At 42.5% G+C, this 60,948-nt stretch overlaps 2 protein-coding genes across 2 annotated transcripts; both read left to right on the forward strand.

The window, feature by feature from the left end:
- Positions 1–11,122: 11,122 nt before the first annotated feature.
- Positions 11,123–23,190, forward strand: pld5 (phospholipase D family member 5; the record flags this gene model as incomplete). Its single annotated transcript, XM_080446981.1, has 10 exons — positions 11,123–11,158; positions 15,507–15,643; positions 16,036–16,219; positions 16,433–16,541; positions 16,967–17,094; positions 18,701–18,898; positions 21,225–21,376; positions 21,627–21,792; positions 22,665–22,755; positions 22,852–23,190. 10 exons carry the CDS (start codon positions 11,123–11,125, stop codon positions 23,100–23,102), a joined length of 1,452 nt encoding a protein of 483 aa, XP_080303107.1. The 3' UTR covers positions 23,103–23,190.
- A 7,270-nt stretch (positions 23,191–30,460) lies between these two features.
- Positions 30,461–60,430, forward strand: LOC308098302 (girdin-like). The gene is given in 29 exon segments (XM_080446607.1): positions 30,461–30,853; positions 30,988–31,079; positions 34,964–35,069; positions 37,762–37,831; positions 37,920–37,978; positions 38,176–38,259; positions 39,316–39,450; positions 40,330–40,502; positions 41,967–42,048; positions 42,884–43,042; positions 43,440–43,586; positions 44,500–44,562; positions 44,565–44,646; positions 45,118–45,777; positions 46,316–46,521; positions 46,810–47,004; positions 47,164–47,294; positions 47,461–47,602; positions 47,925–48,101; positions 48,513–48,674; positions 49,282–49,559; positions 50,550–50,693; positions 51,369–51,555; positions 51,841–51,986; positions 53,535–53,627; positions 53,765–53,997; positions 56,367–56,633; positions 57,422–57,490; positions 58,715–60,430. Coding segments are annotated over 29 exon segments (5,559 nt in total). The 5' UTR covers positions 30,461–30,790; the 3' UTR covers positions 59,869–60,430.
- Positions 60,431–60,948: the final 518 nt, after the last annotated feature.

Here is a 60,948-nt window from a genome sequence, read left to right on the forward strand (position 1 = left end):
ATTGACAGAATGACAGAAGAGTAATCTACAATGTAAATGAGATCAGTGTAAAATCTATTCCTTCCACACCAGCCACTTCCCATTTGCATTCGGTTTTACACTGTATAATGCAGCGTTTTGTGCACGCGTCCGTATATCCTACTATATGTGCGTGCATGTGTCTGTGGTCCTTACATCGTTTATGGCATTTGTAGTAGCAGATCCACAAGCTTGTGCTTTTTTTGTGTGACACATGATCAATAGGGCGTTACATTTTACGAAAAAACACAAGTTAGAATATGGAGATAAGAGGTTTCTCCCCCTCCGACAGCAACGATAAGATGAGACGATAAGATGAGGGCATCTCAGGATATTCTGTGCTGCAAGTCAGTATACACAGTCAAATCTTGAGAGTTAACCCATTAAAACCGGGAACGCATCTGTGTCATTTTAAGATTTATTTGGCCATTCAAAAATAGCAGATATACAAGCTCATAGCAATGAGCTTGTAGATCTTTTTTTTTGTGTGGAAAAATCGCTTCTGGGGGGTCCCTGGAACAACATATTTTGAGATGGGGGGCCGCGGCCAAATACATATAATTTTGGGTGGTCCTTGACATATATGGAGCACCACTGATATAGCAACATACAGTTAGCAAACATATTATACATATATACATATAGAAAACATTTTTAGATATGTATTTGGCCGCGGACTCCCATCTTGAAGTATTTGTTCCAGGGACCCCCAGAAGCAAAGATTTGAGTTACAAATGTTCGCTTTCAAAATATACATATATTCAAAGATTTGCACAAATATTCAAGATTTTTCAAAAATAGCAGATCTACAAGCTCATAGCACGGTGAGCTTGTAGATCTGCTATTTTTGAATATATAATAGCCAAAGAAATCTGACATCCTGGAGTGAATGGGTTAATTTACCTGAGAGCGTGCAAATGTAACCACATGGACTTGGGTGACGCTAGCGATCTACCAAGATATGGCTACCATGCAGACATATCTTGGTCATTCGTTCTCATGTTTTTGTTAACTTAGGCTTGTTTTTATTTTATTTTTTAAGATATCTTTTTTGTCTTTTTGCCTTTATTGATAGATTACAGTAGGCTGACAGGAAATGGAGGAGAACAAAAAGCTCAGCAAAGGTCGTCGGGATCGGGAGTCGAACCCGCGACAGACACGCTGTCAGGCTAGGATTACCAGCCTAGGTGCCCAGACGGTTACGCCAACCGTCCGGGCCAGGCTTGTTTTTCTTGACCACAATGTTAAGAATGTAATTTAGATAGCATGTTCTTTAAACAGATGCCAGGTACATTGTTTAGTTGGTATCCCATGGTTTCAATGTAAAGATTACATTGAAATACTATTAAAGATTCTAATACACTGTCTCTCTGCATTCTATGTTTATGACATTACTGGATTAGAGCGTCTGCTAAACCTAAATTGTAAATAGTAAACATGGACCCGGCATCTGGAGAGTTACAAATGGATACATGAGAATTTTACTGTGTAGTGAGAAACGATGACCCTGACCCGTGGAAGACATAGCAGTGTGCATGGTACAGGCCTACTGGTGTATGAAGTGCAACATAATGTAATGAGAAGAAATTAGATTAGTGTGTGTGTGTGTGTGTGTGTGTGTGTGTGTGTGTGTGTGTGTGTGTGTGTGTGTGTGTGTGTGTGTGTGTGTGTGTGTGTGTGTGTGTGTACACGCATTTTAACACTCCCCTAAGAGAATGTTAAAAAGGACCTAGGTCCATTTAGCTGAGTGAGTGAGAGAGAGAGACAGAGCGATAGAGAGAGAGAGTAATGTGTGTGTGTGTGTGTGTGTGTGTGTGTGGGTGTGTGTGTGTGTGTGTGTGTGTGTGTGTGTGTGTGTGTGTGTGTGTGTGTGTGTGTGTGTGTGTGTGTGTGTGTGTGTGTGTGTGTGTGTGTGTGTGTGTGTGTGTGTGTGTGTGTGTGTGTGTGTGTGTGTGTGTGTGTGTGTGTGTGTGTGTGTGTGTGTGTGTGTGTGTGTGTGTGTGTGTGTGTGTGTGTGTGTGTGTGTGTGTGTGTGTGGTCATGCCTTCATGCCAGACAGTCTCTATACTGTACGGGCCCCTTTCACCTTTCTCAATCAAATTATTCTTCCACTCTGTCTGCCACTCTCAGCCTCGCCCACCGCTGCAGCTCCTGTTGCATCTACTACGCCCCCGCCAGAACCCCACCCACCCTCCGTCCACCCCTCCCGTCAAGTCTGGGAGTACACACCCACCCCCAGTGTGTGTGGGACAGCCACTGGTGCCAGTCACAGAGGGTGGATACTGTAGCTTACAGGCTAAGGAGACAAATGGTGGCTCCCTCAGGGGTGATAGACGGGTCAGGACAGAGGGAAAGGCAGGGGTTTGTGCTTCACAGCATCTGTCTGCACACATGTGAGGGTGCGCGCCTGTGTGTGTGTGTGTGTGTGTGTGTGTGTGTGTGTGTGTGTGTGTGTGTGTGTGTGTGTGTGTGTGTGTGTGTGTGTGTGTGTGTGTGTGTGTGTGTGTGTGTGTGTGTGTGTGTGTCTGAGCGTCTGCCAGCACGCTAGTCATCGATGGGACCCCCAGGGGGTTCGGGGTTGAGGGGGCGAGAGGCGACTCACCCAACACCCCTCCCCTGTCATTTCCGGATGGAAAGCAGCGCATACAGCGCTGCCCAACAGCAGGGCTATTCAGCATCCATCTGGCTCCGACACAGAGACAAACTGGAACAGGTGAGTGTCCTGAAAACACCCCAAACACACAGCAACACCACACTCACATTATGTTGCCAAAATGACAAATGACTGTTGTTACAATAGGTTTAGCAGACAAAACATGACTTTGGGTCTTCACCCAGCAAAAGACAGTGTCCAAGACAGTTCAGAATGCATCTCAAGTTCCCTATTAATACATGTTTGTCTTATGGAAGAGGAGAGCTGAGATTATGGTTTTGTATCTGACTGAGAACACTTGATTTTCATTTGCCGGTATTCATTCATCTTAGTCAGGGACTGTGCCTTGCCTCTGATCAGAGGCACTTTGTGAATTGTAACATTTTGCCACATGAAAACTGTATAACTGGCTTGATGTACTGGCCCCACTGGCACTTTGGGTAATAACATCATGTCCTGTGTTTGTAAAACTGTCACTGATGTGAAAAACAGCATTCCAGACACCCTAGTGCAGTGGTTCTCAAACTTTTTCATGGAATTCATATGCATTCGGATCCCTATCTGAAAAGATTTTGTGCCAGGGACCCCATACAAGATTTGTGTAGTTAAAATGTTTCCAAATGTTTCCAAATGTTTCAAGTATCTTTTTAAGATCGGCTATGTAGCCGATCTACATAGCCGATCTACAAGCTCACTGTGAGTCATTCTGCAACACGCCGTGAGCTTGTAGATCAGGGTTAAAGTGGTTAAACTGATTTTGTGCTATATTAACACATTTTATTGGGGACTATCAGAAATACCTAATATGCAATAATGGCATATGACTCTGCTGTTGTCCTGCAAGCTTGGCAAAGGCAATATCCTCATCCATTGGACCAATTCATTTAGCATGCTTGTGGCGAGCCAGCCAAGCCACTGGAGGATTGCTGCTATAGCGAAGTGTGCTCCATTGCCTCAGATGAGAATTGATTGCCACTTTGTTCAACACACACAAACAAAGATTTTATTTTATTTTATCCACACTTTTTAATATTTCAACATTTTAGTTTTTTGATTCAGCTTGAATTTTATTTAAAAATGTGTTTTCTGCCTTATACGGACAGACCCTTTAAGCAACCAATAGTGATTTTCTGTAAATATCTTCTGTACTTTGTGCAATTGTGTGCTTTAGGCCCATGTTCTGTGTGTCCAGAAACATCCCCTAGAATCTGATGACTATTCTGAACAATTTTGAAAATCGCTCTGGATTTGACTGTGTAAAGAACAATATAAGAGCTGGCAGATGGCATGGACCAGTAAAGTGCTGTGGCTGTGAATGTTCATCCATGAAGAAATCACTCTCCCATCATCAGTTATCTATCAGTTGAGGAATGTCATTCTGCCCAATGTAATTCATGACAGTTTGGTTTCATTTTACACTATCAAGAGTTAAAGATCTATAGGGTACATTGGTTACCAATACCAACTCTCCATCATTTAGCTGGGGACCACCTGGAACCCCCTCAAGGACCACTGGTGGTCCCCGGACCACTGGTTGAGTAACCACTACAGTAAATGGTGAAAGACACCATGGTGGAACAGGCCACGTATAGATGGACTGCTCTGATCTGGACAGACTCGTTGACTAGGCCTTGTGAACAAGGCAGCCACTGGGTTATTTTCCACTGTCTGTAGTGCCAACCATCCCTTTGCCCTCTCACAGTTGGCACAGGGCCGAACCATCTCCCGTGGTGTTGTTCCTGATCAGCCCTCATCAGCACATATCACATAGCCCTGACCCTTGGTCATGACACCATGGCAACATCAAAACAGCATCCAACTGTACTGTGTACACATGCTGTTGTTGAGTGTGAAGGTGAAACACTGGGTGTCTGGGTCACCTACCACAGAACAATGCCCTTCACATGTACCCTACAGAGGGACCAGGGCTGGGCTAGTGCATGCTAGAAGTGACTACATTGTGATATGGGTACTTGTATTAAATAAGAAATAATAGAAGTCTGCACACTGTAACTTTGCAAGATGCTCCCAGTCAAGGCTTTATTTGTAGAAGGCCTTGTGTCGAAATGTTAATCTACAAATAAAGCCTTGACTGGGAGCTTCTTGCAAAGTTACAGTGTGCGGACTATTTCTTATATTAACCCACTGTTGGTCCTGCACCTGCCGTCCAGCAGAAGTGCCAGTTTAATTTTTTCTACTTGTATTAAATAATCATATAGCTACATCAATTATACAAGAAATAATCGGAGGAATTTTGACAGAAATTTGATGGCTTCCCGGGACCCAAACTAGTGAAGATAGCCGATCTATTGTATTTTTAATGAACATTTTAATGGAATTTATATGAATAATTGTAGGAAAAAAACAAAAAAAGAAATTGAAAATCTTTTGAAATATATCTATATTTTAAATAAAAAGTTAAAAAAGGGATATTTACTTGCGAGTCGCGACCCATAAAAAGTGGTTCCCAAACAGTGGACTGAAGGCTGTCGGTTAGGCAGTCGGACTGTAGCCACTGCAGCAGCTCCTTAGGGCAGGTTTTAATCAGACTCTTGTGTGGGAGCGGTGGACCATGTACTCTGAGATAATGATCTCTCCAACGGAGAATCAGGAGGGGGGGGGGCAAGGAGGACAGAAATGGACTCCTGCAGAGAACTTAGTAAGTAAAACCCAAAACGAGGGAAGTGTCTATCTAGTGATGAATTCAGAGAAAGAGTCAGCAATTTACCATATTCACACGGCAGTCATTTTTCTCTTACATCATATTTGGGTATGAAGTAAGAGAAAAATGGCCACGTACAAATATTTTAAATATTCCTCTTGGACCACCAAACCCCACCCAGGGGTGTGGCATGGAAAATGACATAGGGGGACCTTAATGTGGGCGTGGTCTGGCGGTGACACCAGGAAGTCCGCCGTTAGATTAGACAGCAGACAGCAGACTATAGTGTACAAAATAATGTAACCAAATGGTGTTTAATTTAAGTACAATAAGCACTTGTGTTATGTGAAATGTGTTGTTAGAAGACAATTATTAACAGCTCTCTGGATAAAGACCACATTGTCAATGTAAAAGTAATTTAAGGGAAATTGCTATTACAGTTATCTAATCTTCAATGCACAATATTGACTTTCTCATCAATTAATATTCACATTTAGATATTCTGTTCAATTGACTAATAGATTTTTTTATTGACATTTGACCAAAAAAAGCATACACATGACCATACAGATGTGATGACAGAATTATCTGTCAAATTGTTAGGGATCATTTTGTCTGTGAGGGTTTGTTAAGATTTGGGAAGTCTAAACAATTGCAGACAAGCAGCACAAGCTCATGGCTTTAACTTTAATATTATGAGCTTGTCGGCCGGCTATTTTCCCCTCACGGGTCCAATTAGCGTCCAGCTCCACACGGATCTTGGAAACTATTCGGGTCCGTCAATTTGAAAAAAATCTCTGTACCAATCTGGTCTTAGAACAAATTTCCCCTCCGTTTTTTGACTAATCTACATTTTAACCTAGATCTGATTGGCTCACAGTCTCATGAAGGCTGCCAGCCAGAAACAGCGCCTGCAACTAACTTTCTAAACGGGCGCGGGGGGGGGGCTCTCCCACAAATGTGTAATGAATAGGTGGTTGGTTGTGTATTCGTGGTCGTGGATGTCTGTCGACTTGTGTCGTGTGGCTCACGGACAGTGCTCACTCAGACAACTTAGACATTGTAGTGTCTAACACAGAGTGAAGTACACGGTCTGATGCTCAGACCGGCCACTGACCCCACCTATATATACCTATCATTTAGTATTCTTGGCCAATGCCCTTTGGGAACGATGCCCTTTGGGAACAATGCCCACTGGGAACCAGGCCCGTTGGGAACACATTTCACTTGATGATGCAATAGCTGTTGTATCCTTTACTTAAGTACTAAGTGCAGGACCCATTATCATAGTACAGTATATAATGTGAGTCAGTGGTGTAAAGTAACTAAGTACATTTACTCAAGTACAATTTTGAGGTATTTTGACTTTACTGGAGTATTTCCAATTTTTTGTACTTTTACTTCTACATCTCAGAGGCAAATATTATATTTTTACTACAATTATTTGAAAACTTTAGTTACTAGTTACTTTGTAGATTTTGATTATTATTACAAAACATACATTAACCACTTCAGCCCTTCAGCCCTATACATTTCGGCCATTTGAAAATAGCCAAACTACTATTTTCAAAAGATTTTTATACATTCTATACATTTGAAAACTGCATAATGAGTACTTTCTGAGTACTTTCTTAAGTACATTTTGATGCCAATACTTTTGTACTTTAACTGACTTTTACTTTGCACTATTTCTACCTTGCAGTATTGATACTTTTACTTAAGTAAAAAATCACACCCAGTGTGAAGTGAGCGGTGTGGTCATCACAGTGAAGGAAGCTCACTTCAAAAAACAAATGAGTTTTTTGAAGTGCATAGTCCTATTTATAGGTTATTAATGTCATCATGTGTCTCGCTAGCCAATCACAGTGCTGAATAGAGTCAGCCAATAGAGTCAGCCAATCACAGTACAGCTAGGGGTGTACTAATGGGCCAATCACAGTGCAGGAAACTAATACTAATGAGGTGTCCCAACCCCACTTATAGGAGCGGCTACACCGCTCAAAAATGTGAGTACTTTTTCTACCACTGAGGTCAGTACTATGACATCATATTGATGACATCATGGATCTCCATTTATGGGCATAAAAGACAGGACTTTCAGTTCTGGGCAACAGCTGTTCCACCCGACTTCCCGATCAGCACAACACTACCTCGGATCCACATGGCAAGTTTGAAGTAGATCGGTCAAAATGTTCAATCGAGATACCGTACATGTATGTACAGTATGTGGGGGACGGGGACACACACAAACAGAAACACAAAGATTTCGTGCCCGTTGGGCACCAGCCTAATTGGGAACAATGCAAGTCGGGAACGACGCATGTTGGGAATGAATCCCCACCCAGTTATGCAATACGCATTGGCAGATTACCCGTTGTACCCGTTTGTCCCTGAGATCCCTGATCTCATCAGTATATCGGTTGGATCAGTGGATCACTGGACAACCGCCGGGCGCTCCCTTGAGTCCTCTGCGATATGCTCACCGAGTTTGAAGTCCATTGGTGATTCTCGTAATATGTGAAGGACAGATACACTCACTCAGACAGAGATTTCATGGGAACGACACAGGTCAGGAACAACGCAAGTTGGGAATGGTAACCGGAACGGTCGCCCCCAAACCTACTCGACCCCATTTCTTTCTCTGAACGCTCTGCACCAGAAATTGGTAAATTAGGGAATAAGAGTTAGGCATAGTTTTACTGAGGTTAAGTTTAGGAATAACGTTAGTTAGAATACCTGCTGCCGACCGTTCCGAGGCGGCCGGATTTGACCGGGGCCGAGTAGGTTTGTGGGCGACTGCTCTTGTATTCTTGGGAATGCATGCACCCCACCCGGTTATACAGGTTGTACTTAGGGTATTAGACCCGTTGCACCCGTCTCTCTGTCTGTCTGTCTGTCTCCCTTTTATGCCAATATATGGAGATCTCTGTATCTGTCTAACTGTTTGTCTGTGTCCCTTTTATGCCCATATGGTATATGGAGATTCCGGGCACGGCATTCTCTCATGTCCTCTGCGATACGCGTGCCAAGTATGAAGTCGATTGTTTGGGCAGTTCTCGAGATATGCGAAGGTCAGATACACTCACTCACACACACAGATGTAATGAATTTATAAAATGAAGTAGACTTCAAAGGACCATATATCCATATATGGGTATAAAAGGGACACAGACAGACAGACAGACAGACAGACAGACAGACAGACAGACAGACAGACAGACAGACAGACAGACAGACAGACAGACAGACAGACAGACAGACAGACACACAGACAGACACACAGACAGAAAAATATTAAACAGTCTATCGGCAAGATTAATATGAATTTGCAGCTGATAAACTGAGTATGTCAACAGTTCTGTCATGCTAACTGCGCAATGAACTCAGTGTTGACACCAGCTAAAGACCGGTCCTCAACATGACAAGCAATAGAGATCTCTTTGTTACTTCCTCCCTCTGTTTCTGAGTTGCTCAGACAGCAGTGACTCAGGTCAAGCTTCCGTTTGGGAACCAGAAAGATCCTCAGCTCCTCCTGGCTTAGTGTCAAAGTGTGCTTGAGCAAGAAACTAAACCCCAACTGCTCCCCGGGTGCTGTTCAATAGTTGCCCACTGCTCCTATTAGTTACGATGGCAAATACCCCAGCTAACACTAAAGGGGGACACATGTATTATTATTTCTTATTCCATCTACCGCTTTGGCAACATTCACCTCTCTTGGGGCTTTGCTGTATTCAAGCATTGCTGTACTCCCTCTCTCTGAGAGACAGAATGTACGATAGCTTCAATGTGTTTTACTGTACCACCGCCATCCTTCATCTCACTGTGCCGGAAGACACAAACACACACACACACACGCATGCACGCATGCACGTCCCATACTCGGACATCGCCTCGGGGTGGTTTAGTTTGACTATGTGCAATTGAAGTATATTAGATACTCAACACATGGAGAGTAAATGAAAGCAGATGGCCTGAAAACATCCCAGGTGTGAAGTGTCTAATGCACCCCAACAGGCAGGCAGTGCCAACTGTCTATTGACTCTGGAGGTTATCTGAGGTAACGCTGCCATTGCTAATGAAATACAACAAAGCTGAGTTTTCCAATCCCTATTACACTCTTGCAGACTATTACAGAGCAAGGAAATTCACACGCAAATACAGACAAGCACATGCCTGTGCATGTGCCTCTGTATCTCTCTCTATCTCTCTCTCTCTAATAGAGCCATTAGAAAACAAGAGCTGCAGCCCTCAGCAGCAGCATATCGTTGCTGTTGCAATCTACAAGATAGATCTGTTATTTGCTATTTTCACTGCTTTAGTGTGACATTCATGTATGATGAAGTAGGGCATTAATTTACAAAACAAACATAAAAAGTTGAAATGTGGAGATACAGTACAAGGTTTCTACCTGACAGCAACAATATGCTGTAAAGTATATACTTGTACCTGTGAGGAGACAGAGATGTGAACGCACACAAGGGGAAGATGAAAGGTGTTTTGGTCTCTTTGTATGTTTGATTCTTCCCAGCTACGGTCCTTTTTGTGCCTTTGCCTGCAGTATGCAGGCAAGAGTACGCAGTAAAACCCTGGGTGTTCATTTAACTCAGAGGATACACAAATTGGTTACAAACGCATAAATTAATACTGAGGATTGAGAATGAGGATTTTACCATGTATTTATACTATACCAGTTCCAAACATAATGGGGATTAAGGACACATAATAGCCTACTGCTGACGTTCAGTTATGTCATCAAATGGAACTATTAATGGGAGCTGTAGAGCTATTTCCTGATTAATTTCTGACGCATGTGTGTGTGTGTGTGTGTGTGTGTGTGTGTGTGTGTGTGTGTGTGTGTGTGTGTCTGTGCGTGTGCGTGTGCTTGTGCTTGTGCTTGTGCTTGTGCGTGAGTGCTTGTGCTTGTGCGTGAGTGCTTGTGCTTGTGCGTGAGTGCTTGTGCTTGTGCTTGTGCATGAGTGCTTGTGCTTGTGCTTGTGCTTGTGCTTGTGCTTGTGCTTGTGCTTGTGCTTGTGCTTGTGCGTGAGTGCTTGTGCGTGAGTGCTTGTGTGTGCATGCCGCATGTGCACGCATACATTTGTACATGCATACATTTGTGCACGTCTAAAAGTGACACATACACACTCGTACCGGTTAGCAGACCTCACAGGGCTGCTGGGAGTTTTGCAGCTGCTAAGGAGTCTGCATCACCACACACCAAGTGCCAATGTTTCAGCGCCTCCCCCCCCCCTCCCCGGACTAACTCTCGACGCCAAGCCAATTCCTTCGCTCACTGGCAGATGAGTTTTGCTTCACAGGGCAGGTAAAAGAAGAGGAGGAGAAATGAAGAAGAGGAGTGGGAGGAGGAGGAGGAGGTGCAGGGGCTCCGAACGGGAGCATTGTATTGGATGTTTAGGCAGGAGGGGCTGATGCTTATCCATCTATCCCACTGCCACTATCAGAGGGGGAGAAGCGGAGAGCCAGCAGCGCAACCAACACACACACACACACACACACATCCACATAGTCCGAGGCGGGACAGACCATGTCAGAACACGGGACGTACCTGGAGCTGCAGCCTCAACAACTAATGGGGTGCAAGACATGTGGAACCGTAAGACAGCAGCGGAATGAAGACAGTGGAAGAGTGGAAGCAGCATAGAGGGGCAGGGTTGCTGGGGGAGACGGACAGACAAACAGACAGACAGTCAGACAGACAGACAAGCAGACAGACAGACAGACAGAGGGATGTGACTGAGCTTTAAAGGAGGGTTTCGAGGAGTGCTTCTCTCATGGCGGGGCCAGCTATTCAGGAGCCCCAGAAGAAGGTAAGTTTACCAAGTTCATCTGTTTTACTCGCTCACTTCATAGACTTCATCTCCTGTACCACACCCTCTGTTTTGTTTTTCACCTGGCTGTAGGTAGTACAGTAGGTGTCTCTGGTGCAACATTTAGCCCATTCATAGGAAAGGCAGTGTGCAAATGCAACCAAAGGGACCCGTACGTACATTTGTACACAATCAGTTACAAATGCTAACACTGAGGATTTTGCTGTGTTGAGCTGCATAACTTTGTTTGCTAAACAAAGTTTTAAAAGCTTTCTCAGAATGGGACATCACAGCCTCTTCAATTATCTAACGACAATGCAGACGTGGAACTGTTTGCATACAGGTTTACGTGTGATATAGGTTGTGATATATAGACAGACGACCCCCCTCACCCCCCTTTTTTTTTTTTTTTTTTTTTTTACATTGTGGTATTTTTTCTCTGTATTTTTATGTTGATTTTTGAACTGTTTGGTTGCTACTATATATGTCTATGGAATTAATTCAAGGACCCCAACGGAAACAAGTCCGCAAGGACTTTTTTGGTCAGACCTTTTAGACAAAAGTATTATAAATGTAACTGTGTTGTTTTACATTCTTTTGCCTAATAAAATTTTCAATCAATCAATCAAAAGTGTGAATAAATATTTGTAATAATCATGCATTTAAAGGACAACTTAGTTGTTTTACAACAAGGGTTCTTTTATTAGTTTGTATTAATGATAATAATTAAAAGATGAGTGTTAAAAATATATATATATTGCTTGCTATCGTTATAGCGATTATCTAACGACAATGCAGACGTGGAACTGTTTGCAAACAGGTTTACGTGTGATATAGGTTGTGATATATAGACAGACGACCCCCCTCCCCCCCCTTTTTTTTTTTTTTTTTTTTTTTACATTGTGGTATTTTTTCTCTGTATTTTTATGTTGATTTTTGAACTGTTTGGTTGCTACTATATATGTCTATGGAATTAATTCAAGGACCCCAACGGAAACAAGTCCGCAAGGACTTTTTTGGTCAGACCTTTTAGACAAAAGTATTATAAATGTAACTGTGTTGTTTTACATTCTTTTGCCTAATAAAATTTTCAATCAATCAATCAAAAGTGTGAATAAATATTTGTAATAATCATGCATTTAAAGGACAACTTAGTTGTTTTACAACAAGGGTTCTTTTATTAGTTTGTATTAATGATAATAATTAAAAGATGAGTGTTAAAAATATATATATATTGCTTGCTATCGTTATAGCGATTTTTAACTGGGGGGCGGGGGCCTTCAGGTAATTGGTAAAAATGGTGGCTATTTTTATATCTTCAAGGCCGAAGGCAGTTGGTCAGGGCAGAACCTCTGCCCCAAGTTTTTCACATCGGCCTGTTATAGCGCCACCAGGAGGCCGATTTTCGCAACAAAAAAAAAGGTATATTACTCCTACAAATGTTGTCATAAATATTGTCCTAATATCACACATATCAGTACACATACAGTATCTCTATAGTCATGTGATCAAGACAGATTTGTCGGATTTTTCATATTCCATCCTTATTGGCTGCAGATTGGCTTCCAAAGTTTGCAGGAGTGGCCCGTTTTTAACAAAGTGTCTCAGATCATGAACGCAGCGTCCGATTTCCATGAAACTTTATGCGCACATCCCCACTAGGCCAATGAAGAAAGGCCACCCTACATTTTTCAAATCAGCCTCATGGTGGCGCTATAACAGGCAGATTCACGTTTTGGCCTATAACTCTTGAACTTTAGGTCATACAATCAACATCTTTTTTTCCCTGGATTCTGTGGCATTTCTTCCTTGGCCTAGTGGGGATGTGCGTGCAAAATTTCACGGCAATCGGACGCTGCGTTTATTTGAGGCATTTTGTACAAAACAGGCCACTCCTGCAAACCTTGGAAGCAAATCTTAGCCAATAAGGATGGAATATGAAAAATCCGACAAATCTGTCTTGATCACATGACTATAGAGTATAGTCTATACATAGAATGTATGTATACTGTGTACCGATTTGTGTGATGTTTGGACACAATTTATAGTAATATCCATGTGTTTCGCAAAAATCGGCCTCCTGATGGCAGAACAGACCGATGTGAAAAAATTGGGCCAGAGGTTCTTCCCTGACCTCCGTGCCTTCGGCCCTGCAGAGACAAAAATAGCCGGCTTATTGTGTAAAAAAAATCTTTTTTTACCAATTACCCGAATGCCCCCGCCCCCCAGTTAAAACGATAGAAAGCAATAAATGTTTTTTTTAACATTCATCTTTTAATTATTATCATTACAAACTAATAAAATAACCCTTGTTGTAAAAAAAAACTAAGTTGTCCTTTAAGTTATTTTGCAGTTGAGGAGGGTCTGTTTTCTTTTATTTAAAGTAAAAATGTTAAAGATTTTATGTTTGGCAAGTCCATACAAAACTCATCTGTCTGACCTTATCTGGTTCCTTCTGTGTATGCTAAAAGGAAAGGAATAAACTCACCCATATAGTCAATGTGTATACAGTATACTGTATACACTTCACTACACTGAATGAAAAATTAAGGGGTGAGTGAACCCCGCAGCACAAGTGTAAAGTGCATCTGGCTGACTCCACTCTTTTAGCTAACTTTAACTAACCTCCCCTTACATTCTCTAACGTTTAGTGCCAATGAATGTCTTTCTTTGCTTCACAGCCAAAATATGTGACAGCTCAGGGTTTCATTTTTCACCGAGTTTCATTCAGTTTCATTTTTCACTGAGTGGAGATGAGAAGGCTACCAGAAACGTTAACGGCAAGTTTTTTGAATACCAAACGTGTCAACAGGGTATTACTTGATCTAGCAAAGAGAATAAAAAAAGACTATATGTGATGTTGACAGCTCAACACGGTCCAGCCGTACACACAGCTAAACAGCGTAGAGAATGCAATGGTAGGAATCTGTGAACGTAAGCAAAACTAAAATGCCAGGCTGCACTTTTAAAACCTAAGAAATGGACGCCCCTCAGGCTAGATCAGGGGAGTTATCAGTGCTGCATTATAAACTTACCCACAATGCCTTTTTTTTGGACATCTGACTTGATTAGAGCAACATATATTGATAACACTCGTGCACAACCTCACACACAGTAGGCTATTGAGTATTTCCATGTACAGACATGTACAGTGGTTTACACAATCCATCTGAGCCCAAAGCAGTGGGCTGTAAAAAAGAGCATACATTACAGCACTCCACTTTGTATTTTTGTGGGGTAAAGCTGAAAATCAATTTGTGTTGAGCTGGCAGTGGTGGAAAAAGTACTGAATGTTTTTACTTAAGTAAACGTATCAATACTGCAATATAGAAATACTCTGTTACAAGTAAAAGTCCGGAATTCAAAATTGACTTGAGTAAAAGTACAAAAGTATTGGCATCTTGTGAAAATAGCCGATCTACAAGCTCACAATGTTGCATCGCATCATGACGCATTGTGAGCTTGTAGATCGGCTATTTACAAATGGCCAAAATGTGTATAGGGGCTGAAGTGGTTAATGTATGTTTTGTAATAATAATCACAATCTACAAAATAACTAGTAACTAAAGTTTTCAAATAATTGTGGTCGAGTAAAAGTATAATATTTGCTACAAGTAAAAGATTTTTTTTTTTAAATACAGTTAAGTACTTAAGTACTTAAGTACAGGGTAAATGTACTTAGTTACTTTACACCACTGTGAGCTGGGGAGCGTTCCACTTGACTTGCCCTCTGCTCTTTGGCATATAGTAGGACTTGTCAGTCATTTATTGCGTGGACGGTGCTTGGGTCCACAAGGGAGGATTCCTTAGCAGTTTGGCTGTCAAATGAGTTTTTACCATTGAATGGAGATCTGCTGCTGTATCGATTGAGACCCTGGACGTGATCAATGGTATTGGCGGCAGGCATCACAATGTAATGGCCAATGATTTCCTTCTCGTACATTACCTTAAAGTAATTGCATTGTCAATGTCTACCTGCATAGTAGTTCTTTCTTTACAGGACCTCTGTATTTAGTATGAACCTGCTGTATTGCAGAGAAGAAAACAGTCAGGCTGTGTTCGGTAGTAAGTAGTGTGTGTGTGTGTGTGTGTGTCTGTCTGTCTGTCTGTCTGTCTGTCTGTCTGTCTGTCTGTCTGTCTGTCTGTCTGTCTGTCTGTCTGTCTGTCTGTCTGTCTGTCTGTCTGTCTGTCTGTCTGTCTGTCTGTCTGTCTGTCTGTGTGTGTGTGTGTGTGTGTGTGTGTGTGCGTGCATGTGCTTGATTGTATGATGGTTGCCGAAAATAGCCGATCTACTGTGAGCTTGTAAATCAGCTATTTTCTATAAATTAATCATTACTCACCTTTCCAGTCCCCACAGAAATGCATAGCTATCTTTGCCCTGCTGTGTTGTATTGCTGTGCTGCTGGCGCTGGTCTTCTCTGCGGTGGATGTGTGGGGAGATGAAGAGGATGGCATCAACGAGGAGAACTGCAGCACAGACTGTCGGTATGATGAGCTGGAACCGCAACTCAAAAAGGCTCTTATTTAGATTGGTCATGCCACCATTTATTATCAGGGAGGGAAATTATCACCTGGCAGCAACCAATGAAATAATGACAGATTTCAGTTGCAGCTGGAAGTCTATCTACATACCAACTACATCGTCATCCATCCGTACTATTCTATTCCTAGAAAGTTACTTAAATAGTGGATGTGGCTGGTGAATGCCACCACCAGCTATGACTTACAAATAGAAAAAGGTTTACAGTATCATCACTACCGGTAAATTGGATTGGATTGTCTAACATTCCCACTAATCATTATTATCATAATGACAGTGATCAAAGAAATGTAAGGAACTCTTGATTTTCACCACATAATCTTTCGCATATTTTCAGCATTGTCCTCGTAGAGAACATTCCAGATGACCTCTCCCTCCCTGTGGGCGGTGGATCCCGCCTCCCTCTCTCTGAGGGCTTCCACACGCTGTTAGACCTGGTCAAGCACTCTATTGAGCTGGTGTCACCCGTCTGGGACCTCAACTCCTGGGACCAGGAAACATGGCCTAACACTGCCAAACAGGTACAGTAGAATGTCAGAGCCCTGTGCCTCATAACAGAGACTGGACTTTCTTAGGCCCAATTTATACATCATGGCATGATGGATTCGCTCGCCGAAGGTCCTCATCGCAACACATCGCGTTGAAAATCTGTTATTTTAGAGAAAAATTGCATTAAGGGGAACTTCCCAGTTCCCACTAATATAATACTGCAGCTACATCACTCTCTTCCTCAGGGCCAACTCTTGTTCCAGAGACTGCTCAGCCTGAATTCTCGTGGGCTTAAACTGAAAATTGCCACCAGCCTGACTAATTCTACTGAACTGAGGACCTTGGCAGACCATGGTGAGTGACTCTATCAGCAACACAGCTTCTATTTTAGCCTATATGATCAAACCAAAGGTTGCCATGATTACTAAATCCCAACATGCAATGCAGTTATTAATTGCATACTGCAGACCAGCACAATATGTAGTTGTTGTTTTTTTCCCGTTCATCAGTAATCTGATTAGTCACAAAGCAAGGTTTTGCTTTGTGACTAAAAGGTTTCCCCATCCCTCCATCCCACAGCATGAGCTTTAACATCTTCCCACACGGCCTAACATCTCTCCAAGGTCAAACATCATGAATGTGCATGAATGTTCTTCCCTGTCAAAGCCTATGCCTCGAAGGCCGCCAGCCTCTATCCTCCGCAGTCCATCAGGCAGTCCAAGGCCAATTTCTCTCTCCCTCTGTCTGTCTGTTTGTCTGTCTCTCTCTCTCTCCCTCAGGAGCAGAGGTTCGTTTTGTGAATATGACAGTCTTGACCAGAGGCAAACTGCATTCCTCATTTTGGATAGTGGATCGGAAGCATCTTTACATCGGCAGTGCTACTATGGATTGGCGCTCCTTTTCCAAGGTACAATCTGAGTATAACTGAACTGTTATAACTAAAAGCACATACTGTATGTGTATGTTAACACCTGGCTATAGTAAGGAGTATTAATACACAATGCCAAAACAATTTAAGACATTGCAGACATAATGTATTCGAGTTACTTCACCTTCACCTATACTGAGTTTAAGTCTTTGAATTAGAATTAAATGTAGTTAATTTAGACACTTCAGCTCAGGATGAACCATTTCCCATTTATTGCAATGATATTACATTCAGTTTGGTGGTGTGACTCGCAAGCATGACACAGATCTGAAACACAAACCCCCCGAACAGAGCATGAAATACAGTTATTACATGAACATAACATTGAACCTTCAATACATATCACAATCCATAGAACCACAGTACAATCCACAGAATCATCCTATTAACAATAAGAACTAAATGCCACAGGGAGGAGGCCGGGGAGGTGGAGGAATTTTGACACTGACAGCTGTACAACGGCTTTGACAGCTAAGCATGTAGAATGAACAGTGAACAGAGGGCTGCTTAAATGAACCGCCTGAGTTGCACTGTGGGAATGAGGGCGTGAGTGAGTTGGCTTGTAGCGAATGAGAATGACGTGAGGTTGATCGTACTGACTTGTGGGAGTACGTATGAATTAGCTTGTTAACAAATCAATGGGGGGTCCGGGGAGAGTGAGCCAGCATGTAAACCTCCTGCCTTCCGTGCCTACATGAACTATCGCTACGCTGAATTTGGCCCAGGAACAAGATGGCTTGTGTTGAGCCTCTGAAAAACATGAACCTTTTCTCTTTTCATTCAGCATTTAATTTACAATAGACTGTAGAATGTAGGAAGTGAGCATTAGCAGAGTGTAGCCATAGCTTGAAGTGATTACCTGGCACTTTTCATGCCTCAGTGCTGCCTAGAGGTAGACCTACTGTTGAGTGTAATTAACAAAGGAGCCAAGAGGGGAATGTTCACGCACGCCGCACGCGCGCGCACACACGCACGCACGCACGCACGCACGCACGCACGCACGCACGCACGCACGCACGCACGCACGCACGCACGCACGCACGCACGCACGCACGCACGCACGCACGCACGCACGCACGCACGCACGCACGCACGCACGCACGCACGCACGCACGCACGCACGCACGCACGCACGCACGCACGCACGCACGCACGCACGCACGCACGCACACACACACACACACACACACACACACACACACACACACACACACACACACACACACACACACACACACACACACACACACACACACACACACACACACACACACACACACACACACACACACACACACACACACACACACACAGGCAGAACCGCAGCAGCTGACACAAATCCCAGTCAACAGTAAATAAATCAATTACCGGTAAATAGTGTTCCTGCAGAAAAATAAATCTCAGTCATGGACAACATTTTTATAAACACAAACAAATGGCCAAAAGGGGGAGGGGGGAGTTTCCAATGTCTTCTCTACTTGCCTGCTCCTGAAATTCTGCTTGTAAAATTGTTCCCTATCATATTGCAATCCAACATTTATCCAGCAAATGCACGCTTGCTCATGCATCTTCCTCTTCACTCCAGAGGAAGGAGCTGGGGGTGATGGTTTTCAACTGTAGCTGCCTGGCTCTGGACCTTCACAGAGTCTTTTCATTCTACTGGCAGCTGCAAGACAGAGACTACATTCCCTCCATCTGGTCCAAGAGAGTCAAAGCCCTCTATGGCAAAGAGGATGCCCTGGAGCTGCAACTCAATGCAGCGCAGGCAACTGCTTATGTGTCTGTGAGTGTTATGTACACTAATGCATGTCAGACAACAAGCTAAGCTTGTAGGTTGGCTATTTTCTGTAGTTTGGAGGGAAATACTATCAGACCTGGTCTGGGGGTTTCAGGGGCGTCAATTGGGTATGGCAAGGTATGGCAGGTGCCATACCTTGGCTCCAGAAAAAAAAGGGGAAAAAAAGATTATTATTATTATTTTAATCATGAATAGTAGCCTAATGCAGGTGTAAGACCATTGTGTTTGTATTGTGTTATAGGTATAATGCATAGTTTTCTATGCATTTCGGGGGTTTTGGGGGGTTTGACCCCCAGGATAGGTGTCCCTTATTTTAATCTCTGGGAGTTGGGAACCCTAACCTTGCCATACCTTAGCTTTTGCTGAACTGACACCACTGGGGGGTTTCATGGCTGCTGTTAGAGATAGTACTCAAGGCTAAGAGAACACAGCCTCAGTAATCTCAATAATACACATGCCATTGCCTTTGTCTGAATCCAACTGCTTGTCTGGGTTTATTAGCTACAACATAGGAGTTCCCAAATCCAAAGCTAGAGACCACACTTCATACTAATTATAGCATCGGTTTTCTGATTTCTGACAAACTTTCCTCATAAAGCACAAAACTCAAAACTTCAAAGATGCTTCAATTGACTAAAAACGCCCACGGCTGGGGCAATTAACTGTGCTTATGTCGTGCTGAGTAAAAGTCTTGACTTTGAAAATCTCTAAGTTGACAGTAATAAATCTTACTACCCTCACAGCGACGAGATGTTTATCAGTTGCATAGGGAACATTCATCATTCTCTAGGAAGTGATGGAGCCACACTGTGATGGGCTGAGGGCAACCCCAACCTGCTCATGTGCCACAGTTCTGACAATGATGCATGGATGAGAAAAACAAACAGAAAAACAGAATCCAGGAAGTCTTTCTTGATATTTGTCTTTAAGAAGTGCTGACAACGATAAAAAAAAAAAGAGATGAAATAATATTGTGAATTAATTCGAGTATATGCAATCAATGCAATCTTTTTTTAATTGAAAATCTGTCTTGATAAATTTACGACTTTAACCCTGGCATCCCAATTTTAGGCATGTCATTATAGGCAGAAATATATTTGTGGTCAAGTGGTTAGGGCCTGATAAACCAATAATCACTCCACCAACACATAAGATCAACCAATAGAGGGCGCTAAAACAGTAGCATGTGCCCTGTATATGCATACATGCCAAAGAAATGTGAATCTACATTACACTAAGGCCAAATTATATATATATATATATATAAAGACTCCATGGAGCTCAAGTGTAGATAAACAAATCTCAGTTTTGCAATTAATTAGCTGATTTACTGCAGAATTACCTAATAATAGGGCACCGCTGGCCTAGCAGTTAAGGCGCATACCATAGGCTCTAATGCCAGTGAGTTGCGGGTTTGATTCCTGAGCCCGATGACCTTTGTTGCGTGTCACTCCCCGTCTCTCTCTCTACTGACTACTCTCCATAAAGGCAGAAAATCCCCAAAAATATCTATAAAAAAATAAAGAATGACCAAATAATTAAACAGTCTATTACAACAAATAAGTAAGGATATCCAAACGTTCCAGGACCAAGTATATTACACTAAGCTCAAGTGAGTGAGTGTAAATTGTTGAAATATAAGAACACTAAATATGGATTGATCATTGTTGTCACTGGACATTTGATGTAAATACATTTACATCAAATATTACAGTTTTCAGAATAGCTTCTAACTACTGGGAAATGAGCGCATAGAGTATCAAAGGATATTAGAGACATGACAGGCGTTTAATGTTTATGACAAACCAAAAAGTTTTTTGCTGGAGCTTTCTTAGCCTTTCGCCACCTCTTATAAAGTTAGGTTTGACTTTAAGGACAACAGCTTTCAAGGAGGAGGGGCTCCCATGTCCCACTTGATTGTAATGATCAGCCAGAAGATAATTCAATTTTTTTTATACCATTATCAAGAGCAGTTCTATGCTCCCAAAGTCTGTCTTTACATCTCCTGTTTGTTCTCCCCGCATGAATATGGAGATTTGCCTCCTCATTACTTGCTTCATCCTTTTCCAAACTCTTACGACCTCATTCAAAATGTTTTTAACATTTTGGAGAATATTATGGTTGGAGAATAAACTGAAAAACACAAATGCTCTATTTGCATTGTGAAGAATGGTTTGTTGTCCCCCCCAAAAAAAGAAAGAAAGAAAAATCTATAAAAAAAAACACTGAATGTACAGTATGAAATTCTGCAATGCTAAACTTCATGCAGGCTGTGCCTTTTAAAGCTTGAAGTGATGCATCTTCTTTGCAGGCCTCCCCTGACCTCTTCTGCGCTAAAGCTCGTACCAGAGATGTGGATGCCATCCATCAAGTCATTCAGAGTGCAAAGACATTCGTCTACATATCTGTCACAGACTACCTCCCACTAGTCAACAGGAGCCTACGAGGGACCTTGGTAACAAGGTAGAGCTCTTGTAACCATCAAACAAGAACTAATGGCTTATGACATTTATCCACTTAAACCCTCTATTCTTAGTGAAACGGATCTGAGTTGCAAACGCGTTGTGAGCTTGTAGATCATCTATTTTGTATTTTGTTGTTCCATCGTCAGCTGTCTAGTCCATTTACCTTTCAGTTTACACTGACATTCAGCTGTTAGCAGTTACTCTACACTGTAATGTATCTGAGGTCTGGTAACAGGGTCTGTCTACAGATACTGGTCCCCCATTGATGAAGCGATCAGAGAAGCTGTGGTACTGAGAGGAGTCAGAGTTCGTTTGCTTATAAGCATCTGGAAGCAAACCCACCCACTCACACTTAACTTTGTGACCTCCCTCAAATCTCTGTGCATGAAGCTGGCCAACTGCTCACTGGAAGTGGTGAGTGAAAAGCCAAACAACTCACCCAACATTTATTATGATTATGTTTATGATGATTATGATCGTTGTTGTTATTAATATTTTCTTTTTCTTTTTTTTAAACAGTAGTTTCTGATTTACACTGAACCTTTGGGCTTTTAAACGTTAAATAAAACAGATACGTTTTTAAAATTTTATTTAACGTTTTATTTAAACGTTAAAGACGGGGTGCCGTGATTTTCAGTGATCCCCCCCCCCCTAAAACATAATCATCAGGTATTATGGTTATACTAGGAGGAATTTTTTTTTCAAAAAAGTGTACAGAAATTGTTAAAATTATGTTTTTATGTGGACTCGCCTCCAGTTCATTAAGTATACCTGGTTCTCACCTTAGCACCTCCTCCACCACGTTAGCACCACCCACCTGTCCTAGTCCCTCCTCCTCCTCATGCCCACACCTGTTGTGTTATGATAATGAGGGGGAGGGTATGTTTTTAGTATGTCACTAAAGCGCTGTTTCTCTATTGGCACGTTTGACCCTCAAGGTTTCAGCCTCCAGGTAGAAACTCAAAATAGTCAGAGAAGACATAAAACACCATAAAAACACCACCAGGGGGCTTAATGAAGTTCTACCAACCTCATAGACACATGAAAAACAGAAAAAGTGCAAAACCATGGCATCACCTCTTTAAATAAAACACACTGTAGCTTACAGTTTACAGTTTAGGCATTTAGCAGACGCTCTTAATCCAGAGTGACTTACAGTAAGCACGGGCACATGATAATACATCATAATACATCAAATGCATAATAAAGCTTACTACAGTACACAAGTTATTTGTAATTCTTCAGCTGTTCTTTTTTTTTACATAAATACAAATTCACTTTTGCAGAGGTTTTTTGGTCAGAAAAAGCATAAAGATGACAATCAATATGGACTTAACCACAACAAGTACGTGGTGACCGACAATGCTCTGTACATTGGTAAGTGAATGTAATTTGTTTACAAGTAATTCTGCATTGGGAATATTCATTCATTCATATAAATATTTAATAATACTTGCTTTTGTTTTCCCACAGGAAACCATAATTGGGTGGGGAGCGACTTTGCCACTAATGCAGGAGTTGGGCTGGTTATCAAGATGAAGCCGAACATGAATGAGACGGAGGTCACAGTACTGGAGCAAATCACGGCTGCTTTTCAGAGGGACTGGAGATCACCTTATGCAAAGAACATACAAGAATACAAAGACCATGTGGCTAAATACAGACATTTACAACAAGCACGCATTGAAGTCAAACGAATACTAAGAAACCTACCTTTAACTTAGATCGTCTTTCAATACCATCACTCACAAGACAATGGATTTTTACAAAACTTGCATATCATAGTTATAACTCTAAGTACATTAAATTAAAGCTGAGATTGTAGTGTTCTTATTTGGCTACTGGCTTTCACCACCATCGGGCATTGCTGTAGGAAAAAAGCAATGTTCAGACCAAGATTTTCATTGAAATTGGTTTGGTTTCTAGAATTGAAAGACATCAAATCTCATATTACCCTTCCATTTTCACAAAACACATTGGAAAACGAAATCAAGAGAAGACAATCATCAGGCGACCCGATAGCCAAATGGTTAGGGATAGGGTGCTTACCACATTTAAACACACCCTGATGGAGTGATCAGTGGCTGTGGTGTATTTCCTCTGCTCTCTGTCAGTGTCCGCATTTCCTATCGCTCTCTTCACTCTGTCTATCTATTCTACATAAAGCATGCCAAAAGAAAATCTTTCAAATAAAATAGAAAATAGGCGCTCGGGAGGGAAGCTGGTCGGGGAGTGTCATATTTCTCACTGCACAAGAGGCTGGGCGGTACCCGTCAACAGGGAATGTTGAACGGGAGGAATAGGATGGAGGTGCTACGTCCTCCCTGTAGGGTACAATAGCAGTGGAAACAGAGAAATGCATGGGGAGGACTTAATTGACATAATAACTAAATTGGGAGAAAAAGCAATAATTGGCCACTCTAAATGAACGAAAAAAAAGAGAGAGAAAACAATCACCAAGGAAATATTCAAATGTTACCAAATTAGGATAACTAAATATAACTGCAATAATCAAGAAATCTTGGATCATTTAAGATGCACACAAATCCTCAAAAGGAAGCAATGTGGGAGCACATTTCTGTAGAGAGAGAAGAGGCATGTGGAGCAATGTAAAGAGAGTGGTGACAAGCCTGTTCACTCCAATGGACCTTGATTTTATTTTTTTGATCAGCCATGGTAGATCGTGGAGACCCAAAAGTTTCCGGAAGTTAGCAGTAAACACTAGTAGGCTCAGCACAGTAGACGGTTTATGATCTACTTTTAACCACTTGTCTTTAACCCTATATAAAGTTTAGTAGAGTCTACAAGCTCACAATCATATCGCATCACACATTTTCGGTGAATGTCCTCCCCTGAATAGGGACACTAGGGTTCAAGTAAAATGTTTAAAGAATCAATTTGAATATTATCAACAAACTGAATCACTTTAACACTAGACAGGCATCCTACCCGGGCACCACTCAAGTCAGGAACAATGCTAGTCGGTAAAACATGCCCACCCGTTTGGCGAAGCGGTACAAACGTGACACGAAGCTCTGCTTTACCACGAAGCCGGCGGGTCACGTTGGCCAATCAGGGAAGCCAGTGCCCATACCCCTCCCAAACACACAGAGATTCGGTCTGTCCTCCGCAGACCTGCGGACAGACCTTTGGTCCGATTGAATTGCCACTTGGCACTGCACACCTCCTGGTCATACGGGACACACATGCCAAGTTTGAGGCCGTTTGGTTGAGCGGTGCCCGAGTTATGCCCGGGACAGACAGACAGACAGACTGACACATACACACAGGTTTGGCTAATTAATATAGATGGATGCGATTGGAACAATTTCAGGTCTACGTGAATCACGACGATTAAGCATTTTGGACAATTGTTGCTCTCTCTCTTTACATCACTCCGAGTCCATGTAATCAAGCACAAGAGTATTGGAAGTTGGGATAGAACGCTGATTGCTGAGTGATTGCGGGTATTGTAGTTTGACAGTTATGGACATAGGCCTGATACTGGATTGTTTTTCTTCTTATTCATTGTTACAGTATTTCAGAATAGTTGAAATTACAACCAATATAAACAATAATAATTAGATTCAGTAACTACACTGTATGTATGGATGATTGATGATATGAGCATGTGTTGCATGGATACTGAAACTGACGTTTATCTTAAAGCTTCATATTTATAGACAATATAAGCCTAATGCTAAAACGAATGTGCAATATCCTATATGGATGTAGTTTCTTCATCTTCTATAGGCCTATTGGAACATTTTGTTAGAAATAATTGAATTTTCTTTAAATTTCCCAAGAAAATACACTCCAACAATATTACATTTATTTGATGATTACAAACCAAAATAGTTTTGTGCAATTTTCTTTTACTTTGTTTTTTATTTACACTTATTTTTGTATCTTTAAAGGTCTCTATTTTATATAACTTGCCTGTACTTAATAATAAAGAACATTTAATAGGCTATGTGTCATGTTTGCTACACACCATGCATACACAATGCATTAGCCATGCCCCGTAGAGCAGTGGTTCTCAACCTGTGGGTCGGGACCCCGAGGGGGGGGGTCCCAAGATGACAGTGAAGGGACAATTTAAGGACTTTTAAGACCTTTTTAATAATTCCAAAAATAAAAGAAAGACCAATACTGCATCAAGAGTAATCAACAAACTATACTATAAAAACTGGTCTAACATTGGCCAAATTGACAAATGATATAAGAAAGAGGCAGAAAATAGCTGATCTACAAGCTCACAATGGTGAGCTTGTAGATCACAATCTACGAAAATGGGTGGCTGATATACATTTAAATTGATACAAACCTGTGGACACTGCATGGACAGTTTGTCATTTTGGGCATTAACAAGAAGTTGAAGGGTAAATACGTCTCTATTTAAATGCTGACAAGGCCCCAATCCCTCCCATGGCAAGCCATTCAAATTGAAGTCCCAAAGTTAATTGAAACTTCACTTCACTTTGGCCACATTTCTGGCAGTAGGCAGCCATTGCTAGCTCCAGTCACGTGGTCCATGCATAATCAACAACAAGCCATGTTTCGTACAACAGAATATAGAATAATACTATGGGCTATAGACCATAGAGTTTAAAAAAAAGTATAGACCCAAACATTGGAACTTCCTCGTTGATATAGACTGAGCACTTCCGCATTCCATCATGGGAGTCGATGCTAGTGTCATCACTCTCATACTAGATCATGCAGTGTAAAACATAAGGAGACACAAAATTACCTTCATTATGAACCGCCACCAAAAACAACGCCCGGGATGTGCTTGTGATTCGTGACGTTGATGTTGATGGACATCAGGTGCGAGATAATCATGAGTCAAACACCACCATCTGCTGGACGATTGCAAGAAGTGCAAATACAAATAGTTAAAGGTAGGGTAAGTGATATTTTTTGGTTAAAACAAAAAGTATTTTGTTAAAAGGTTAAAATACTATATTCTGATAGTAATCATTGCTATAGAGTGTTTGTTCAGTAACAGATGTCTCCCTGTCTCTCCAGCTCTTTAATAAACAGAAAATACAATTTTTCGGTAGGTGTCAAAATCTCAGCCAATCAGGAGAAAGTACCAATTTTTAAGCTTAATTTGTATAGTGTTCCAGTTCCAATTTTGCATGCTCATTTCTTAGTGTCATCACTTCCAATTTCACTTGTTTAATCTGTATCCTGATTGAGTTCTCTGTCCTGGTTGGATAAAATTGGAAATGAAACTGAAACTGAAACGAAAATGCATTTTCTGTTTAATAAAGAGGTGGAGAGACAAGGAGACTCCTAATACTGAACAAACACTCTATAGCAATGAGTACTATCAGAATATAGAGCTATTTAACAATTATTTTAACCAACGCAAATCACTTACCCTACCTTTAATAACTTTCCAGTTCCACAGCATACAAATATTTCAAATAGGCTTTTACACCACAAAAGGGTAGGTCTAGGCTGAGGATGGATGCAATTCAAACCATCTTTGTGCTTTGTGTCAAAAAAACGAGGGCCTGCACCATGATCATCATGATGCATGCACTCTACACCTTTAGTGTAAATGATATAGAGCTCATGATCATATGGCTTATCATCAGTGTGAAAGGTGACACAAATAAGTAATTATAGTAATAATCTGTATTTTGAATATATGATATATTAATTTTAAAATTAAAACACTGACAGTGCCATTGTCTCCAACTGACATCAGTGTAATAACAATAATTAGAACAGCATAGAGCAAAATTATATTAAATTATTATTTTGATACAAATTACGAATACTGGGTCCATTTTATTTTTATCACAACAAAAATACACAATACAAAATACCGGTCTGAGAAATGTATTTGAGATACAAATACTTATTTTGAAATACATTTTATAAAACTGATGCAATGATTGGTCAATTCATAGATTGATTGCCAAATATTGAATTAATTGCCTATGTCAGAATTTCTAAGAATAAATTGATCATACAAGCAGAGTATTTTTATGGTGTTTGCAGAAACTTTGCACTGTTTGGAGCAAGCAGCCAAAATGTTTACCACTGTGTGTGAGAGCGCAGGCCAGAGTGACCTTGTTATCTTCGAAAGCTAGACAAGAACATGAGACTGAATGCAGTCCTACACAGATTGATTGATTGATTGATTGATTGATTGATTGATTGATTGATTGATTGATTGATTGAATACTTTATTAGCAATTTGCAAAAAAAGGCACATGAAAGTACCGTTCAATACAAGGTCTGCTATAGGATTTTAAACCCAAGAAAGCCTATGTCTTGTTTCCATTGGGGTCCTTTGTACTCAATTCAGCGAAACATTAATGACAGACAAATATACACTACTATGCAAAACATCATATAAACAGTTTGGAAACAAAAACAAAAATATGTACAGTAAACAGTTCGAGGGGGGGGGGGTCTAGGCTTTGACTTTTACAGGGGCCAGTTTTGAATTGCAGCCACCTGTAAGTGCTCTTTTAGAGCGGTTTTGAAGGAGAGTATAGGGATTCCCACTCAGAGCTGCCTCTACGCCTGTACTTCACAAACACCAGGATAAACTGACCCCAGGATATTGACCAGGATAGCCTACTGACCAGGATACTCTGACACACCAGGATACTGACCAGGAAACTGACACCAGGATACTGACCTAGCCTTGGATCAAGACTGTCATAGATGTATTTTATCGAGTCTGACTTTTACTTTCGTATTTGCAAATGTAAAAATCGATAAAATACATATATGATAGTCTTGATCCAAGGCTAATACTGACCAGGATACTGACACTAGGATACTGACACGATACTGACCTGGATACAGTATCCGGATACTGACACCAGGATACTGACACCAGGATACTGACACCTGGATACTGACATATAGCATCACAATTAATAAAATATTAGGCTTGTCTGACCATTTATGGGTTATGCATGTAATGTAGTTATCACAAAAGTCAACTATCTTTAATGCATAAGGAATACATTTCCATGAGGCTTCATTCACTAGCTGAAGCAAGTTGATGAAGTCTGTCTCAAGACCCGCCCTAATCTGCCCCTCATTTGTGGTTTAATTTGTTCTGATGAGGCCGGGTGGGTAAGCCAATCAGAGGCAGAGTAGAAGTGACATCTCACATTGTGTTTTTATTTTTATCTTATTGATTTATTCCACAGTATAAACCTGTGTAAATGTACAAAGTAAGTGTACCCATCCCAGCCAAATACAAATTACAAAATACATTTCTTTTTTTAATACTTCCCATCTCTGCTATACATTATTGTAATTTTGTCCCTGCAACTTACAGTTGACATCAGTGCTGTGCTGGTGGTGTCTTGATGAATAATAACCTCAGTGAAACAAAAATGTTAAGTAAATGTTAGAACATTATTACATTGTGTAAAATGTTCATAAATTCGTGTGGTTCGTTTCTCATCTTTAACCACAAGATGGTGCTGACTGCTTAAAGGGATATTTCACTTTCAAAAAATCTTTTGGTCATTTTATCATCTACTCAGGCCTTTGTGAGCCCCCAGACAGTTTTTAAGTTGCTTGATTAATTATTTCGATATTTGATATTCATTTTATCAGACACGCCCCCTTCCTATACAAACCCATTGTAACTTCAAACTTCATTTTAACCATGTTAGATTCATCAAAAACACCCGTCCTTGGTTCTGGTGACTCATCCTGCCCTCCTAATGCGTGAGGGGGCCGTGTTTTTTTCAATTACTTTTTTCATTTATTTTTAATATTTGTTTTGGAAAATGAAAAAAATAAAATACAATAAAAGAATAAAATAAAATAAATTAAAAAAGTAATCGGAAAAACACGGCCCCCTCACGCATTAGGAGGGCACTGGGCAGGGTGAGTCACCAGAACAAAGGACGGGTGTTTTTGATGAATCTAAAATGGTTAAAATGGAGTTTGAAGTTACAATGGGTTTGTATAGGAAGGGGGCGTGTCTGATAAAATGAATATCAAATATCTAAATAATTAATCAAGCAACTTAAAAACTGTCTGGGGGGTTCACAAAGGCCTGAGTAGATGATAAAATGACCAAAAGTTTTTTTGAAAGTGAAATATCCCTTTAAGTTCTTACCATGCCCTACCCCTATCTCCCTCCCTGAGTTTGAATGTTCTGGTTCCAGGGAAAGAAGAAGGGGTGATTGGGTGAAACGAATTATTAATTATAAGAGCATTATTCAGGGCTATATTCATAAATGAAATGTGGTATAGTAGCCTACTCGATCTGCTATTTGGGCGTCATTTCATCACATCGCATCTCTTTAAAAAAAAAAAAGAAGTCAGCTCTAATTTGTCATTCTTGAATGGCACAGTTCCTACTCAGTCACTCACTGATGTGGGTGTGTACACCATGGGTGTACATACATTGGCTATTTGAAAATAGTGCATGCGTGCGTGCGTGGTGCGTGTGAAAAACGGACTGCCGTTCATGAACAGGGAGGAGGAGGTGGCCCGCCGTTGTTATGGTAACAGATTAAGGGCAAAGATATTTCAGAATCAGGCTGCTCTATTAGCACTTTTTGCTGCTGCTGCTGATGGTACCGTGGTGCTGGTGGTGCTGCAGTGGATTTGAGGAGCATAAAGCCCGGATGATTTGCTTCGGGTTTTAGAAGAGCCAGAGCAAACGGCACGGGGCATATAAGCTAATTAATTAATTCATTAATTCATTTCATGAAGCACATACCAACCATACGCCAACATGTTCAAAGTAAGGTTAACTTTATACGGATTTCTGCGTAGGATCTAAAACGTTCTACTAGTTCAGTTGCAAATACTTCGCGGCGCGCCTATTTAGAAAAAAATATATAGGCCTATATTTATTTTGTGTGTGTGTGTGTGTGTGTGTGTGTGTGTGTGTGTGTGTGTGTGTGTGTGTGTGTGTGTGTGTGTGTGTGTGTGCGTGCGTGCTGCGTGCATGGAGCGTGCATGCGGTGCAAGCGAGCGTGCGAGCATGCGTGCGCGCGCGTGTGTGTGTCGAGAGGGGGCGACAGATGCCTTTGCAGTGGAGCACCAGGGATGTGTGTGTGCGTGCATTGCGGAAAATGCGGATGGAGTTATTTTTGAAAATTGACATAAATAGCCTCATCCTCAGCTATATATTATTTGCAAATCATACGTTGTGTTTACTGTAGTTCTGGTCAACGACGCCGACGGTCTTCGCAATGTCAGTGCAGCTGCAGAGGGAATACTCAACTAGTTTTGCAGTGTGGTGGGATGGGATGGGATCCCAGCCGACCTAAATGCTGCAGACACGGGAGGGAGTGCATTCAGTGCAATGGAACGTGCCGCTCACCAAAGTCTGTCATCTTCATTCAGAGAGCCGGGATGTTTCGCTGACAGGGAGTGATAATCAGTCTCTACCTTGGTAAAGATGGAAAGCGGAGTTTTTCAACCCAACATGGAGCAATTTATGCTGAGCCCACTTGTCACTTGGGTAAGAGATGCAGCGAAATTAATTAGTTTTCTCTCTCTCTCTCTCTCTCTCTCTCTCTCTCTCTCTCTCTCTCTCTCTGCTTGATATGCTGTTTTATATTATCATGTAATTAATTATTTTTTGTTTCTATTAAGGTGAAGACATTTGCATCAAATGATGGGGGCGTTCATTTGGATTTTTTGGAATTATTGGATGGAGTCTTTTTGAATGAGATCATGACCCAAATGTAAGTTATGAAATGTGCTCATTTATAGGCTACATGCTTTTGGTGCATTGCCCTTATCAGTGTATATCCAAATCAAATGTTGTGAACAATGTCCAGGTGATTATGCAGATTAGCATCATGGGTGCTCCATTAGACACCTGAATGATATGTCATTGAGATCCTACTGTAGCAGTCATTGTAGTACAGCAACCAACCATGTGACATAATTATGTTACATAGCCCACTACAGCAAGTGCAATTAGTTGGATGATGTTTGATTGATTTCTGTTATAGCCTGCCCTTCTGTGTAGTTTGATTTCTGCTGAGTCACCCTAAATATGACATTCATACAGAGTCCTATGAGAATGGAATATTCTTGTCTACCACCATGTGTTTATATCAGCTGTTGCTGATACAGCATACTATGTAGATGTAGCCTCTGCTGAAATTATTTGCAATATATTTCCATGCTTGCTAGCTACATTAACAACAGAGCTGTCTTTGCACACTGCAGTTATAAAGGGGATCTTTGGAGTCTGTAATCTTTAAAAAGGAACTTCCTCGTGAGCTCCAGGTTAGGAGTACCAATGAAATATTGGTACAGACTAATTGCTATAGTCTGTATTTGACCAAAACTAACTTAAATAAAGAGACTAGAGCGAGCCTTGGCTACAGCCTTGCGGTGTGGAACAATTAAGCCACGACAGACATCATATATGTCTTTAAGTCAATACTTAAGAGATTATGACTTGGGTGCCTTATGTTCCAAGGGAATTATCATCACCTCTCACAAATACTAAGATGGCACTCTAACAGGCTGCAATATGGCAAAGTAATGTGTTTCATCTGCATTGATTCACTGGTGGTGGACCAATACAGCAATGCTATTAACATTACTACAACTATTGTGCTTTTGTTTTCATTAACCAAAAAGTAGTGTTGACCTGCAAACTTCAGTAAACCTTGAACTTGAATAGGGATGGCCATGTGAAGCCAAGCCCTGAAGCCCATAATTTAGTCCTGAACAGCATGGCTGCTCGATAGTCACACAGGAAACAATTAAAAGTAGTGGAGGAACTCTAATGGCTCACAGTCAGTCTACACAGACTGGCTGGGAGAATGGGCTGGGAAATCTAATAATAATTAAATGTAGTTAACGATGTACTAGATAGGCAAAATTCTGAGAGTTAATTTAACCCTCTTAAAAAATAGTTAATGTTTACACTCTCAGAGTTAAACTAACAACTAAAAATGTTACTGTGTGTGATAGGACACTGAGAGTATCATAATGTGTTGTTGACAAATGACAACATTTGATTGTACAAAAAAAAGCTCTTGAGGATAATACTGTCTGTCTGGCCAGCCCATGTCTATGTACTGTAAACCTTCAGTGTCCATTCAACACCCCTCCTCCCTCACCCCCAGCCTACACAGCCACCAGCCCTCAGTACAATAATGCTGAACAAAGGGGAGGAGCATTAAGATAATCTCCTGGATTGGGAGTCCCTCAGGATTAGGATGTTGTTGCTGGTGTTTTATGACAGTGGGACACAGATGGCATGGAGATGGAGAAACAGGACAGATAAACGGACAGGCTTGAAATGGGGAGATACACAGAGACACAGGAGGGAGCTGTGTCTGTCTCTGTCTGTCTCTCTCTGTCTGTCTCTCTCTGTCTCTCTGTGTGTGTCTCTCTCTCTCTCTCTCTCTCTCTCTCTCTCTCTCCCCCTCTTTGCTTGCCCTAATTATCCAGCCCTCTGTCTGTCTGTCTGTCTGTCTGTCTGTCTGTCTGTCTGTCTGTCTGTCTGTCTGTCTGTCTGTCTGTCTGTCTGTCTGTCTGTCTGTCTGTCTGTCTGTCTGTCTGTCTGTCTGTCTGTCTGTCTGTCTGTCTGTCTGTCTGTCTCCGTCCGTCCGTCCGTCCGTCCGTCCGTCCGTCCGTCCGTCCGTCCGTCCGTCCGTCCGTCCGTCCGTCCGTCTGTCTGTCTGTCTCTGTGCTCCTTCCTCTCTACTTTAGTTTAACACAAACCTTGTCACCCCCATTTTAAGCATGTATACAGTAGGTGAACATTAAAAAAAAAAGTTTAAAAAATAGTAAAATACAGTGTAAACGCATTGCAATGTGACACGGCGAGAGCTTTTAGATTGGCTATTTTTGCTATTTTTGCATGACGCCACCCTATGATGAAGTACAAAATAGGGGCGTTAATAGAGCTCATCTCTATGGTCAGTGTGAGTGAGAACTGTGTGCATCAAGCATTGACCTCAGATATATACTGTAACAGTGTAGAGGACAGATTTTTCAAAAGCTCAGTGGGTTGTAAAGTTATATGAGATCGCACACCTCCAATTACTGTACAGCCTAAATAGAGCACTGACAGCTACGCTGATTTACATAAAAATGCCAGCTATGTGACTAGACACCACACAATGGTAGGCTCTAATGAAAAGGCACTGAATTCATTTGAGCTCTTTTTTTTCCTCCTTGGTTTTCTTGGTGAGAAGTCTCATTCTACTCCCCGTTGGCAGTGAAAACACAGGGCAGTCAGTGGCCCAAAGGGATGATGTCATACTTGCTAAAGTTAGAAATGAAAAGAAACCTCATAGATGTTTTCATCGGGATCATCAAGCCCAGTTTTCACAGATTGTACTGCTTTCACCTACTTCTGCTTCTATTTCCCTGGTGATAGATTATTTGCTTGAGAATTGCAGAGAGAGAAATATAATAATAATATAATATATTTATATATATATATATATTATATTGCTATATATATTGCTCATCCCACAAATACATGTTATATATATATACTGTATATACACACACACACACACACACAGTATATACGTATAAACACATACACACACGCAAATGTACAAAGAATTCATTGTTTGTACCGTTGTAACAACGCTTCTTAGCAATAACTTTTATACCGTTGGAAAGTCTGTTTATTTCCCTTTTAAAGGTTGCCACATTTGTAAGGAACATGTATTTGTGGAATGAGCAGCATAGCTGAGTATGTTGTGCCATGAAAAATCTTCTCTGCCTGGGGGTACAAACCTTCTGTGCCTGGGGGTACAAATCTTCTCTGCCTGGGGGTACAAATCTTCTCTGCCTGGGGGTACAAATGATCTGTGCCTGGGGGTACAAATCTTCTGTGCCTGGGGGTACAAATCCTTTCTACCTGGGGGTACAAATCCTTTCTACCTGGGGGTACAAATCTTCTCTACCTGGGGGTACAAATCTTCTCTACCTGGGGGTACTAATCTTCTATGCCTGGGGATACAAATCTTCTCTGCCTGGGGGTACAATCTTCTGTGCCTGGGGGTACAAATCTTCTCTAAGTAACTGGGGGTACAAGGGGTACCGCCGGTACCATTGGAGGCGTGTTAAAGTTGAATCCTATGGGGAGACATGGAGCCCATGGTGTCCTGGGCTGTTCCCCTCTTCCCTCTCTGTGAAAAACCTGTACCTTGGATAAGATTAGTGGAACAGCCTCTTAATAGTGGTGGGATCCTATGGGGAGACACAAAGCCCCCCAGTTACCCCAAGTGCCCCATGTAATTGTTTTTGTTTCTATTCTTTTATTGAACTGTGGCTTCAAAACCGAAATACGTACTGAACCAAAATTATTATGTACCGTTACATCCTTAATATATACTATATTGTCACTGTTGGGTGGAAACCTTGCATGTAAAAAAAACGTGACTTTTTATTGTTATATAATCTTTTAATTTAAAATAGTGAAAATAGCAGATCTACAAGCTTACAGTACATCGCGTCACGCAACATGTTGTGAGGTTATAGATCTGTATTTTCACTATTTTTGTGTGACGCTCTAGTCTGTTGTAGTAAGGCATTATGTATATGTTTTATGTATATATATATATTTTTTTTCTACTTCCAGAAACCCATCAGCTACACTTCAGGGTGTCAACAAGGTGAACAGTGACCCAAATCAGAGGATTCATAACTTGAATATCTTGGTCCGTCAGATCAAGTCATACTATCTGGTGAGTTAAAGATGTCAAAGCTGTTCCCTCCCTCAGTTCATCGGCCATTAAACTTTCTATCTGCTCAAAGATTCTGTATGTGATAATGCTCTCTATCTTGGCCTGTCTCCATCCCCCCACCCCCTCTCTCTGCCTCGTTCTCTCTCTCTCTCTCTCTCTCTCTCTCTCTCTCTCTCTCTCTCTCTCAGGCACGCCTCTCTCTCTCTCTCTCTCTCTCTCTCTCTCTCTCTCTCTCTCTCTCTCTCTCTCTCTCTCTCTCTCTCTCTCTCTCTCTCTCTCTCTCTCTCTCTCTCTCTCTCTCAGGCGTGCCACGCACGCACGCACGTACACACACACACACACACACACACACACACACACACACACACACACACACACACACACACACACACACACACACACACACACACACACACACACACACACACACACACACACACACACACACACACACACACACACACACACACACAGCACATCTGTTGCACCAACATTGGTCCATCATGCAGCCACATCATCTGGATCTTCTTAAGAGCAATGCCCTAAATATCAGTAAACATCTGTGCAGTCAACACAGGACACACCACTATCAGCCATCAGCTAGCTACAGTAGAGCCTGGTCAAACCCCATGCCAGGGCTTTAGAATGACCCATTTGAAATCTGGAGATTATCTGGTGGAAGACAATCCTTCTGAACATAGCATGCTACTAACCATAGTAGGCTTGCTGGTTAGAATTACAATTATGTCTTCAGTTGGTACATATATCATGTATATTTTTGTATATTCGCCATTGCGTGCGTCCCACTTGCAGTGGTGTAAAGTAACTTAAGTACAATTTTGAAGTATTTTTTACTTTACTGCAGTATTTCCAAATTTCAGTAATTTTACTTCTACCCCACTACATCTAAGAGGCAAACATTGTACTTTTACAATTATTTGAAAACTTTAGATTTGACTGTAGATTTGGATTATTATTACAAATCATACAGTAACCACTTCAGCCCTATACATTTAGGCCATTTGAAAATAACCAATTTACAAGCTCACAATGTGTCGCGATACGACTCATTGTGAGCTTGTAGATCGGCTATTTTCAAAATATTTTTGTACATTTGAAAACTTGTGAAATGGGACATTCTGCATAATGAGTACTTTCTACTTATGGTACTTTAAGTACATTTTGATACCAATACTTTTGTACTTTTACTCAAGTACATTTTTAATTACGGACTTTAACTTGGAACAGAGTATTTTTTACATTGCAGTATTTTAGTACTTTTTCCACCACTACCCATTTGGAATATATCTCTCAGATCTAATGTGACATCCTGTTCACTCCATTAAACATGCTTCCTGATCTAAATTCTCTGTATTTGAGCAAAAGAGAATTCCCTTTAGCAATGCAGACCAACTTAGAGCTGGGAGAGAAGATGGACCTTCCCCCAATAGTATAGCAGCAGTGGTGTAAAGTAACTAAGTACATTTACTCAAGTACTGTACATAAGTACACTTTTTAGGAATTTTTACTGTACTGGAGTATTTCCCATTGTCTATACGTTTACTTCTACTCCACTACATCTCAGAGGCAAATATTGTACTTTTACTCCACTACAATTATTTAAAAACTTTAGTTACTAGTTACTTTGCGGATATAAATTATGATATTATGAAACATACATTAACCACTTCAGCCGATTTTATACCTAGGCTATTTGAAAATAGCAGATCTACAAGCTCACGACGCGTTGTGAGCTTGTAGATCTGCTATTTTCAAACATTTTTGTACTTTTACTTTTGGTACTTTAAGTATATTTTGATGCCAATACTTTGGTACTTTTACTCAAGTAAATTTTGAATTCTGGACTTTTACTTGTAACAGAGTGTTTCTATATTGCAGTATTGGTACTTTTACTTAAGTAAAACATCTGAGTACCTTTTCCACCACTGTATAGCAGTGCTAGTCACTGGAAACATTTGACTGTTGGTTCAGACTGCCTACTGCACCAAAAAAAACAAGTGACCCTGGTCAACTTCTTTTTTTCACTTGGGAATTAGTAATAGTTTCCTGCACAAAAAGGGTCTTTTTCTCATGGGGAGCTATTAAGAATCATTAGAAACCCCAAACACAGACACAGACACACACACACACACACACACACACACACACACACACACACACACACACACACACACACACACACACACACACACCAGACAGACAGACGCGCACACACAGACAGACACACACGCACACGCACGCACACACATGCACACGCACGCACACACATGCACACGCACACGCACACGCACACGCACACGCACACGCACACGCACACGCACACGCACACGCACACGCACACGCACACGCACACGCACACGCACACACACGTGAGAGAAACACAGACCAAACAGTCAACAGTCCACAGTCAGAAAAAAAGAGCATACTATGGCATTGGGAGTTTCACCTCTGCACCAGGGAAACTGCCCCCAGCTTTTAGTCATTCAAGTCACTTTCCACTTGTTGGCTCTGTCTCCTCACTCATTTAAGTGGATGCTTTGTGCTATACATATACACATTTCCATTCAGATGCCACTGGCTGCATCCCAAGCAGTGTTTTTGTCCAGTGCAGTTCCGGTTGGTTGAAATGTGCTTATCTGCCCTTCTTCTCTAACCACCTCTCTCATTCCAGGATCACCTGAGACAGTTGATCATGATTCCCTTGCCAAATGTGTCACTGCTTGGAAAGACTCCTTATTGTGGTAAACTTGATTTTTAATCATTATCTTTCTATGAAACTCACGCACATAAGAATAATGAAATCACAACCCCATATATTTTCCCTCATAGAGCAAAGTCTAGATGAAATGAAGAAGTTGTTGCTGCTGCTGTTGGGATGTGCTGTTCAGGTATTCTATTCTATTATTCTTTGGAACTTATTTACAGTTCACAGATGTGCGTGTATAAAGAAGTTCATATAAAGTCTTGCATATCCGTGTGTGTTTTCCTGTGTGCATTGTAACAGGCCATTTTTGTGTGCAGGACCCTTTAGCAGGCTGTTGGTAGCTCATTTAGAGCCTAATCTCACTTCCATCTTTGCTTTCAGTGTGAGGAGAAAGAGGTGTACATCGAGAGGATCCAGACATTGGATTATGATACTAAGGCTGCCATAGCAGTACACATCCAGGAGGTATCAAACTACACTTTATGGCTGTCAGTTAAAACTTTGTATCATCTACTCCAGTGGTTCTCGACCTTTTCAGGCCGTCCATCCATCCACCTTCAACCGCTTATTCGGAATCGGTTTCGCGGGGGTGGCAGTTCCGACAGAGAGCTCCAGACTTCCCTTTCCAGAGCAACATTAGCCACTTCCTCCTGGGGGATCCCGAGGCGTTCCAAGGCCAGTGTGTGGAGATATAATCCTCCCATCTGGTCCTTGGTCTGCCTGGGGGGTGTCCTCCCAGTGGGACATGCACAGCGAGGACCTCCCTAGGGAGACGCTCGGGAGGCATCCGTACTAGATGCCCAAACCACCTGGCTCCTTTCCAAGTCAGGCTGTGACCCCCCCAGAATAATCATATTTGAACTGGGGACCCCCCACCCTGATAAGTACTTAGAATGTAGGAGTTGAGGCATTACATTTAGTTTGATTTCGGTTCCTTGCGAGGCGTGGTGAGCTTGTAGATCGGCTATTTGAATTTATTTTGCCTCTTTCTTATATTAGTTGACAATTTGGCCAATGTTTGACCAGTTTTTATAGTAGCCTATAGTTTGTTGATTACTTTTGATGCTGTAATTTTTTTTAGGTATTAAAAAGGTCTTTAAAGTCCATACATTTGTCACTTCACTGTCATATGGGGACCCCCTAAAATCATGTGGGGACCCCACAGGTTGAGAATCACTGATCTACTCACAAGCCAAACACTGAAAACACATCAAAGGTGTAGTAGTCACAGTGGGCTATTACAGCTCAGCCATATAATAGTGTCTGAATGAGATGACTTATCCAGCACTTAATTTGTGCTATGGACAGATCGCTGTCGTCATGCATGCATGTTTTATGAATGTCTTATCCTCACAATCAAAAATATAAATGATTTAATTGTCAAATTGTTTTCTAACCTTCCTGATAAACATTTTCTGATCATACACTTTTAGTAGATTTTACTAAAAGCATTAGATCTCTTTGTCTGTTCATATTTCATTTTCTCTTCTGTCCTGTGACGCTGTCCCCCCTGTATGCTAGGTAAGTCAGGAGAGTGTGTTAGACCTGCAGTGGCTGGAAAGCAACGAATTAGACCCGGAGGAACTGGAGGCCGTTGCCAAGAGCATGGCCCTGCAATTCAGACACCTGCTGGACCTGAGGGACTCCCAGCAAGAGGTACGTACCTACATCTGAAATCCAGACGACTTATGCAGGCCTCAGCTTGTCAGCTTTTTTTAAAAAAGGTGTAGTTCCCTTTATGATCAGTAACTTTTCATTATGAAATAAATAATTAGAATAATAATATGGTTCCCGCTCCTTTGGGGTATTTCTTTGTCACAGTACCTTTGCACATACGTGAAATTTGTCCTCTTCATTTAACCCATCCTATTTGGAGCAGTGGGCGAGGGCAATAATACAGTGCAGCAGCGGGAGCAGTTAGTGGTTAAGTGTCTTGCTCAGGGACACTTCCACACATAGACAGGGGCCGAGGGGCGAACCGGGGATTTTTTTCTTCTTCTACCCATTCAGCTGTGGCCAGCCTAATTTGTGTGCATTCATCCTTAAGTTCTTTGGATTTGAGTGTATTTTATTTGACATATTTAGGTACTCACTTTAGCTACTTGTGTGTTACTTTGAACATTTGTAGCCTAATAGTTACTGCACGCCTATAGCATCATTGCAATTTTTTTATTCTTTCATTGTAAGCTATTTTATTGTCTATATACTGTATATAATACATTTACGCCACTTTGTGTTGTCTCGTAGGTGCAATTGTCACTCTGCTGGATAGCTGCAGGCCTATTTATTCCCACTACGTCATTGTGACAAAACAGTATATGCTCTGCCATCATGTGCTGTAGTTCCAACGCACAGAAGTTATTGATTGCAACTTTAAAAGGCTTCAGTGAAAAGATTCTGTGAGGGCATGGCCTCACAAGAGTAGCGTTGTTCCATTACACAGGCTTTTATTGTACTTTATTGAGTAGCAGGGAAAGCTGAAGTATGGAGTCACATGTAGCCTGCTGTGTTCTCCTATCATTTCGTTTGCTGCAGACTATAGCGGAGCTGATGCAGGAAAAGGAGGGTACGGTTAGTTTGCCCGGTGGCCTGCTCAGCCCCTCCATCTACGGCCCCAGCCTGCACCAGCAGCATGCGGGGGCTCAGCAACACCTGGCTGTGGAGCTGGCTGACTCCAAGGCCAAGATCAGACGTCTCCGACAGGAACTGTGAGTAACAGCTGGACAGCTGTGACTGCTCAAAGGGAGTAAAGACCTTTTAACTCTAGTTATATGCAAAGAAAACTAAGATCCATCAGACACTGAAAGCATCCATCAAATAAGGTGGTTTAATCCCCGTTGGGTTAAGAATTAACATTCCACCACTGCACCTCAGAGTTCTGTATAATTCTACTGTATGATTCAGTCCATTTCCTATTATTTCACAACTATTTTTGGACAGATTATTGATTGAAACATTATAGTAGTGATATAGCACAAAGCACTCAGATGGTCATTCTTTGCTCTAGATATTACTTAAATAAAATGTAACTTAATATAATGGCTGAACTGTTGCTTGAAGTTCAACATTTCCACAGCATTTGCTAGAGGGAATGGCACCTCTGAATGGATTGAATTTATGCATTCCACATGTGCCCACGCTGTCACCAACACCATTGGCACTAATGCTGATCTCAAGCCTTTAACCACTTAAACCCTACATACTTCGTTGACCGGGGTCCCCCAGGGCTCTATCCTTGCTCCCCTCCTCTTTTCCCTCTACAACAAATGACTTTGTCAAACGTATTTGATCTACAAGCTCACACTGCGTCGCAACGTGACGTGTTGTGAACTTGTGATCTACTTGTGAGCTACTTTCACCGAATGTTCGCCTATTATGACTTGCACAGAATAGGGACGTTAGGTGGTGAAAGTTATACGAACTTCAACTTCACTTTATTTTCACATCACAAATTTACACTGGGTATAAAAGAGCTTCCCACAAATCTTAAATAAAAATAAGACTTCAAATATAACATGAAAACAAAGATGAAGTGTGTAATAAAGACAGTTCCCCAGACATATCCTAGTATATCCTCAACTCTCTTTCTGTTTCTCTCACTCACTCAATTTCTCTCTCTTTATTTTGATGTGCTGACTTTCTCCTCTGGTCATGCACAATACCACATAAAGCCATCAAACACAGCATGACTCTGCGCTTTTTAATGGCCACCATGACCTTAAACAGCACTTTTATGTATGCCTGGAAATATAATAGCACTGACAATACCTGATTCATGTCGGAAAAGGATTTTGATGAAAAAAAATGAAACAAAAACAGATACTCCTGGGAACTTTGGAAAATAGTGGCTACTAGGAGTGGCTTCATGTAGCTGTGTGTGTGTGTGTGTGTGTGTGTGTGTGTGTGTGTGTGTGTGTGTGTGTGTGTGTGTGTGTGTGTGTGTGTGTGTGTGTGTGTGTGTGTGTGTGCGTGCGTGCGTGCGTGCGTGCGTGCGTGCGTGCGTGCGTGCGTGTGGGGGGGGGTCATGCAGTGCATGTATTTAAAAGTACTGCACAGTGTACACTAACTCACACACTCACTCACACTCTCTCTCTCTCTCTCTCTCTCTCTCTCTCTCTCTCTCTCTCTCTCTCTCTCTCTCTCTCTCTCTCTCTCTCTCTCCACTCCACCAGAGAGGAGAAGAGTGAGCAGGTGTTGGACGGCAGACATGAGGTGGAGAACCTGGAAGCTGAGCTGAAGAGGATCCAGCAGGAGGTCTGAATAGAGCAGGACAGAACCAACACCATGACGTTCTGTCACTAACCTTTAATACTCAGAGACACACATACACACACACACACACACACACACACACACACACACACACACACACACACACACACACACACACACACACACACACACACACACACACACACACACACACACACACACACACACACACACACATACACACACATAGACATGCACATACAGTCACCTCCCCTGTGGATCAGAGATTATGCAGATGAATGTACATACATACTATGCTTTTCACCACAGAGGACCAGTGTACACGTATATGTTGTGCTCAGTGTTCAAGCCTTGTTGTTTTAGGGATGTGCACCAGTCCCTATGGTATAACATTCCATATTAACTACCATATTAGTATGATACAACAGAAGATCATTTACAATATGTCCCATGGTGTGGTAACCTATCCATTTGTAACTCAGAGAGTTAAATTAACACTCAGGACTTAACTGTGTAGACATGTAACCGAAATGAAGCAGGCTGAAGCAAATCACTACCAATGAAGAGACAGACATCTCCAACATCGATTTAAATATAAAATAACTGCATAAAACTAATACAAATACATGCCTTATAACTATCAGATATAGGTAAAATTACAGTAAAGAAATATAATATATACTGTATGACCTTTTTTAATTATATATTTTTTTTAATTAACATAAAAAGTGTTATTAGTTAGTTAGTTATTACCATTTAAAAGTCAAATGGTGTTTTTAATGTAACAAGCTAGAGGCATATGTTACAGACACATACAGTACACTTTGCTATAAAGCCAACCCTATACCTTCAACAGAACTCCCAGTTGCAGGTGGATGCCCGTGCATCACGCACCTACCGTGACGAGCTGGACGCCCTGAGGGAGAGGGCCATCAGGGCAGACAAGCTGGAGAGTGAAGTGGGACGCTACAGGGAGAAGCTGCACAACATGGAGTTCTACAAAGCCAAAGTGGAGGTTATTAACACATACTTCTATTGTAACTGTAAAACTGAGACATGGAGCCCGTGATGTCATCTCAAGACTTGGGAAATCACGGAATGCCGTGATGCAAGATGTCAGATATACCAATGATTTATTGCTTAATTTCTTCATATACTTTTCATGGCAAACTGTGTTTTCTTTAGACCTTTCTCCAATGAAGATCATTGGTACAGTATTAATAATAGTAATCATCATGATGATGCTAATCATAACAATGATACAGTATAGCTCGGTTTAAGCGAGTCTTTGAAGTGACAAAGAATAACAAAAGGTCTGTGTGTGTGTGTGTGTGTGTGTGTGTGTGTGTGTGTGTGTGTGTGTGTGTGTGTGTGTGTGTGTGTGTGTGTGTGTGTGTGTGTGTGTCTCACAGGAGTTGAAAGAGGATAATCGGGTGTTACAGGAGACCAAAGAGGTGCTTGAAGATCAGCTGGCAGGCTGGAGGTCACGCTCTGACAAACACCACCAGCTGGAGAAGCACATCTTGCTACTGAAGGGACGGGTCCATGACATGGAGCAGGTCAGAATGGCACACAGATGGTTCAATGGGTTTATGAGTGAGGCAATGTTTTCAAGAACAAAACACATAAAACAAAAGACAAACAATAGACATCACATATGTTGCCAAACATCATCTTATATAATAATAAAATAAAATAGAATAGAAGGAGGGCACAGGTGCTGTTCAATGTTAATAAGCGATAGTACATGAAAACTGTAAATTTTTTGTTCAAAAGGTTTTAGCTCGTTCAATTCTTACAACAACCATTTTCATTTATATCATCTCACACATAGTACCTTCTCCCTCGATCGTCAGAAAAAAACAAAAACCATATATACACATATATGAATATATATATATTTAAGAAGTCATGCGTTGTGTATATACAGTACATGAATATGTATGTCATGGGTTAAGTACTGTATCAAGACCAAATACATATATTTATTTGAAATAACTATCCTATTCCCTAGACCTCTTGTCGCTCATAATCAATCGATTTCCCCCATTTGTTCTCAAATATCTCTTTCTTCATCCTCAAGTTAGCAGTCATCCTCTCCATGTCATAAATCTCAGAGACTACCTGAAGCCAATCTTCCGCAGATGGAGATTCCGTCTGTAGCCATTTACGAGTAATGGCTTTTTTCCCTGCAGCCATGAATATTTTCATAAGATATCTGTCACTTCCTGAAATTTCCTCTGGTAAGTCTCCCAGGTACAGCAATAGACAGGACTTTAATATTTGTATAGAGTGAGGCAATGTTAATAGTTATTTACATTAAAAACTGTACCTATCCATATATTACAGAAAACAAAAACCTTGGTCGGTATTTGTTTCACATTCCCAAAAATAGAAATCTGGGCTTAATGTCACCCCTCCCATGGGTTTTGTGAATAAGCCAGCACTTATGCTTTTGTGTGTCCTCTTTAGGAGAAGGAGGTGGATCGGAGACGCATTGAAGAGCTGCAGGAGGAGAACCTTGGTCTGTGCCTGGCGCTCAGAGGAGAAGCATGGAGGAGTCGCAACACCTGGGCTGGGAGTTAGAGCAGCTGTCCAAGTCCACAGACAGCACCCAGGGTAAAGTCAGGCAAAAAGTTGAACAGATGAAATACGATATTTGTATGCATTTTGGGAGTAGGGTGTAACAGTTAATCAAACTAAATTAGTATTGATTCGTTTAACTAATCCATATAATCGATGATTTAAAAAAATGATTTTAGGCAAAATTATACATTTTGGAGGAAAAGTTTAAAAAATGTCTTTCAACATCTTCGAAATATTGCAGCAACAGCAGATCTATGCCACACGTTATGCGCTTGTAGATCGGCTAATTTTGCTTTTGTACAACAAAACAAAGTTATTGATAATTGCATTCAAGACTAAAGTAACACATTAATTCACTTAATCACGTAACACAAAATTCACACTTTTGAACCAGTTTTGCACTGGGGATGACATAATTATTGTCCTTCTGTGTATTTCTGTTAGTCCAGCCCCTGAGCAAGGAGTTTGGTGATGACATATTGTCCTGTGTGTTTCTGTGTTTAGGCCAGCCCCTGAGCGAGGAGGTGAGTGAAAGAACCCAGAGTCGCCTTCTCAGGCTGGAGAAAGAGAACCAGAGGCTGCTGGCTACCATCGAGGATCTGAGATCCACCTCCAATAACAGCAGCCCCCAGCACTGCCACTACCAGGACCACAACTATGTCCCCCAGGCCGCCTATTGCCCACATGCATTAACAGAACAACGATTGGGTGCCCAAACGTGCTGCTCACATTTAGAAGACAGTACCAGAATATCGCTGTCTAGTGCAGTAACTCAGCGAATGATAAATGGAGACTCGAATGGCCACCAGCGACCACCTTCAGAGGATTCCCTGTGCATGGAGGGTGAAAGTGGCCCCGGGGAGGATCCAGATCTTCATCATCTGGAGAAAGGACAGCTAGAGGAAGGGAAAGATGGAGAGCATCCCAAAGAGATCGCCTCTGATCTTGATGTGTTAGACAACATCCACAATGGTCTCCATCAAGTCGTTGGCTCTTGTGGTCATTCCCCTGGCTCTAAGAGTAGCAGCCCCCACCGTGACAGCTGTATCATGGGCCTGTCGGGTCGCTCCTGCTACCCCACCAAACACACAGAGCGTCTAGAGGCCAAGTGCAGGACCCTGGACACGGAAAACCAACGCCTACAGGCTTCTCTTGACAACACTGGTAAGTTCCATTGTCTGAATCTGTGATTCTCAAACTGGGGTTCACGGACCCCTGAGGGGGCCTTGGGAAGTGTCCAGCGGTTCCATGAAAATTATTTTAATGTTCCTTTTGAATGTCCCAAACATTGTTATTTTTTATTTTCATATTTTAGACATTGGTTTCATGCATATTTTGTTTCAGCCAAATTATTGCACACACTGCACTGCCCTCCACACACGCACACGCACGCACGCACACGCACACACACACACACACACACACACACACACGCACACACACACACAGACACACACACACACACACACACACACACACACACACACACACACACACACACACACACACACACACACACACACGTCGTTCACTGGGTCATCATGTCTTTGGTGCAGATCCAGCTTACTATCAAAGACATACAGACTTAACATGAATGGTTGTTAATTGACTCCTTGTGGTAGCAACCAATCATCAAGTATCAAGTAACTCACAGTTTGCTTGATCTCTTGCTTGATCCCCTACTTGCCCTCCATCCCATTAGGTCGGAAGCTCCAGCGTCTGGAGGCAGAGGTTCAGGACTTGGAGACTGAGAACCAGACTCTGCAGGCAGCCCTGGAGGAACTACGTATCAACTCCCGACGCCTGGAGCAGCTGGAGGGAGAGAAGCAGAGCCTTGAACAGGAGAGCTTGGGCCTGGAGAGGGACAAGAGGCGTTTGGAGAAAGAGAATCGCCGACTCCGTCAGCAGGTTAGTGGTTAGTGGGTGCAGCATACCGGATCTCAGTTGTAGCAAGAAAAATAATGATTGCTGCTAAGTGCTAAAACATCAAATCAAATCTAAAACTAGATGGCATTTGCAAAAAATATATTACCTTTCTGTTGAGCAAAGCACTTAGGATCTGGCACTTATCATGTTATCAAAACTGATTACAGAGATTTTATTTTAGTCCTTGTTTCTGATCCACAGAGGAGCTGTTGAAAAAAACAACATAGTGATTGAATAGAATGGCTTCTATTGTGCACTAACTTGTCCTAGGCTGAGATCCAGGAGGCCACTTTGGATGGGAGCAATGTGCGTATGACCAGTCTCGAGAGGGAGTTACGCACCCTTGGGAAGGAGGTGGAGGGACTGAGGGAGACCGCAGAGAGGGTCAAAGGTCTGGAGAGGGACAACAGGGAGCGGGCCAAGCAGGGCGCCATCGACCACGGCACCCTGGCAACCCTTAGAGAGGTGAGCTGAGGAAGCCAGTGACCCACTGCTGTCTGACTCAGGTTTATTGAGCAAAAGATTAACTAACCTAACTTGAAATGTCTGCTGTCAATCCTTTCTTTTAACATGAAGGTGTCACAGTAGTCTTAACTGTACGCTATATGACCTCTGGACCTATAGGAGCTGGTAAATGAGAAGCTAAAGAGCCAGCAGAGGGACAATGAACTGGAGAGGCTCGCCCATGAGCTGGAGATGAAAGATGTGGACCAGGAGAGCCAACCACTGGCTGACCTGGAGTCACCAGACAACAGGTACTCACACACAGCTTGGACTCAAGTCAAATAGCTGGAAGACTGGGTTGAGCTATATGTTTTTATAATATAAATGAGTAATAGTTTTGTCTGTAAAGATATATAGGGTAACATTGGGGAAGGTACCATTGTTATTAGCCTTTAAATCCAGTATTCGCCCATCTAGCAGATTCAAGATGCTAGAGTCAGAGCTGGAGATGTGTCTCAAGAGGTCCCTTCAGATCAAACAGGACAAGATGGCTGCCCTGGAGGCCCGCCTACAAGAGATGACCACTCTTAATCAGCAGCTGCGCCAGGAGCTCAAGACTGTGAGTTTAGGCCATTAGTTGCAGGTTCTTCAATCAATTGGTTGTTGGGTTTGGAGCTGTTTGGACACTTGTACTCACTATTCTGCCAAGATTGAGAACGGTACATACCGCAAACTGTACAGGAAAAAAGGGCATGTGAGAACTGCCTACTGCCTATGCCGGCAACTTATGTTAATTAGTTTTCAGAAAATGTAACGGTAGCCATATCTGAACATAGCTTAGGTTTAAAGCGATAGCTGTTGAAAAGAACATGGTATTTGGGAATGAAAAGAGAAAATGAGAAAACGACTCTCATCAGACATTTGACTTCTTTGTCTCCCAGGTGAAGGTGAACTATGAGGCCCTGCAACAGAGGGAGGAGGAGGAGCGGAGAGCCTCATCAGCCTCTACCCCTCCCAGGGAGACAGGCAACACAGTGAGCGAATGGCAGCGTGAGAGCCAGGAGGCCACCAAGGAACTGCTGAGGGTCAAAGATCGCTTAATTGAAGTAGAGAGAAATGTAAGTGGTGACCTCCATAATGAGCTGAAACTAAAAGTTTGCTTTGAACGAGTGAGTATCTTTCTCTTCTTCGACGGTGGCTGAGGCATTGTTGCATGCAGAGAGGATACTGGCAGCAGCGGCTACTGAAGCCAAAATGCTGTGTTGCTTACCGTGTAGCCTATGTGAGGAGTGAGGATGCATTTGCACACTCACTTGTAAACCTGTTATGCAAAGTAGCCATTTGAGGGAAACATCTGTGCATGTGCGTGCGCGTGAGTGATCCTGACCAAAAAACTGGCGGAACCGGAACGCTGTGGTGTCGTGTGAAACGACCAGTGCACCCCTGCACTGTATATTGATCTTACTCCTCTCCTCTCCTCTCCTCTCCTCTCCTCTCCTCTCCTCTCCTCTCCTCTCCTCTCCCTGCAGAATGCAACACTGGAGGCAGAGCGCCAGGCTGTGCAGACACAACTGAGGCAGCTGGAAAGCCAGTATGACACTCAGCAGGCTCAGATCGTAGCCCTGCAACGGCAAACTGCCTCACTGCAGGAGAACAACACTTCCTTGCAGACACATAATGCAAACCTGCAGGTATGTACTGTACTATACCATTGTATAATGCTTCTGTCTAGCATGCCCTACATACAGTAGCACATCTAGTAGCAGTAGCGGCTCAGGAGGCAGAGCATTCATCTGCTAATGAAGAGGTTCCTGGTTAGATCCTGGCTCCTCCTGGTATCACATCGAAGAATCCTTGAGTGAGACACTTAACCACTTAAACCCCAGCATCCGTATTGTCCATCTGCTATTTTCAGCAAGCGCTTTCTCCACAATAACAGAAAACAGAAAAGACTCTAGTATAGAGCCCTGAGGGACCATATTAACCATATGGGGTTTAAGTGGTTAACCCCTGACTGCTCCCAACAAGCAGGTTAGAGCCTTGCATATGTGGGAAAATGTGTGTGTAAATGGCAAATGGGTGAATGACATACACTGTAAAGACATACACTGTAAAAGTTCAAGTGCTTTCTGTGGTCGGAAGACTAGAGAAGCAAACCATTTAGATCCTGATCATCCATTATAAGTAGTAAACAGATGCACTGTGTATTGGTATAGAGCTGGTGCACATGCATTACAGTCAAATACATATATTATTATATGATAACAACCAAACAAGTCAACTTTCTTTCTCTTCCAGGTGGAGAAGTCCACGCTGAATGCACAGTGTGCATCCCTCCTGGCCCAGAATGCCCAGCTGGAGCGACAGCAGTCCGGAGTGGAGAGCGAGCGGGAGAGCGCCGTGCGGGAGCGCGAGGAGACGCGCGGCGTCTACGAGCAGCTGCTTCGCGACCACGAGAGGCTGTCGGCCGTGCACGAGCGGCAGGCCATGGAGCTCGAGGCTCTGATGGGCAAGCATGGCTGCCTGAAGAACGTGCACCGCACACTGGAGCTGGAGCACCGCACACTCCAAGACAGGTGGGGGGGAAATGACATTTTTGGGGTGAAATCCCTTTAACACGGCAGTCGTTAAGTGGTCAGATGGGCGGGCCGTGAACGCTTCCAAGATGTTCAAGTGTAGCCTGGTAAACCCTAACCTCACTCCGTCAAATGGAAGAAGCTTGCGACACACATTTTGTTTCACAGCGTACTTGCATCTGAGACTCCGGTCGCAGAATCGATGACAGACGGAGTTTCATTTTTTCAAGCTACTAGGCAGGTGATTGGATGATCCCGCCCCTAGCAGCCGCTGATTGGTTCGAATGCGCAGCAGTTCGGGCAGCTTTACTCTGTGAGCATTGAGCAATCCCAGACCCTCCTTCCTGAAACCAAATGCAAATGAGATTTCCGGAGGGAGGGGGGTTTACCAGGCTAGGTAAACCCTCCCTCCGGAAATCTCATTTCCATTCCAGGAGTGAGTCTGGCATGAAGGCTTGTATGGGCGTTTCTAGTGTATTACCAAATAACCGAGCCAATCAGCGTCCTCGCTCATTGTTTTGTGATTGACAGCGGGGGTAGGCCAATCAGGTGGAACCCGAGTGGTTCACACGTCATTAATCAATACACCTTTCATACAAGCTGCTCATTAACATCAAAGACAAACCAATTACTTCTGGTGATAATCACTGCAGCCTAAAGTGGCTTAATTGGACATCAGAGGGCCACTTGGACATCAAAGCTACATTACTCCCGCCCAGCTCCAGCCCACAGCCAAATTGCCCATATAGGTCTGCAGGCCAGACTCACTCCTGAAATAAAATACAAATGAGATTTCTGGAGGGAGGGTTTACCAGGCTAGTTCAAGTGGGCCCTGACCCAGAAAAGGTTGAGAACCACTGGTATAGGGTATAAAACATTCATCAGATGTGGATTATATCCATTGATAATTGTGATTGTATTGTGTGTTTTCATGCATGCATAATAATTATGCACAATGCACATACCATATTTGTGAATGCATGTATTTAGGTATAACAGCCTGCTGCAGCAGCGGACCAAACTGGAAGTCCTGGAAAAAGCCCTGAAGGAGGAGCAGGAAAAAATGTGTTTGGAGAAGGAGCAGCACAGGATGACTGCTGCTGAATGTCGTAGACTCCGTGATGAGAAGGACTGGTGAGGAGGCAGAGGAACACACACACATGCACGCGTGTGTGCGTGCGCGCGCACATACACACACACACACACACACACACACACACACACACACACACACACACACACACACACACACACACACACACACACACACACACACACACACACACACACACACACACACACACACACACACGCACACACACACACACACACACACACACAGCCCTCTTGATTTATACAGTATTGAAACATTATCAAGCAAGGATTTTAACTGACTAGACTTCATTTGTAATTATGTAGTAGTTGCCACAAACTTTCATTGTTACTTTTGGTGCAGAACGTCATAACAATAAGCGACTTTGAGTACCTAGAAAAGCGCTATAAAAAAATCGGATGTATTATAATAAAACAACAGAGAATATCACAGCAAAAAAGGACAAAACTTTCACACATAACTGCATTGCATAAATGTAATACATCCAACAACTGCACCATCTGCATCAGTGCTGCACAAAGATGTTTTGGGTTTCTCTTCTTCCTGAATCCCAAATCTACCCAGACACCCATCCCACTAGTACAACACTCTTCCATTGTTCAGGATATCAGCAGTTATTTTTCAGAATGACGTGTGGCAGTGTGTGAAGAACCTAACGTTGTCCACCACAAACCACTCTACCCTGTCTTCTCAAGGCTGAACCAGACATACCGTCAGCTCCTTAAGGACAATGAAGAGCTCTCAGCTGATCATAAGCAGTTGAAGAGCCAGCTCAATGCGGTCAAACTGGAGCACATGCACCTGGGGGCCGACTTCTCCAAGCTCAGAGAGCAGTCCCAACAGTTGGACATCACCTCCAGCAAGCTCACCAATCAGTGTGAGGTATGGAAATGTGATAGGAGAGACATTGAAGACGAGGAGCCTATTATAATCACTGTAGCAGGGGTCATCAAGGTTTTTCAGGCCGAGGACCCCTTTTTCATAGATCTCACAGATCGCTTCAGAGACTTGTTTGTTTGTTTGTTTACACATGATCTTTTCTATTAATATGTTGGATCCATTTGACCTGAGGCCAAAAATAGCTGATCTACATGCTCACAACGCGTTGCATTGCAACAAATGTGTTGCAGGTGAGACATCCTCTGTGTGTGTATTTGTGATTTCCAGCTGCTGAGTCAGCTGAAAGGAAACCTGGAGGAGGAGAATCGTCATCTGCTGAGTCAGATCCAGAGCCTGATGCTGCAGAACCAAACGTTGCTAGAACAGACCATGGAGAGCAAGGATCTGTTCCACGTGGAGTCGAGACAGTACATGTGAGCAAACTATTATCTAACACAGTGATTTTCAACCTGTGGGGCCAGGGCCCACTGGTGGGGGTGTGGGGGTATTGCAAGTCGGCCCCCAAATAGTTGGCAAAACACTATAGGGATGGGACGATATGAAAATGACATGTCACGATTATTGCGGCAAAAAATATATATTATCGTGATAATCAAAATATGCTTAAAACTTAAAATGATGGAGGAACATTTCACAATAATTTATCTCTGCGATATAATTATTGTGAGCATTTTTTAATCATGATAAACGATAATAACGATCGTCCCATCCCTAAAACACTATGATTTTCATTGAGATACCAGTAAGATACGGACTTTCAATATACAATTTACAAACTTAAAGTATACTACGTTGGTTCCATTTGTCTAAGCCAGAACACAATTGATGAACTGATGGACCCACCCATCTGACCGCTTAACTTCGTGTGGTCAGATGGATGAGCTTTCGAGATGTTCAAGTGGGCCCTGATCCAGAGAAGGTTGAGAGCTACTGATCTAACATTATCTATACTGCTGCATTGCTGTGGTGAAAGGCTACACATGTTACATGGGGGACCCCCATGTACCTGGTGGGGGGGTGCGCCTCTCTTTAGTCCTGTAGTCCTGTTAGTCCTGCATTGCAGAGGTATTCATTCATTTAATTTTGTGAAACCTTGGGTGGATTCGGATTGTCGGATTGTTGTGTAAATAAGTATGCTTTGATCTTTCTATCTTTCTATAATTGAACAGCAATACTGCTTGCAGGGGTTGAGTCATTTTAAGAACAGCGTGAACCTCTAAATCATGGCACAAAACAAGGACGTGTCGGTTTGCATCATTGCGCCAGTACAAAACATCACAACCAGTCTATTTAGAGCTCCCAAAATACCAGAATGTTCACAGAGCATGCCCTAAAACCACTGTGGGACCAGGCTGTGCATGGATTATTGATGCTCTGGTGTTGGTAACAGGTTACATAAAGAAAGAAAGTTGGGTGACCTAAAAGTGTGTGCTGTTTTGCCAAGGTTGGCCTATATTCAATACATTCCCCTGCTGCCTGCTGTGTGTATGACAGGATGGGGAGAATGACATACGACAGTATGTAAACTGTGTTAGTACATAGAAAGTTGTGGGGGTCTTTACTGAATGACTTATATGATGTTATTTCTATGTTCATGCACAGAAATAAATGTATAGGACAGACTTTCCATTCTTAGCAATGCTGCGCTTCCATGTCAAACACAGACGAGGAATTAATCAATCCATGAGGGCCTCTGTGATGCGTTTGCTCCATATAAAGACACGTTGGTTATGGTTTCCATAGCAATCGGGTCCTCGTCCTCCAGCTAAGTTGGTGACTGTGAACACAGAAGTAGGCCACTCATGAGCCATGTATTCCTTTATATTTTATGGTCAGACAAGTCCTTTCTGTTTGTGAATGTCACTGTCATTGTACTGCTATATACACAGTCAAATCCTCAGTGTTCATTTATCTATTTCAAGTGAAAATAATTCTCTGCACAAACCTGTGTCTGTGGCCAGTGACAAACTCAATGAGCTGAGGAGGCAGAAGGAGAAGCTGGAGGAGAAGATTATGGACCAGTACAAGTTCTATGAACCCTCACCTCCACGCAGGTAAGGGTACTAATGCATTAGTACTGAATGCATCAAATTCATAGATCTTTCTCCTTGCCTCTTATCATTAACACACATTAACCTGATTCTGGTAAAGGTTTGTCAAGCCTCTTTCTCTTATGTCGACCCTTCCTCAGACGTGTTAACTGGATTGCACTGAAAATGAAGAAGTTGATCAAGTCACGGAGCCGCGAGCGCGTCACAGAGCGTAGTCTGCGCTCCCTCGCTCCCACATGCTCGGGCTCCTGCGAGGGCATCGGGGGGCCACACCACTCCTGCCAGGATAATGGCTCCTTCGTTGGCTCAGATGAGTCCGGAGGATCCGGGTCCACTTCTGCAGCCGACGCCCTGTCCCCCCGGCGGACCAGTAGTGAGTATCTTTTCAGCAGACCGTCTCACATTGACCGGTCAGAGGTGACCGTGAGACCCCCGTTGCCTTAGTGGGCCACAGCATCTATAGGTACCTCACTTTCCCCCGCAACCACCACTGTCACCATCAGACCTGTCACCATTGACCTCGTTCGTACCAGCTGGAAAGGGAGATATCTAGATCAATCAAAACCTGCCCCTAAACGCCCTTCATCACAAAATACCCCCCCTTCCCAAACCACCACAGCATTATCTAAACTTAAAGAGATGGGTAAATTGTAATGAAAATCCTTTCTAATTCTTTACCACTGTGAGGAAAGTAGTTTCTATGTTTAGGAGCGCACATCATGCACAGCACTCATAGTACTGTATTGTGCTGTACTGTACTGTACTGTATGTCCTGGAGAGAGACCTCAGTGTCAAAGGGATGTGTCTGTTCTTAATACGCAATGAAAGCGCAGGCATCGCTTGAAATTATGTCTTCTCTGAGATTTGACCTGATTTGTTCATCCGCATTGATCTACTGTATTGTGATGTGTATTGACAGTGAAGATGCGTAACTCCATAAATATGCGGGGAAATGTGTTAACTTTCCTCACTTTCCTTGCGTATAAAGCATTCAAAACTCAGGTGCATGTTGTGCACACCATGGGCCCGATTCACTAAGCTGTTTACGCCCATATTTTGAACGTAAAGGAATTTACGCAACTTCCCACGTTAGATGTCAGTCTGATTCATTCATGTTTTTCTGTCCGCTCCTTCTCAAGTCTGCTCCGAGGCTGACTTACCAGGGATCAAAGCTTGCGGAGGTCTTTAGAATGCTTTATTCTTCATGCAAAATCAATTACAATAGTGACAAACCTCAAATAAAATATGTATGTGCCCAACATTTGTCAACACATGATTTTTATTTATTTTTAGGCTATCAGTTGCATTTAGAGCTGAATTATTAGGTCCCTCAGCGTGTTTGCCAGTGTCGGCCGACTCAGACAAAGTTTCACGTAATGATGAAAATAGACTATCATGCCTTAATGTCGCTGGAGGCACAGACGCGCCTCCAGTGTCCGCGGGTATTAATTTATAATACTGTACTGTATATTGATTGATCACATGCACACCACACACAATAGCCTAATAAGTCTTACCATCTGATGAGCAAACAGTGGATGAAAGCTGTGTCCAGAACGGATCCATTCCCCATTCCGACGTAGGACAGCGATATATTAATCCAAAAGACGAATTTCCCCTCAGTAATCAATACAGCTCTCAGTAATCAATAAAGCTCCACACATTTCAGGGATTTACACACCCCTTTGTGAATTGCACTTCGGTATTTGCTTAGAGAAAATACACCCTCTTTTAGTCACTTTATTTACACGTTATTTACGACCAGCTTAGTGAATCGGGCGCCATGTCCCTAATGATGCATGGTGGTTGTGAACAGTTCCCTCAGCGGTGTCACAATGTTGTGTGTTAATGTATCTCCTCATTCCTCTCCCTCTTCTTTATTCCTGCTGTTTGCCTTCCGTCCTTCCTTCCTTCCTTCCCTCATTCCTCCCTTCCTCCCTTCCCCCCTTGCTTCTCTTTTCTCCGCTCACATTCGCCCCTTTCCTCCTTCATCCCTCTCTCCTCTCTCCTTCCCTTGTGGTCACACATGCTGTAAAACAGCTGCACTGAAAATCTTTCCCCGTATGAGGAACAGACTGAAGGACAGAGACAAAGTCAAGTCCCTCTTCCGTCGTTCCATGTGTAAGAAACATCGTGGTCCGGTGTCTGATGACCTCATCTTGGCTGTAGACCTCTTGCCTTTCTTGCTCCTAACCCATAATTACCCTACGAGCCTATGCTTTTTCATTCCCATTGTGTGCCATTAAAAAAATCCCCAAATAATCCAAAAGTATGCTTTATATATTCAGTGAGGGCACTTTCTATCATACACAAAGTCACACAAGTAGATCATATTGAAAATGAATTGACTATGATAAACATAACATAAATAGTCATAGTCAGTTTCTCTCTTGAAGTGGGAGCAGAGAAAGCCACCCTGATTCCTATTTTCCATTGTTGCAATTGGAGGTCAAAGAAATGCTGCATTGCAGGAGGACACTGGTGCTCCAGTATGTGAGCTCTGTCCCAGTAGGAGCTAACTAGAGTTCATGGGGAACCAGTGATTTACTAATCATTGGTCATATTGTGTAGTGTTATGTTATGGTGTATGTAAGAAGCAACCCATCTTCATATTGTCAGCTCCATGGGTATAATATGACATTACATCTGATCAATTCACACCTCCATTCCCTTCCTCGTCCACCCCCCCGAACCTTCTATTCCTTTGCCATCCTCATCCATTCCCCATGCCATCCATCCCAGCATTGAGTGACCTGCTGGGGTACACCCCACCCCCACCCGAAGAGGACCATTGGGCAGATAGTTCAGAGCAGCTGGAGGGGTCAGAGACTGACCCAGAAGGAGAAGAAGACGACGACAGGCAGGACGCACTGACCTCATCCCTTTCCAACTCCATGTTGTCCGTCCTCCACAATCATCACACCACTACGTCCTCCAGCCATCCCCACATCACCACAGCTATTGATATCACCAAAGCTGTTCCACGTATGAATGAGCTATGGGTGACAGGTAGAGGCCTTCACCATCCACTGTATTGTTTTAATGTCATCCGCATCAAAGCTGCACTGTAACTCTTAAGTTGCTCTAAACTTTATAGGTAGCTCTCCACCGCACCGACGTCAGCGGCGGTAAGTGTTTGAAAGCGTCTGTTGCCGAAAATCTGCTGTTGAATGGGCGGTGGGTACACTGTTGCGTTGGTTCGCAAGCCGCTTTCTTTTTTTCACACCTTCCAACCGACTGATCTCCCGACTCCATTCGACTGCCAGTCTGTAGTAATCTGTAGTTGTCTGTTTGGTGGAGAGCTACCTTAAAGCTAAATGGTAACTCTAAGTAACTGCAAGCTGCACTGTAACTCTAAAAGTGTACAAATGGAACCAAATGGAGCCGTAAGGGTCAATTTGCTTCCATTTGTACACACTTCCATTTCATTTGTACGCTCAGGATTTTAATGTGTGGCTACTTCAGACAAGAGTAGAGCAGAGACAATACTCCCTCATGTGTTTTTTTTTGTTTGTTTTTAGTGTTGAAAGTCACATTGTTGAACAGAGTGGCATGGTGTCAGTGGTGTGTTCTACCGTGTTACCCTACATACGTAGTGTGACCTGCAGAATTTCTCTACTAACCATTTCATCCATTGAAAACGCACTGGTGTATCTTCACGACCGCACGCATGTCGTGCAGGGAATGATTATCGTATCCCTCCGAAAAAAAAACTAGAACACACCACTGCATGGTGTGAATGGCGAAACTTTCAACCTTGCATTTCTCCATTCATCGGTACACTTTTTACCCTACAGATAAGGATCCCAATGGTAGCACCACTGTGCCGTCTGGCTGTGAGGACAATGAGGAGCCACAACATCAGGGTAAAAACATTCAGTACAATACAGATGTATGAGCGACTCAAGAATTAGGAGCAAATCCATCAAATCCTACACACTTGAGTCATAATAATCTCTAGTCATGAAATGAGAGCTCGACTCAGTGCTGCCCTCTGTTGGTAGTTAAGCATACAATGCATCTACCAGCAGTAATGTGACTACTGAGCATGGAAGTCAGTGGGGGTGCCTGGTGGCTCATCCAGTTAGTGCACAGATCATATTATATGTTTCTATTGAATGCAAAGACTACCAATATTTGAATAGGCCTTGTTCATTACTGTAGTCCTGGCAGCAGATGTGAACCAGAAACAAATGTGACGCCTGTAAGACACCCAGCATCCGGTTCAAATCTGCTGCAGAGCCAATTAAACAAAGCAATGGAACATTTAACCAGAACAGGAGGCAGGTATGCCACCCTCTGGAAACCTCTGGAGTGCAGCTAAGCACATGCACAGAGACTATTCGTTTCCTGTCTATCTGAAATGAAGCATTAAAATGCCCCCCAAAAGATATGAATACAGAATCTAAGGTGAATCGAGTGATAAATAAATTGAATATGATGTTGTAAATATTAAAAGCTAACAACTTTGTATTCCTGTTTCCAGTAGAGACAATAGAAATGTAAACTTTGTCGCATGATGGTGTCACTAGCCAAAAATAGCATTTACAAAGGAAGAATGCTACGTTTGTCGCTTGTAAATCAGATATTTTCTGTGAGCGTCACCGGCATGGGACATACAGTATAAGTATAGAGCATCGCAGTTCCCGCCCACTTCCTGGTTCCACTTAAAAAAACTCAATGCATTTTTCCCATTGACATTTCCAAAAATATTTATATCAATTAATTTAAGCCTAGAATCAAGCCATCCAGGGTCCTGGTGAATCATGACCATAAAACGTTTTTTTTCTGTGATTTATTTTATTTTATATTTAATTATATGATATACTATATTTAATAAATACCCTTTGTTTTGCCGTTTTCAAAAAAGTTTTTTCACAGAATCAAACGTTTTATGGTCATGATTCACCAGGACCCTGGATGGCTTGATTCTAGGCTTAAATTAATTGATATCAATATTTTTGGAAATGTCAATGGGAAAAATGCATTGAGTATTTTGCAGTGGAACCCGGAAGGGGCGGGAACTGCGATGCTCTACTTATTAGGCTATAATCTATATTGTGCACCCGCCCACCTGATTGGTTCTCCAGGGTCGAACGGCATCCAGAGTCGGGCCCAGAGTGAGAGCAGCGGCGAGTTCAACCTTAGCCTGGAGAACGAGCCCTGGTCCAATGGCAGCAGTCCCGTCCAGCAGCCCCCGTCCCGCCGCACCTCCTCCTCCTGCCAGCCTCCGAGTGACACCTCCACCCCCAAGCATGCACAGCAGCAGCAGCAGCCCTCCTCCACCACACCCACACACAAGGACAAATCCCCTGCCAAGGGCGTCCTCAGCGCAAACAGTTTACAACTGCCATCCACACACAAACATCCAGATCCCAGGACCAATCAGCCACACTGGCTCACTAGGGGCACAAAGAGTATCAGAAGGGGGTCGAACAGCAAAGCAGTCCGCCGCTCTTCAGACACAGAAGGTGTGCACCCACTCACCCAGGGGCACTGTGCGGGTGATTCCAAATCAGGCTCCACGCAAGCCGAGGTCACGCGCTCCTCGGCTTGTTCCCCGATCACAGTGCTCTATGTGCAAGGGAAAGCATCCTCTGTGTCTGGCTGCCTTAATTGCTTTTCCACCCCTTTGGGGAAAGAGGGGCGGCTGAAGGGGTCCTGGTCCCCCAAAACTCTCCCCAGAGCCAGTAGCGTTATTTCCACAGCAGAGGGCTCCTCCAGACGGTCCAGCACCAATAGCGACTGCCGGGCGACAGCCAAGGTCGACCCCCCACCTGTCTCACCTGTTTCAGAAGAGACTAACAACCAGCAGGAAACAGCCAGTCAGAATCGGCAACCAGACGCGAACACTGAGAAGAGTGAGCGTTGTCCCAGTCCACCAGCCAAGCCCCCAAGAGAACTAGCAGTGGCCGGTGTCACAGACCGCCCCAAATCTCCCATCCAAGAAACATTGTTTGGCTCACAATTCAATTACACCTCTGTCTTCTCAAACACCATTTTCAGTGACTCTGTGGTCAGCGCCAAGACTAGTGCGGGTGAGGTTGAGAAGAATCACACCATTCTCTGTGTGAATCCGTCTCCGGTACGGAACATCAGCTGTCCGCCTGTAAAGCAGGATTCCACAGCACAAACACTGCTCAGTGTAGAAGGAGAGCACGGCCAACATGAAGGACATTGCTGTGAAGGTGAAAGGGAGGTAACGGGGCTGGAAGGCAAGGACAAGCAATTCATAATTGCATGAATAGTTATTCAATATTATGTTGTGTTATGCAAAGATGACAGGTTGCAGGAGAAGCACACAGCTCACTATAACTCATTATTGATATATGTTTTCAGTGGATTTTGTGTTTATACAGTTGTACTTAAAATGCACTCAAAATAGCAGTAGTTTTGGATTGGTTTGGTCTATTATTCATCATTTACTGTCATTACAAAATTTGCTTTAGGATATCAATAAAATATACGTATATTTGTTTACAGTATGCATCGCATCATCTTACTACTGTTTTCTCAAAGGTTATGTGTAGCGCAACTTAATGAATCCTGGATATATTCAATACCCAGTTTGTTGTGGTTTCACCACTTAATACTTTTTGTTTTCTGATCCATGGTAATGTTTCTGTCCTAAAGAACATTGACAATCCTTTGTTGTGTATCTGTGTTTGCCAAACCCCCCTTTTTATATTGTGCAATTTCCTGATTTTATTTATTTATTTTACCCAAATTATGAAATTCCCTTGTCATTCAGATATAATTATTGATATTGTACGCTTTGTTTTATCTCAGATTTTAATATGGGCATGAAGGAAATATATGGTCCTGTACTGTATGGGGGGGGGGGGGGTGTACACCTTGTAAAATAGAATGTGTAGGCTGTCTAAATGTTATTTTCCATAAATAAAGGAGCCCTTCACCAAATGTGTTTTTGCATAGTTATAGTCTGGAATAGTGGACCCCCCTGAAAACTCTGGGCACCTTTTTTTCTGAACATTGGGCACCTGGAGAAGTGCCCGGTAAAGCCTGATTCATACTAAGTCACACAAGGGTGTTGTGCATCGAAATTGCTCTAGAAATAGCAGACCTAGGTTGCCAATGTTCACATTGTGCTATTCTTTGAGTTAAAAAGTAACAGTTACAGATTCCAAAGTCAGACAGTAACTTGGTGTTGTTGGCTTCAGTATGTCCTTCTTCTGAGGAGATGAGGATGGTTCCTTTTCTATCTTCAATCTGAACATCGGGGATCACCATGCCAAACCTCTCCTTCAGGATCTTGTTCTGCAAAGAGACAGCCATGGTTTTATGGACGTTGAGTTTGACGGTG

This window comes from Gymnoscopelus braueri, assembly GCF_963280865.1.
Source record: "Gymnoscopelus braueri genome assembly, chromosome: 2".
In the NCBI taxonomy this organism is placed as follows: Eukaryota; Metazoa; Chordata; class Actinopteri; order Myctophiformes; family Myctophidae; genus Gymnoscopelus; species Gymnoscopelus braueri.